Consider the following 72,089-nt stretch of genomic DNA (forward strand, 5'->3'; position numbering starts at 1 on the left):
TAAAACTCAAATATCTCGATCTATACTCAAGCCTAAAACCAACTCTGTTCATCTTGTAATTTACCTACGACTAATTCCCAACCTTTAAACTACCCAAAAATACTTAGTTCATAGTATCGACTTTTTCGACATGTTTATGGAAATTTCAACGAAAATTCATTAAAAACATTAGAAATATTTAACAAACTTCAAAGTAAGTTTAGAAACCTTCTAATCATGTCAAAAAAAATTGAAAAACACTTTGAAACCACGTTTTTACCCAAAATCTCAACATTCACCATTAACGGCCCAATTTTTTATTTTTTATTAACATTTAAGACTATTTAGGAGTTGAATTGTTACCTTGGACAATAAAAAACCGAGCATTCGACTGAAAACCTAAAAAACTCACAAGTTGACAATGGAGGAATCTATGGTGTTTTTGGGTGTCCTTCTTCTAATTTTATCGAGGTTTAAGGCTTGGATGTTGATAGGAATCAAAAGAATTTAGGTTTGACAAAAAGTTGAATGGAAGGAGTTGGGAGAGCATGGGACGATAAAAGCAAATAAAAGGGAGAAGTTAATGTGAAAATAAAACTATATGGGCGAAGATATAGGTTGAATTTTAAATTTTGGTTTATTTGCTTCATAAACACACAGAATTTTGATCATTTTACAAATCAGTCCCTAATTCAAAATTAAAGGTATTTAAAACTCGTTTTCGAAAATTAATTTAATTTTCTAAAAACCATAGTAAAAAAATTACCAATAGACCATGTCACAAAATTCCGAACACTCTCAGGCTAAAATCTCTAAAATACCCCTAAAACTCCTAGGCTTTATTTTGGGGTGTTACAATTAGCTTGCAGGTAATAGGTCATTGTCATTCAGTGTCTTATATTGTATTTAGCCAAAGTATCTTCAAATCCTTTATCACTGACTAGTGCAGGCGTTGCACCAAACCAAGCTAACATATTCTTTCTCAAAAATCTCACTACTGATTTTGTATCATTAGTAGGTAAAGCAACAGCCTCGACCCATTTTGAAACATAACCAACAGCTAGAAAGATGTATTTATTCCTGAAAGAACTTGGAAAAGGTCCCATGAAATCAATCCCCTAGACATCAAACACTTCTACCTCAATTATTCTTGTTTACGGCATTTCATCCCTTTTTGATATAATCCCAGTTCAGTGACATCTATCACACCCTTGTACAAATTCATAGGCGTCCTTGTTCATAGTTGGCCAATAGAAGCCTAATTGTAGCACCTTCTGGGTTGTCTTTTTTTTTTCCAAAATGCCCTCTGCAAGGAGATGTATAGCATCATTGTAAAATGTTGTGTATATCTTCCTCCGCTGCATACCTTCTAACCAATTAATCTTCACATTGTTGAAACACATATGGATCCTTCCAACTTTAATTTTTTTATTCTTGAACTATCCTCTTCTTCTGTTGCTAAGATACCTACGATGGAAAAACACCTCTTACAATATAATTAACATAATTTGCATACCACAGTGTTAGGTGTTTTCTAAACTTAGTCTAATGAATGTATACTTTAAATAATTACTCAGCTGCGAAAGTTTCTTTAATCTCTTCAGTTGTTCTTACTTCTAAGTTATTTTTTATTATGGATAAAGTCTCTACAATTTGATTCTCAGACCCCTTTCTATCTATTATCCATAGATCAAATTCCTGAAGTAATAAGAACTGTCTCATTAGTCTGGGTTTTGTCTCCTTCTTCTTCATCACGTATTTTAAGGCAGAGTGATCAGTACAAAAATATACTCTGTTTGCCATTAAATAGGGTCAAAATTTTTCACAAGTGAACACCACTACAAGCATTTATTTTTCAGTTGTAGTGTAATTGCATTGTGCCAATTTTAGTGTTTTGCTTGAGTAATAAATAGCCCAAATGCTCAAAAACTGCACCTATTGTATAGTCACTAGCATCACACATATCAATAAAAGGTTCTGACTAGTTTGGGCTAATGATTATTGGTGCAGATATGAGTTTCTCTTTTATTATCTCGAAGGCTTTGACACAGTTTTGGTCAAATATGAAAGGTTTCTCTTTCTGAAGAAGTTGATTCAATGGTTTGGAGATGTGAGCAAAGTCTTTTATAAACCTTCGATAAAATCTTGTGTGTTTCAAACACCTCGGAAATTTGTTGGATTGGGAAGGTTTTTTATAACATCAATTTTAGCTCTATTTACTTTCATACCTTTTCCTGAGATCTAATGGCCCAACACCAATCCTTCTTTCACCATGAAATGACATTTTTCCTAATTAAGCACTAGATTAGTCTCTTCACACCTTTTTAGAACCTTTTCAAGTTACCCAGACATTCTTGAAAAGAGTCTCCGTAAATTGAAAAGTCATCCATAAATATGTCCAGCCCCTTTTTCTAGCATATCAGCAAAGATAGCGGGCATGCATCTCATAAAAGCTTTTGGAGCGTTGCATAGACCAAATGGCGTTCTTTTAAAGGCATAAGTACCAAAAGGGCACGTGAAAGTAGTTTTCTCTTGGTCATCAAAATAGATTGGGATTTGATGGTACCCTTAGTACCCATCAAAAAAACAATAGTAATCTTTACCTACTAATCGACCAAGCTTTGATTAATAAAGGGCAATAGGAAATGGTTTTATTTTGTTGCATCATTCAATTTCTGGTAGCCAACACATACTCTCCAATCAATAACTGTTCTTGTCAGGATTAACTCATTTTTATCATTTTCGACTACAGTTAGACCTACCTTCTTTGGAACCTGTGTAGGACTAACCCATTCACTATTAGAAATGGCGTAAACAATATCTACATCTAACCATTGAAGCAATTCCTACTTTACCACCTTTTTTATAACTGGATTAAGTCTACGCTGAGCATCAACTACCAGGCTTTTCCCTTCTTCTAATCAAATCTTATGCTAACAAAATGTAGGATTAATTCATTTAATATCAACAATCGTCCATCCCATCGCTTTTTTATGCATTTTCAAAACCCTCAATAGAGCCTCCTCTTGATTTGCATCTAAGCTTGCAGTAATCACTGGCAGAGTATTTTGTTCTCCTAGATATTCATATTTTAAATGTTTAGGAAACAGCTTCAATTCTAGCTTAGGAGGTTTGATAACAGATGGAACCATTTTTATTGAGTTCGAAATAATTTGTTCCCGCTGCCCTTTATTCTGCCTCCACCAATCAAGTTGAGATACCATGTGATCATTCTCTTGCTCAGCACCAGCTCCTTTTTCTTCTGTTTCATAATCATTTGATCCTTCTGCAATTAACTCCAATTGATTAAATTCTTGTTATTTACTTTCTGCATACTTCGATCCCCCAATTTTCACTTCATCACATTTCTCCCAAATAGATTCATTATTGTTGAATTTCTCCAGTATTTCCATTACTTTTGTCCGAGTTTTTGTCCAAACACTTCCATCAGTCATAATGTCAAATTTTTGTCTATTCTAACTATCTAATCCGTAGTAGAAATGTTGAATCTGAACTGCGAATTTTATACCTCCACCTAGTATTAACCCAAGTATTGTTTTAAATTTCTCCTATACATGTCCCAAAGTTTCAATGGTACTTTGCTTGAAATAAAATAATTGTGTATAAATACCTAGTACCGTCCAAGTAGTTATGGTGTCTAGAGGAAGCACTTCTAACCACATTTTTTCCTTCTTATCCAATGCAAATAGAATTAATAATAATTTGATAGTATCTAGTGGAATGCCTGAGTAAGCAACAGTGCTACATATATGATCAAATTTCTGTAAGAATGCTATGGGATCCTCAGTTTTATGATCAGCAAATCTGACATTATTAGAAATCCATGTTAGTAAAGTAGGATCTAATTCAAAATGTAAACTATGAATGACGGGGCGAGTAATGCTAGACCGTAGCCAATCTATATCAAAAAACATCCCTAAGACCTGCATAATGTTAATAGTTTATTTATTACTTAAATAAATTATATCTATAACCTAAAATTTCATAATTTTCATAATTATTCTTACTGAATTACAAAAATTAAGATTGAGGCAGTGTTTGCAAGTATATGGGTCAAGTTGTAATATAGTTTTGTTACATGATCGCGTGATTCGTAACAAGTAATAAATATTTATAATGAAGATCAAACCTAGACTAACTATTATCACGACGAAAAGGCAAGCGCACCTATCGAACAATAGTATAATAATGGCAAGATCGGGATATCGTACCCAAGGGAACCAAAAGTACTAGTAATAACTATCTTTTTATTATCTACCCTAAGAATAAAAGGGTTTGTTTTAATTAACTAATTATTTAAACTAAGAATGCACAGAGAAAAGAATTGGGGAATTGCTTTTGGAAAAATTGATTGACTTGAGACAATACCTAAGGAAAAATCCACCTAGACTGTACTTGTTATTCTGGCTCCGAATCGGATGATTTATTCATTCAACTTGTTCCATAGAGATCCCTAAGTTATGTTATTATCCCTATTCAATACTAATAACGTCTAAACCCTAGATTGAATAACCGAGACTTTTCTCTAATTAACACTCTATGGTTGCATTAACTCGATCTATGGATCACCTTATTAGGTTTCACCCTAATCCGGTAAAATCTTGTCACCTTATTTCTAGGCGAGCAATCAACTCTGCTTAATTATGGCAAATGTACTCTTAGACAGGGTCTATTCCTCCTCTGAATAAGAGCGTGTCTTGAATCAGTATCCTGGGATATCAAAACAAGAATTAAGAACACATAATTAAGAACAAGTTAAATATTTATCATACGATTCAAAAAATAATAACAAGATTCGTCTTAGGTTTCATTCCCCTTAGGTATTTAGGGGATTTAGTTCAGAACTAAATAAGAAAACATCTCAGAAGAATAAAGAATACAAAACATAAAGAAAACCCAAAACTCCTGAAGGGGAATTGAGGAGCGATCTTTAGTCTTGATGATGAATCTGGCTTCTGAGATGGATCAATCGGTTTCCTTGGGGTAATTCCTTACCCTTCTTCTCCGTCTCCCCTTTTCTCCTCCTCTAGTGCGTATTTATAGGCTTTGGAATGCCTAAAAACCCTCCAAAGTGGCCTTTACCGAATTGGACTTAACTTGGGCTTAGCAGGGACACGCCGGTGTGACACGGCCGTGTGACGTGATTGCCAGGCCTTGTTCGATCCGTTAAATTACACACGGCCATGTGGGTCAATGACCAGGCCGTGTGAATCGTGAAAGCCTTGGTGGACACCGTCGAAAGACACGGCCGTGTGAGCTGCCCGTGTGGCAAGGCTTAGGCCGTGTCATCTTCTCGATTTGGTCCATTTTGTCCCTTTTTGGCTCGTTTTTGGCTCCTTTTGACTCTTGGTGCTCTCTTGAGTATAAAAAATGAAATTAAAGTATTAGGAGCATCAAATTCACCAATTCTAATGAGAAATCATCTATAAAATGCATTAAACATGGGGTAAAAATATATATAATTTATGGTTTATCAAATACCCCCACACTTAAGCATTTACTTGTCCTCAAGCAAAATTCTCAACTCATAATCAGAATAAATCCTTCTCAACTTATAATTTCTATCAATAATATCTCAAATTAATCCATAGGTAATCATACATTGAGAATTTAACTAAAAGAACATAAAAGTTTCAATCATTCCAAGTTGAGCATTTTATCCCGAAAATATAGGTGTCTTCCCTCATCTAAGTAATTACCTTTAATTCAGAATATCACAGAGTTATACATCCTTACTAAAGATTCACTCAAATCATTCGAGGTGTTTTAAGGACAATAAAGGAAGCACTCAATAGTCAATAATGGAAAGTCATTACCATAGGCTTGCATGAAAATCAAATCTCCACCACTTTAATTTTAAGATGATACATCAATCAAAAGGTCTTTAGAGGGTTGTAATGAGGCTTGGTTAGGGGGTGTGGTCACAAGCTGAAAGAAAGGGTTAGAATCGAGATTGAATTGAAATGTTGCCTAACTAGAAAAAGAGTTAATCTTCACTTGCGTACAATAGAGCTTCTCTCAGAATATGAAATTACAGATATGCATACATAGTTGTGTTTTTTTTTTAAGAACAAGTTAAATAATATAGAATAAATATCAAGAACAAAACATAACTAGATAATCCATTCAACTCAAATCTCGACAAAAATAGGGATTAATTTAGGGGATTTCAACAATAATGGGTTAAAGGTTAATATTAAGGGTAATACAAGAATTGGTTTGTTGGGCTCAAGGAGGTTTACTAAGGGTTAATCGTGGAGGTAGGCTTTTCATGGCATGAGTGGGTTAATCCTAAGTGCCTTAATCATTTTCATATATCAAATCAAATGGTGTGGTCTTGACATGCATAATCAAGCAAGTTCTAGAATAACAGTTCAATACTGACGCACTCAAAGCAATAATAAAAGTGAGCATGAAAGGATGAATAGATGCTCAAAAGGCTCAAAAATCTCACAAAAAATTATGGCTTTTTGATGTTTAGACTCGTGAATTCTAATTCAAATTAATACCTAGACTTGGGGAAACAACCTATAATTTAATTTCTTAAAAAAAATCAACTTATCATGCTTGATTCTCTAATGTCTTAAAGTTTAAATAATCAATGCATAAATCCCTATGTTTTAATTCGAGATATATCAATCAAAATCATAAATCAATTAAAATTTATCCTAAATATGATATGCGAGTTTTTCATGAGAACAAGGTGATTATTCAGGGATCTTTTTCTGATAGTGAAATAAATACCCCCTACACTTAAGATGTACATTGCCCTCGATGTACAATGATAGATGTTAGAGAATAAAAATAAGATAGGGAGAGTGATTGGCTTAGAGTTTTGGAGAGTGATTGGCTTGAGACTGGAGGAGGATACTCCGGTAGTCGTAGAGGATCATGAGGCCATAAGTCCTGTGCCAAAGGAATATTATATCTAGTGGTAGCTATGGTCGTGGTCGAGCAAGACATGGCAGTCGTGGAGAACCTTCCCCGGTGGAGTTGTAGTTCCTATGTGATGATGAGCTTAGGAGTTCTATATAACTGTGATAAAATCAGGAACTTTTTAGGAGTTGTTAGGAAGTGTAAGGATTCGAAAAGGAATAACCGAAATAAAGAATAAAAATAAAATTCTAAAATCTAATAAAAATAATAGAAATAGTTTCAATAATAAGTAAAAACAGAAAGTAATAAATAAAGATTTTTAAACATCTTCATCGTTGGATGGTTCGCGAGGCGGGACTAGCGATAAGATGGAAAGATGCTGACAACTTTACCGTAGAGTAGCATTAATGTTGTCAAATTGTTGAAAACACTGAAACTCGAATCGGGTAAGGTGCTCAGAGATGTTAGCATATGAAGCTGCCATATGAACTAGACAAGAGGGTAGTGGTGGCTGAGAATAGGGATCAGGGAGTGGAGAAGGGGAGATTTCAGCTAGGGCTTTGGAAAGGAAGAAGAAAATGAACAATGATTTGCTTATATAGGGGGGCCACATGGCCTAGGGCCACGCCTGTGTACTTATAAGGGTGAGCCTATGTGTTTCGAATTTTGCAATTTTAGGTCGTGATTGGCTATTCTCCCATGCCCATGCATCTTGGGCGCGTGTGGTAAACGGCCATATCGCACAGCCGTGCCTAGCTTTGTTCGCATCTCCCACCCCCGTGTGTTATGGTAGCATGCCCGTGGATTGTTGTACACGGCTGAAGGGCACAGGCGTGTCGCCCGTCCGTGTCGAAGAAACAGAATCGAGCCTTATCCCTGGCACGCCCGTGGGTTTCCATCCCCACGCCCGTGTTTTTCCTATCGAGTACACCCACAGCCATGTCGCACAGCCGTGGGGATTTATCGCACCCTGTGTTTTGGGGAAATCATTTACCCTATTTTCACACAGTCGTATTGCACGGACATGTTTCCCTCCGTGTTGGGCACACGGCTTTAAGCACTATCGTGTTATCGGCAGTGTGATGCTGGGAACCTGTGCTTCAAATACTCTGTTAGTGACCTAAATGTTTAAAACTTGAATTTAAAATAATTTAAAATGGTTAGTACTCGGGTTTCCTCCCGAGAAGCGCTTGTTTATAGTCTAAGCTCGACTGTTACCTTGTTAGTATACTCAGGGTTGTTTGTGGAGTCGTAACTCCTCTCCTTCGACTTTAAAATCCTCACCATTATAAAGTTTGGGACGTTGTCCATTTACTTTAAAAGTACCTTATGATGGGTGACTTACCTCAATCGTGCCATATGGATGAACAAATTGAATTACAAAAGGTCCTGACTATCGTGATTCTAGTTTTTCGGGAAACAATTTGCGTCTTGAGTTGTATAGTAAGACAAGGTCTCCAACTTCAAATTGTTTCCGTTGCTTTAAACGAACATCATGGCACCGCTTTGTTACTTCCTTGTATAGGCGTGATTTTTGTATGCATTGGCTCGCCATTCATCTAGCTCGTTCAGCTGCATCAACCTATTTTTTCCTACAAGTTCGGGATCAAGGTTTAGAAACTTAATAGCCCAAAAAGCTTTATGCTCTAGTTTGAATGGGAGATGACAAATTTTGCCATAAACAAGTCTGTAAGGTGATGACCATATAGGATTCTTAAAAGTGGTTCTGTAAGCCCATAAGGCATCGTCTATTTTTGTTGCCCAGTCTTTTCTGTTTGATTCTACTATTTTTTTAAGGATCCGTTTGAGTTCTCGATTTGCTACTTTAGCTTGTCCATTAGTTTAAGGATGGTATGGGGTGGCCGTTCTATGATGAACTCCGTATTTCTTAAGGGTTTTTTCAAATTGGGTCTTACAAAAATGAGTGCACCTGTCGCTAATAATTGCTCTAGGTGTTCCGAATCTCGAAAAGAGTTTTTTAAGGAAATGTACTACCACTCTAGCATCATTAGTAGGTAAAGCTTGAGCTTCTACACATTTGGACATGTAGTCATCTGCTACTAAAATATATTTATTTCCAAATGAACTGGGGAATGGGCCCATGAAATCGATACCCCACACATCAAATATTTCACAAGAAAGCATAAAGTTTTGAGGCATTTCATCACGTTTAGATATGTTACCTGTCTGTTGGCATTTGTCACATAAAGTAACATACCTGATAGCGCCTTTGAATAACGAAGGCCAATAAAAACCTAATTCAAGTATTTTGTGTACGGTCTTTGTTCCACTATAGTGTCCTCCGATTGGCCCTGAGTGGCAGTGTTCCAATATTTTTTATATTTCTGATCCTGTAACGCATCTTCTAATGACTTGATCTGCACATCTACGAAACAAAAATGGATCGTCCCAAAAGTAGTTTTTTACATCATTAAAGAATCACTTCTTTTGCTGGTGTGTTAACCCTTTTGGGATAATGTTAGCAGCTAAAAAATTCGCGATGTCTGCAAACCAAGGTACCTTGGAGTCAGATATAGTGAAAAATTGTTCTTCAGGGAATGAATCATTTATTTTCACGTTATCTAGTTCTCTGGTATTGGTTTTCTCGAGCCTGGACAAATGATCAGCTGCTAGATTTTCAGCTCCTTTCTTGTCCTGAATTTCCAAGTCAAATTCCTGCGAAAGGAGAATCCATCGGATGAGTCGAGGTTTTGCATCGGTTTTAGTTAAAATATAGGAAGGGCGGAATGGTCAGTGTAAACAACTTTAGACAATATGAGATATGATCGAAATTTATCAAAAGCAAAAACCACAGCTAGCAACTCTTTTTCCGTGGTAGTATAGTTTTCTTGTGCAGCCGTTAAGGTTTTTCTGGCGTAATAGATAGGTTGAAAATGCTTGTCTCTTCGCTATCCCAGTACTGCACCTACTACAAAATCACTCGCATCACACATTAGTTCAAATGGCAAGTTCCAATCAGGTGCAATTATAATTGGAGCATTAATTAATTTATCCTTTAAAGTATTAAATGCTTCTAAACATTCCTGATCGAAGTTAAAAGGTATATCTTTTTCTAGCAATTTAGTTAAAGGCTTAGCTATTTTAGAAAAATACTTAATGAATCTTCTATAAAAACCAACATGTCCAAAATAGCTTCTAATAGCCTTAACTGAACTAGGAGGTGGTAATTTCTCGATTGTTTCTACTTTAGATTTATCCATCTCAATCCATTTACTAGAAATTTTATGCCCTAGTACAATACCTTCTTGAACCATGAAGTGGCATTTCTCCCAGTTAAGCACAAGGTTTGTTTCTTCACATTTTATTAAAACTCGTTTTAAATTTTTATAGCTATCATACAGCGCTGAAAAGCAACAGGGGCATTACATAATCCAAACGGCATTCTACGATAAGCGAACGTACCATATGGGCATGTGAATGTCGTCTTTTCTTGATCTTCAGGAGCTATTGGGATTTGGAAGTAACCAGAGAGTCCGTCTAGGAAGCAATAATACATGTGTCTAGATAATCTTTCTAACATTTGGTCAATGAATGGCAAGGGAAAGTGATCTTTTCTTTTGGCGTCATTTAGTTTCCTGTAGTCTATGCAAACTCTCCATCCTATAACCATTCTTGTTGGGATTAGCTCATTCTTCTCGTTGGTCACAACTGTCATGCCTCCTTTCTTGGGGACAACCTGCACTAGATACCCAAGAACTGTCAGAAATAGGATAAATAATTCCAGCATCTAGAAGTTTAATTACCTCAGCTTTTACAACTTCCTTTATGTTGGGGTTCAGACGTCTTTGAGCTTGCACACATGGTTTGTATTCATCTTCCATTAAAATTTTGTGGGTGCAAAAAGAAGGACTGATTCTTTTAATGTCAGAAATTTTCCATGCTATGGCCTTCTTATGTTCTTTTAATACTTAGATTAATTCCTCTTTCTCCTTGGGTTGCAAATTAGAAGTAATAATAACTGGTAATGTAGAATTATTTCCAAGGAATGCATATTCTAAATGGTTTGGTAATGATTTAAGTTCCAGTTTGGGAGACTCCTCAATCGAGGGTTTTTGCTTAAGTTCATCGTTGATCTTAATACCCTCGTATTCTACTTGTCTTGACGGATGGTTATTAGGTTCCCCACCTATCTCCTCGTCTTGAGTTGGACACGGTTCTGTCCTCTCCTCTTGTACAATTTCCTGAAAAGAGTCTTGAGTAATATGATCAATAGAGTCAATGAAATAACATGAATCATCTTGTTCCCTAGAGAATCTCATAGCATCATAAATTTTAAAGATCATTTCCTCGTCACCTACTCTAAGTACCAATTTACCGTCACCCACGTCAATCACGGCTCTAGCAGTGGCTAGGAATGGGCGCCCTAAAATTAAGGGTACTTCCACATCTTCATCCATGTCAACCACAACAAGATCAACAGGGAATATAAATTTATCTACTTTTATGAGTACGTCCTCTATCCCTGGGATATTTAACAGATCTATCGGCTAATTGAATACTCATCCTAGTGGGTTTAGGTTCCCCAAGACCAAGTTGTTTGAACATTTTATAGGGTATCACATTAATACCAGCGCCTAAATCAGCTAGTGCTTTTTCAATATTCAGATTACCAATTAAGCAAAGGATAGTAAAACTTTCTGGATCTTTTAGTTTGGTTGGGAGCTTATTTTGGAGTATGGCGGAGCACTCCTCGTTGAGTTCTACTGTAGATAAGTCCTCAAACTTCCTTTTATTTGTTAAAAGATCCTTTAAAAATTTTGCTTATGTAGGCATCTGCGAAATAGCTTCAACAAAAGATAAGTTGATATGTAATTGCTTAAAAAGTTCAAGAAACTTACTGAATTGAGCATCAATGCGATCTCTTTTTAATTTTGCTGGATATGGAACCGGTGGTGAATATTCCTCCGGTACTGGTTTGTCACTATTTTTGGGTTTTTCTTCCCTCATTTCGTTTTCCACGGCTTCTTGTGCTAACTTTTTTTCAGATTCCGCTAACACTTTCCCACTCCTTAGTGTAACTGCTTTGACATGCTCTCTGGATTTGGTATTACTAAATAAATTTTCTGGTGGTCTTTCCGAGATTAGTTTAGTCAGCTGGCTTATCTGAGTTTTGAGTCCTTGGATCGATGCTTGTTGATTCTTAAATGTTGTCTCGGTATTTTGGAAATGGGTTTCTAACACCGAGATGAATTTAGAAAGCATCTCTTCAAAGTTTGGTTTCTTCTCCTGTTGATAAGGTGGTTGTTGAAAACCCTGAGGATTTTGTGGCTTTTGATTTCCTTGACCACCCTAGGAGAAATTTGGGTGGTTCCTCCAACCTGCATTATAAGTATTACTGTATGGGTTATTTTGAGATCTAAAGTTATTGTTACCCATATAGTTGACTTGTTCTTCTTCAGTTGTAGGATTAAAGGATTGGTATTCTGTATGCACACCTCCTCCGCTTAAGTCACACCTCATTACTGGATGTACCTGCGTAGAACCAAGAAAACTATCAATCTTTTTATTGAGAAGTTCTACCTGATTAGAGAGCATGGTGACTGAATCGATGTTATAGATGCCAGCTGTTTTCGTTGGCTTTGTCCTCATAACTTGCCACTAATAGTTGTTCAGTAACATCTCCTCTATGAATTCATAGGCATCTTCCGGTGTTTTATTGTTGATGGTTCCGCCAGCAGCTGCGTCAATCATTTGTCTTGTCAAGGGATTCACACCATTGTAGAACATTTGAACTTGCAGCCAAAGCGGTAACCCATGGTGAGGGCACCTTTTCAGTAAGTCCTTGTATCTCTCCCATGCATCGTAAAGTGTTTCTAAATCCATCTACACAAAAGAAGATATATCATTACGTAATTTAGCCGTTTTAGCCGGCAGAAAATATTTTTGTAAAAATTTCTAGGTCATTTGTTCCCAGGTAATGATAGACCCTCATGGTAACAAGTTCAACCACTGTTTAGCTTTGTTTCTCAGTGAAAAGGGAAATAACCAAAGATGAATGGCATCATCAAAAATGCCATTGATTTTGAATGTATCACAAAATTCAAGAAAATTTGCCAAGTGCGTGTTGAGATCCTCATCCTACAAACCATCAAACTGAACAAACTGCTGTATCATCTGAATTGTGTTAGGTTTTAGTTCAAAATTATCCACAGCAATAGCAGGTCTAACTATACTAGACTCAGTTTCTGTTAAAGAAGGTTTAGTATAATCATACATAGTACGTGGAGCAGGATTTTGATTAGCTGCATTTGCAGGAGGCAGCTGATCGCCTGGGTTTTCGACCATATCTTCAGTTGGGGGCTGAGTATCGTCTTCTCTCTCGTTCTCCATGTATCGTAAACTACGCCTTATTTCTCTTTGATTTTTGCGAATTGTACGATCGATTTCTTCGTCAAAGAGTAATGGTCCTGACGGGTTTCTTCTAGTCATAAACTATAAAAACCTGCCCAGAGAGAGAAAAAAATAAATAAATAAATAATAAAATAAAATAAAATTACAAGAAAAATAAATGGCTAAAGTAATAAAAATTTAGTGTTCCTAATATTTCAGTTCCCCGGCAACAGTGCCAAAAACTTGATCGCGTGATTCGTAACAAGTAATAAATATTTATAATGAAGATCAAACCTAGACTAACTATTATCACGACGAAAAGGCAAGCGCACCTATCGAACAATAGTATAGTAATGGCAAGACTGGATATCGTACCCAAGGGAACCAAAAGTACTAGTAATAACTATCTTTTTATTATCTACCCTAAGAATAAAATGGTTTATTTTAATTAACTAATTATTTAAACTAAGAACGCACAGAGAAAATAATTGGGGAATTGCTTTTGGGAAAATCGATTGACTTGAGACAATACCTAAGGAAAAATCCACCTAGACTGTACTTGTTATTCTGGCTCCGAATTGGACGATTTATTCATTCAACTTGTTTCATAGAGATCCCTAAGTTATGTTATTATCCCTATTCAAGACTAATAACGTCTAATCTCTAGATTGAATAACCGAGACTTTTCTCTAATTAGCACTCTAGGGTTGCATTAACTCGATCTATGGATCCCCTTATTAGGTTTCACCCTAATCTGGCAAAATCTTATCACCCTATTTCTAGGCGCGTAATCAACTCTGCTTAATTATGGCAAATGTACTCTTAGACAGGGTCTATTCCTCCTCTGAATAAGAGCGTGTCCTAAATCAGTATCCTGGGATATCAAAGCAAGAATTAAGAACACATAATTAAGAACGAGTTAAATATTTATCATACGATTCAGAAAATAATAACAAGATTTATCTTTGGTTTCATTCCCCTTAGGTATTTAGGGGATTTAGTTCATAACTAAATAAGAAAACATCTCAGAAGAATAAAGAATACAAAACATAAAGAAAACCCACAACTCCTGAAGGGGAATTGAGGAGAGATCTTCAGTCTTGATGATGAATCCGGCTTCTGAGATGGATCAATCGACTTCCTTAGGGTAATTCCTTACCCCTCTTCTTCGTCTCCCCTTTTCTCCTCCTCTAGTGCGTATTTATAGGCTTTGGAATGCCTAGAAACCCTCTAAAGTCTCGGTGAATTGGACTTAACTCGGACTTAGCAGGGACACGGCCGTGTGACACGGCTGTTTGATGTGACGGCCCAATGGCCAGGCCGTGTGAATCGTGAAAGCCTTGGTGGACACCCTCAAAAGACACGGGTGTGTGAGCTACCCGTGTGGCAAGGCTTAGGCCGTGTTATTTCTTGATTTGGTCCGTTTTGTCCCTTTTTTTGGCTCGTTTTTTGCTCCTTTTGACTCTTGGTGCTCTCCTAAGTACAAACATGAAATTAAAGCATTAGGAGCATCGAATTCACCAATTCTAATGAGAAATCATCTATAAAATGCATTAAACATGGGGTAAAAATATGTATAATTTACGTTTATCATTACAACGAAATACTTTGGCAAGTATTCCAAGGATTATACCTAATGGAGCCTTAACACTAGGCTAATTTGAACCTAAGCACAACAAGATCTAATTAGTAGTCGACTTAGATTATATTACGAAACATACGTAAAGGGTTTTTGCAGTTTCTGTACTAATGATAAAAATAATAAGAAAGACAAAATATATTGGGAATTCAAAAAAGTAGAATTGATCAGATCTGATTATGGTAGATTAGCTTGCTTCGGTAATTTGTCTCAACTGTCACTTCAGACTTCTCGCCAATAACTAGTCGATATCCTGGTAGGATCTTTCGATCTTCCACTAAAATAATAAGTCAGCAATGACTACTTATCTTTTGACCTCACAATCTAGACCAGCTTGGGTTTAAGGCATTCACGGATGGGCCATACCAATTTTAGGTTAATTCCCACATTGATAACATCCTAGGGTTGTCAAACCTAGGATTTATTTTACTTTCTTCTTTCTCGAACAGTTGATCCATTGAGTAACCTTACAAAACAATTAATTCATCATACCTCTACACGCTAATCCCTCAAAGAGGGATTAGTTCCTCATGGTTTTCGTAAATAATATAAAATCGATATAAAAGATAAACATAACAAGTGAATTGAACATATAATATTCAGAAAATGCCTAATTTGTATTGAAATCAAGAACAAATCCACAACATCTAATCGCATTCACAAATCGAATCTCTTGAAATAAAATAAAGACAAAACAAAAGTAAACTAAAACCTAAGAAAATGAGAAAAACTAGACTAAAATTTAAGAGAGAAATTCTGGACTAAGTAGTTAGTGTCTAAAACAAGTGCCAAATGAGCCTATTTATGGATTTTAGGTAGCCATCATCCTTAACCCTAGGTTAGTAGACATTCTTGAGCTTTAATTTGGATTGTGTTGACCAAAACGTCATTGTCTCGTAATTATTTCTCTTCCAAAGTCAATATCCTGACACACCAAGACCTGTGTCACGACATCGTAGTCAGTATGCTCTTCTTCGAGGTTTCTTCAGGGGTATGTTGTCACATCTTTAGGCTATGTCGCAACATCAGAGGCAGTATCAGAATTTATTCATTTTGTTCCCTATGTTGTAACGTCACATACTCTGTGTTGCGACTGATAAACCATAACATATACATATTTTTACCCCATGCTTAGCATATTTTTGGAAGGTTTATCATAATATTTAATGAATTTGATGCTTCTAATCCTTTAATTTCATGTTTTATACTCAGCAGAGCTAGGATAGCAAAAAGAGCAAGAAACGGGCTAAAAAGAGACAAAATGGGCCTAATTCAGTGTTTCACACGGCCTAGGCAATTCCACACGGGTAATCCACACGCCAGTGTATCATGACCATGTCGATTAAAAACCAACTCAGAATTACACACGGCTTGAGCACCTTCACACGGGCGTGGCACACGGCCGTGTCCCTGTCGAACCCAAGTCTAATTCTACTCAGAAAAGGCTAATTTTTAGGGTTTGAAAGAATTCCAAAGTTTATATAAACACCCTAGAAGAGGATAAAAAGAGGGACGGAGAGTAGAAGGAGAAAATACTTGAAAAATAGCCATCAGAATCAGCTCGGAAGTAGGACCTACTTCAAGACTGAATATCTCCATTCAATTTCCTTAAAAGTTCTTTGGGCTTCTTTATGTTTTGTTGTTGTCCCAATTTTGAGATATTTTCTTCTATTGTTATGAACTAAATTCCCTAAATACCTAGGGAAGTTGAAACCTAAGACGAATCTTATTACTTTTTGAATTATATGATAAATACTTGTTCTTATTCTTAATTGTGAGATTTAATCCTTGTTTTAATATTTCAGGATATTAATTCAGGCTTTGATGTGCTTATTCAGTGGAGCAAAAGTCCCTATTTAAAAGTAGATCCTCCATAATTAAGCGGAGTTGCATGCAATCCTAAAGGTAGGTCGACATAAATCTATCGGATTAGAGTCAAATCTAATAAGGGAATCCATAGGTCGAGTTAATGCGACAATAGGGGTTTTAATTAGAAAGAGATTTCAATTAATCAACTTAGAGTCAGTTCTTTTTTAGTCTCGAGAGAGATAATAACATAAATCAAGGATTTCTATGGATTGAGTCAAGTGAATAAATCGTCTAATTCAGAAGTAATAAGTGAAGTCTAGGTGGATTCTTCCTTGGGTATTCTCTTCTCCATCGGTTTTCCAAAGAATATTTTTCAACTTTTATTTCTGTCGCGTTCATAGTTAATTAGATAATTAAGTTTAGTTTAGAAAACATCCCTTCAATTCTTAGGCTAGATAATAAAAAGATAATAATTACTAGTACTTTTAGTCCTTGTGGATACGATATTTCCGGTCTCACCTTAACTATACTACTGGTCAATAGATGCGCTTGCCTTAGTCAAATTTTTAGTTAGTTTAGTGAGCATCAAGTTTTTGGCGCCGTTGTTGGGGACTAAGTTATTAGGAACGCTTGATTTTTATTACTTTAGCCATTTTTACTTTTATTGCAATTTACTTTTTGTTTTTAGTTTAATTTTTCTTTTCTAAATTTTTCTTTTTAATTGCTTCTAGCAAATGTCTCTTATTTATGACTAGGAGGAACCCGTCAAGACCTTTGCTTTTTGACAGTGAGATCGAGAGGACAGCTCGCAGAAACTGAAAAGAAATAAGGTGAAGTCTACAATACATAAAGGAAGAGCGAGAAGACGATATCCATACTAGAACCGAGGAGATGGCTGATAATCAGAATAATCTTCTACCTTCTGTGGTTGCTGCAAATCTAGTAAATCAAAATCCTGCTCCTTGTACTATGTATGATTATACTAAACCTACTTTAACAAGAACTGAATCGAGTATAGTTAGACCTGCTGTTGCTGCAAATAATTTTGAACTGAAACCTAACACTATTCAAATGATACAACAGTTTGTTTAGTTTTATGGTTTGTAGGACAAGGGTCCAAACACTCATTTAGCAAATTTTCTGGAATTCTGCGACACCTTTAAGATCAATGGCGTTTCTGACGATGCCATTCGCCTTCGGTTGTTTCCCTTCTCATTAAGGAATAAGGCTAAACAGTGGTTGAACTCGTTACCATGGGGTTTAATCACTACTTGGGAGCAAATGACTGAAAAATTTTTACTCAAATATTTTCCACCAGCTAAAATGGCTAAATTAAGGAATGATATCTCTTCTTTTGTGCAGATGGATTTAGAAACACTATATGATGCATGAGAGAGATGCAATGATTTATTGAGAAGGTGTCCTTACCATGGATTAGCTTTATGGCTACAGTTTCAAACTTTCCACAATAGTTTGAACCCTTCAACGAGACAGATGGTCGATGCAGCGGCAGGTGGAACCTTAAATAATAAAACACCTGAGGAGGCTTATGAGTTCATTGAAGAGATGTCACTGAATAATTATCAGTGGCAAGTTATGAGGACAAAGCCTAATAAAGCAGCCGATGTTTTCAACCTTGATGCGGTCACCATGTTATCAAACCAAGTAGATCTCTTAAATAAAAAGATTGGTGCATTATGTGTTTCTATACAGGTGCATCCGGTGATGGAGTGTGATACAAATGGATGAGGGATAAATAATCCAGAATGCCTAGCCTATGACCATAGTACTACGAACAAACATGTCAACTATATGGGTAACAATTGGAGGAAGGATAAATAATCCAGAATGCCTACCCTACGACCATAGTACTACGAACAAACATGCCAACTATATGGGTAACAATTCTAGACCAGAGAATAATTTATATAGTAATACTTACAATGCAGGTTGGAGGAACTATCCCAACTTCTCTTAGGATGGTCAAGGAAATTAGAGACCACCACCACCTCTAGGATTCTAACAACAAACTTACCAGCAAGAGAAAAAGCCGAACCTTGAAGAGATGATGACGAAGTTTATTTCAGTGGCGAAAACCCGTTTTCAAAACACTAAAACTGCAATTAAAAATCAATAGGCATCGATTCAAGGACTCAAGAATCAAATAGGACAGTTGGCTAAGTTGATCTCTGAAAGACCACAAGGTAGCTTGCCCGATAACATAGAAACTAAACCAAGGGAGTAACTTCAGGCCATCACTGTGAGCAACGAAGAAGGGTTAGTTGAATCTACATTTGAAATAAGACACGAAGCTGTGGTAAGTAATGGTAAGGATGAGATGAATCATGGTACACAGAAGCCGGTAAGCAAAGAGTATAAACCTCGTATACCATATCCCAATGCAAATAGGAAAGACCGCACAAATGAACAATTCGGTAAATTCTTTAAACTACTTAAAAAGTTACATATTAACTTACCGTTTATTGGAACTCTTTTGCAGATGCCCAACTCGATTAAATTTTTAAAGGAGCTCTTATCAAACAAACGGAAGTTAGATGAGTCACCACATGTGGAGTTAAATGCAGTCTGCTCAGCTATTCTACAAAACAAGCTACCCAACAAACTAGAAGATCCAATGAGTTTTACAATTCCTTGTTTAATTGGTAGTTTGAATGTTAACAATGCTTTAGCTGATTTAGGGGCAAGTATTAATGTTATGCCTTATAAAATGTTTAAACAACTAGGTTTTGGGAAACCCAAACAAACTAGGATGAACGTTCAATTGGCTGATAAAACCATTAGATTTCCTAGGGGTATAATTGAGGATGTGCTCGTTAAAATCGACAAATTTATATATCTAGTAGACTTTGTTATTTTGGATATCGATGAGGATAGTGATATTCCTTTAATTTTAGGACGACCCTTTTTAGCAACTGCTAGGACTATTATTGATGTCGGTATAGGTGAGTTAATACTTCAGGTAGGCGATGACATGATTAAACTCCAAGCTCATGATTCTGTCAAAAAGACGATTGATCTAGATGATTACACAAGTTCTTTTAATGTGAGTAACCTTACAAGAAAAACTTTCGAGAAGTACAAATGAGCCACGTTCCAGTCCATGTAATGACAAGACTATCCATGAGGAGCAAAGATTACAAATCGAGGAACTAGATGAAAGGCGGACAAAAGTTAAGGAGAAACCGAGAATACACAATGAACCAAAGCAGTGTCATGATAAACTTAAGGGTGAATCGAATCAATTTAAGGTTAGAGATAAAGTACTGTTAGATAAAGTAGACCCTCGTATTGCCATTTCTGAGCCTGATGGAGCAATTCTTTTTACGGTATTAAACGTGTTCTCATACGGTACAGTCGAGGTAACTCATTCCAAATTCGACACTTTTAAGGTAAATAGTACTCATCTTAAACCTTATTTTGATACAATTGATAGCAAGAATGAGGAGTTTCAACTCCTCGAACCACTAGGACCATGCAAATATGATGTTAGTCGAGCTTAGACTTTAAATAAGCATTTCTCGAGAGGCAACCCGAGCACTAACATCACTAACCTATTTATTTTATCTATTTTTCGTGTTTTTTATGTAGGTACATTGACCCACTTAGCCTGGACAGACGAGTGTGTCCTTGGCCGTGTGGAAACAGGGCTAAAATTTCCCAAAAATCGACATGCACACAGTCTGCAATAAATCCACACGGCCGTGTGAAACCTAGAGCTTAAAATTTAAAATTTTAAACAAGTCAGAAAGCTACATGGGCGAGGCACACGGCCGTGTAGTCAGATACGCGAGCGTGTGGGCTATCACAAGGGCATGGGAGAAACGAAAGACATAGCACACGGCCGTGCGACACGACCGTGTGAACCATACGGCCTGACAACACGGGCGTGTCCCAGGTCATGTGATGAATGAGCATTTAATTTTCGTGACAAACACGGGCTAACCAAGAGCCACACGGGCGTGTGACACAGCCATATGGCCCAACACGGGCCTCACACAACCATGGCCCATTTAACCCTCTAAAACCTAATTTTACTTTTTTCTTTTTTCTCCTCACAAGCTCCCAACCAGCAGCAGTCACAGCCCCCTACTTCGGCCACCTTTCCCCATCGTTCCACCGTCGCCCCACCACCCCACTCTTCTTCTTTCTTTTCCTTTGTCCCCCCTTCCTTTCCCTTCTTCCCTCTCTCCTCTTCTTCCTCTCCAACCAACCACCCGAACCCCTTTGTTTTCCCTAACCCATTTGCACCAAAACCACCAACGCCTCCATCTCTCTCACACACGCCCTCGACCAGCCCACACCTCAGCTTATCCCTACCTTGGTGACCGCCGAACTTTTGACCACCACTTCCTTTATCGCCTATTTTTATACCCTTTTACCCTTTTCTTTTTTCTATGTTATTCCATATTTATTTTATTTTATTTACTTCTTCTTATCATTACTAGTATATTAATTTTCTGCTATTTATTTCTATTTTACTTATTACTATTTTCAACTACTAGGATAGTTATGCTCTTAGTTTAGTTTCTTGGAATATAGTGCTTACTATTGATTTATCCTTCATATTAGAATTGATTATTCAAATAATTATTGATGACTCCAGAACATCATGAATTTGTCTACAGGTCAGAACTCTTCATTTGATTTATTTGCATCACCTTGATTCTTGATGACTTCGCTTTGGTTATACATAGATGGATACTTGTGCGCCCTGTTTTGGAGAAATTTTCTTTATAGGAGTACTTTGACTCTACAAGACTCGATTTTTAGTTACATGTTTGGGTGATTATTTATTGATGAACTCTTTTATTCTTGCAGGCACACAATAACAAACACTCGTGAGAAATCTAAAGTAGTTGTTCCCGCTTTGAAAAAGCGGAAAGGTCCTAGCACAACCTCCTCGAGCGCCTCAACCGAAACTCGTCACCCTCTGCTTCGATTTTTATCAGGCCCACAGGATGACTTGTTTCAGCTTCTTCGAGTACGACGATTAGGAGTGGGCCGTTGTATTGATTAAGCCGCCTTGTAGTAGGTCCAACTTGCCCACCTTGTTCGATTCCATCTCGTCACTACCTCGTGGGATCGATTCTTTTTAATTATCGAGTCCACCTATTCGGAGCTTACCTTGGAGTTTTGCACTACTTTCCATTTACAGCATGTGATGAATACCCATGACAAGGTCGGTACCATCACTTTTAGACTTGGTGGACTCGTAAGACACATGAGTGTACCAGAGTTTGGAGCTGTTTTGGGCCTTTACATGGAGGAGTTTATGGCTTCTGAGTTTTTTCTACATCTTCAATGTCACATACACCACTCGCCCTCCTGCTGTTGGAATGACCTTACAGCGAGTACTGTTCCCTATGATGCAAGTCACTCAAAGGCGACTTCTCTCCCCCTAGCAGTACGCTACATCCATGCTATCTTGGCTCACACCTTGACTAGGAGGAGAGAGAGAACCTTTGTCGTTAGCACCACCGATGCTTACTTCTTATGGAGCATGGTGACTAGTCATGTATTTGATTTGGCATACTTAATTGCCCTTTCTTTTCACCACCAGACAGACCGCCATAGAAGGGGCCCCATCTGCCTTGGCCCCTACGTGACTCACCTCGCTCGACACTTCGGCCTCTTCGACACTCCAGAGATGTCATCAACACTCACACTAGTAGGCCAGATGTCTCCTCAGGGAATTTCCAGTATGATCCACATGAGGATGATAGAACGTCGTCGTGGATTCGACCCCCCTCAGTATAAACTCATTCACTCTAATGATCAGGATAAGCCAGAAGATATTACTGGTGGTGTCCCTCCCCCTCACGAGGACCTACACCCACCGCCACTACCAAGTCACCGACCTCTTGCAACCACTTTGACCGATATATTCGACCGACTCACTCTCTTCGAGCAACAGTGGTTTGCGAGCTTCGACAGCATCAAGGTGACTCTGTAACAGATCTGCTAGCACTTCAACATCTCGCCTCCACCACCACCACCACCTGAAGATCCATCTACCCATGACGACTTTTGAGTCCATTTATTTTTTATCTTTTATTTTTCGCTTTATTTTTATTTTTATTTTATGTTTATTTTAAAGACTTGTCGTTTATACTTTTAAACTATGTTTATCTTTATAGCTATTATTGAGTAACCTTTTAATTCTCTTCATAGTTGTGTTTCTTTTCTTAATAGTAGCTCTGACTCATGCACATCATTGGCCATATCTACAATTTTTACTTTCATTATTCTAAGGATTCCATCCAAAAAAATCAGGGCAGTTGCGCTCCTTTCCTTCTCTTATGATATTATGCGCCTATTTTTATCTATCTTTGTACATTGAGGACAATGTACATCTTAAGTGTGGGGAGGTTATTTATATGATTCTTTGAAAATCCCTGAATTTTGTCTTGTTCTCAAATAACTCCCTTATATCACTATTAGAATGAATTTTGATTGATTTATGATTTTTATTGATATGTTTTGGATCAAAATATAGGTAATTGTGCATTGATTGTCTAACTTTAAGGCAGTAGAGAATCAAGCATGGTAAGTTGACTTTTGAGAATTAAAATTGCTAGGTTGTTTCCCTGAATTGAGGTATTATCTTGAAGTTCTAAGTTTACAAGATTGACATCAAATACCCATAATTTTTGTGAGATTTTGAGCCTTTTTTAGCATATATCTTCCTTTCTCACTTATGTTATTGATTATGAGTGTGTCAACATTGATTTGCTATTCTAGAACTTGCTTCGATTATGCATATCAAGACCACACCTTTTATTTGATATACTGAGATGATAAAGGCACTTAGGTTTTAACCCACTTACTCCATAAAAAGCCTACCCACATATTTGACCCTTAGTAAACCCCTTTGAGCCTTAACCATTGTTTCTTGTTTTTCTCCTTAATGTTAACCCACAACTTAACCTTTTTTTTATTTGTTAAGAATTTTTCCCTTTTTATTAACTTTTTTTATCGAGATTTGATTTGATTACTTACCTAACTATGTTTGTTCATGTCAGTTGCTGAGTTATTTTTTATTATGTAGTTTCCATACTGTTCTTGTTTTAATTAAAAAAACGTATATTTATATTCATTCAATTACATATTATTTTAAAGAGTTTGGATAAGTTAAAGTTATTTTATTGAAGGAAAGCTCACTTCATTTTAGGAAGTTTTAATTCTGGCACTTGTTTGTAATTCAGTAATTAGCTTTATTCTTTTAAGTTGGGTAATTTATTAAATTAATTTCTATTCTAACCCCCTTTTTCAGCCTTTATCCACACCTTTAACCCAAGCCCCATTACAACCCTATTAAAGACCTTTTTATTTGTGTATCATCTCATTTATAGTGGTGGAGATTCGATTTTCATGCAACCCAATGGTAATAAGTTTTCATGTTTGACTATTGAGTGCTTAATTATTGAATCTTAAACACTTCGAGTGATTTGAGTGAATCTTTAGTGAGGATGTCAACTCTTGTCAATTTGGAATTAAAGGTAATTATTTAGACAATGGGAGATACCTATGATTTTATTATTAAAATGCTCAACTTGGATTGTTTGAAACTTTGATTTATTTTTTTAGTTGAATTCTTAATGTATGATTATTTGTGGATTATTTTGAAACATTATTGATGGGAATTATAAGTTAAGAAGAATTAATTTTAATCATGAGTTGAGGATTTTGTTTGAGGACAAGCAAATGCTTAAGTGTGGGGACATTTGATAAACCATAATATATACATATTTTTACCCCATGCTTGGCATATTTTTGGAAGGTTTATCATAAGATTTAATGAATTTGATGCTCCTAATCCTTTAATTTCATGTTTTATACTCAGCAGAGCGTAGGATAGCAAAAAGAGCAAGAAACGGGCCAAAAAGGACAAAATGGGCCTAATTCAGTGTTTCACACGGCCTAAGCAGTTCCACACAGGTAATCCACACGCCCGTGTGTGATACACGAGTAGAACACACGCCTGTGTGTCATGACCGCGTCAACTAAAAACGAACTCAGAATTACACACAGATTGAGCACCTTCACACGGGTGTGGCACATAGCCATGTCCCTGTCGAACCCAAGTCTAATTCTACTCGAAAAAGGCTAATTTTCAGGGTTTAGAAGGATTTCAAAGTTTATATAAACACCCTAAAAGAGGATAAAAAGGGGGACGAAGAGTAGAATGAGAAAATACTCGAAGAATAGCCATCAGAATCAGCTCAGAAGCAGGACCTCCTTCAAGACTGAAGATCTCCATTCAATTTCCTTAGAAGTTTTTTGGGCTTCTTTATGTTTTGTTGTTGTCCCAATTTTGAGATGTTTTCCTCTATTGTTATGAACTAAATTCTCTAAATACCTAGGGAAGTTGAAACCTAAGACGGATCTTATTACTTTTTGAATTATATGATAAATACTTGTTCTTATTCTTAATTATGAGATTTAATCATTGTTTTAATATTTCAGGATATTAATTCAAGCTTTGATGTGCTTATTCAGTGGAGCAAAAGTCCCTGTTTAAAAGTAGATCCTCCATAATTAAGCGGAGTTGCATGCAATCCTAGAGATAGGGCGACATAAATCTGCCAGATTAGAGTCAAATCTAATAAGAGAATTCATAAGTCGAGTTAATGCGACATTAGGGGTTTTAATTAGAAAGAGATTTCAATTAATCAACCTAGAGTTAGTTTTTTTTAGTCTCGAGAGAGATAATAACATAAATCAAGGATTTCTACGGATTGAGTCAAGTGAATAAATTGTCTAATTCAGAAGTAATAAGTGAAGTCAAAGTGGATTCTTCCTTAGGTATTGTCTTCTCCATCAGTTTTCCAAAGAATATTTTCCAACTTTTATTTCTGTCGCGTTCATAGTTAATTAGATAATTAAGTTAAGTTTAGAAAACATCCCTTCAATTTTTAGGCTAGATAATAAAAAGATAGTAATTACTAGTACTTTTAGTCCTTGTGGATATGATATTTCCGGTCTCACCTTAACTATACTACTACTCAATAGGTGCGCTTGCCTTAGTCGAATTTTTAGTTAGTTTAGCGACCATCAGCGACATAGTGATCAGTATTGATGTAGAACAGCTTCTAATGGTCTTCTGCATACTCACAGAGTACTTTAGCTCACCCTTAGGCCTAACTTGGCCCCTAAGGTTAATAAAAGACTTGATTTGCACATTTTATTGGACTCTAACAAAACTTACTAAAACATAATTAAATCCTAATGATAATGCTTAATTTAAAGCTCCTAAAGTGCGAGAACTAGTTTAATCTGCTACACCGAATTACGGCAGATCAACGTACATCTCTAGTACCTGACACCACTACCATTAATCATTGTACGACGCGTCCCACCTATTATGCATCTTATGTAGTGCCTTCTATTTTACGATCCATGCCTTGTGATGCGACGATGTGTAACCGAAGTGGCTATAAATATTTGTAATTAAAACAGGTATAATAACCCTAGGACTCGTTTTGACCATATGTAATGTTATGTTAGCGATCATCTTTGAATCCAGTTTAAATGATCCCGTAAAATATCTGAACAGAACGAGTACATTAAAATTAGTAATTCAACTCTCCAAATATAAAATATTCTTGATGCAGTACCTGCGACAACACACATATGCGGAGCGGTATATTTCTTTATAATCTACAACCCCGTCTTCTTCTTAATAGAAGCCATAATTTTTCATGCACATTTGTTGTCTCGCATTGCACACTTCACCTCGAAATTTCAGATTGGGATTTAAAGACTTAGAAGTTTACCCTATTCTTGATGTTATATCACTTCACTACAGTGACAAAATCATTTTTAGAGGAAAACTCCTTTCCCACTTCTAAATCACCCAAATCCAACAAAGAACTCGCATGCTCAGTCTTCTATGTGGTAGTTCTACAAACTCTAACCCATCTTCTGCTGATAGGTCCACAGTCTACATGTGGGCTAGAGGTGAGTACGCCCTGAATTATAGATTTTCTTTGGCATTTTTTCCTGGACCTTCACCATCTAAACCCCATCTTCTGGTTCAGTTAGAATCACCTCTAGTTCAGATAATAATGCAATTTCTGAACCATCGACACTAGGCTCCTGAATTGGTTCGACATCGAATTCAGTGCCCTCTCCATTCTCAACCCCACCAACATCTCCAGGGTTAGATGTCCCCTTGTTGGTAGACATCGTAGGGATTCTTGTATAGTTGTCGAAACAACTAAAATCACCTGTTGATTGCTAACTGCTGGAACTTCATATCAGTCCCTTATAAGTGTTCCCAGCATTGAACATCGACTGATCGAAGTTCAAATAAAAACTACTAACTGAGTGTTGTGCAAGGGTCCAGTATTTTGTGTTACCATCAAACCCCGATTATTCAGTGTTCTACTTGCTGCAACTGAAATCTATGCCGAAACAGATGAGTGACTTCCTATTGATGATTCCAGGATAACATAATGGGAACTTTCTAACAAAGTAGTGAACCCATCACACAACTAAGTCGTTGGACTCTCGGCTTGTTCTTCCATTCTAGTATCTAAAATTGGAACATAAGTCGACCTCTGAGGGTGTAAAAACCTATTTTTTAGTAATGTTAGAAAAGGTGGTTTCAGGGCCACAAATCTGACATGAGAGTTTGAAAATATTATTAATTAATATTTTTTAGTAAAGTAAAATATTATTGACATTTGATTTAATGATTTCTATTAATTGAAAGAATAATTAGGTTCAAGTGTAATATCCCTAAAGTCAAATGGTTTTAGAAAATAAAGTATTGAGACCTCGTTTCTGTAAACTGAATTTGTAAATATTTTAATAAATATTTATGAAATGTTATTAGGGTCATATTAAAATTTGGTTAAGAAATTTTAATGTTTCAATAATTAGTTAAGTGAAAAGGACTAAATTGAAAAAAGTGAAACAGTTAATTACTATAGGTTTATTTGCATTAAATTGATTTAACACATGGATTAAGGGTGTAAATTGGTAAATTTTCCAAGGTTAAATATAGTGGACAGATGTGGTATGGTTTTTGGTGAAATTTTAATTATTTTTAATGGTTAATTTTGTAGTTTGATAAAATAGTTATTAAAATAAAAGATGAAAAAATATAATACTATCATATTCTTCCTTTGCTTTTTGCTTTGAAACTGTATAGCCTTGGTGAAGCATAAAGAACATTCGGCCAATCTATATTAGGGTGCATGTAAGTGAAATTTTGTCCTATTTTTAGTAATTTTCATGTTTTTGAGCTCGTATCAACTTAATCTAGCTAATTTGAGGGACAAATTGTAAAACTGTTAAATGTTATAAATTATACCATGGATGAATTTGATATATTTTTGAATTTTTATGGTAGATTGTTTAGCTTGGTTGCTAAATAAACATATTTTGTTAAGTAATTTTTTATGATTTTAAGGTTTAGGGACTTATTTATGAAAATAGTAAAATTCAAGGAAAATATTGTAAATTGATGATAAATATGGCCTGTTATAAGACTAGGTAAAAATTGGCTAGCATGAATTTTAATTAAAAGTGGTTAAATTGCAAGTTTCGGGTTTAGGAACTAAATTGCAAAAAAAAGGTCAAGTTTGAGGGTAATTTTGTAATTTTTTATTGTAAAGGGTTATAAGCTAAATTTATTATTTAAATGTTGGAATGATATTAATTGAATAAAAATATTTATCTAGATCAAGAAACAACTTGAACGGAAACAAATCGCTGAAAAGTCAAAGTGGTAGAATAGTGGTCGATTCAGGTTAAAAGTCGTTTATGAGTTCAGGTAAGTTTGTAACTTGGTTAATTCAATTAGTTACGGTTTTAATCAATTTAATATCTATCTGTATATATATGTGAATGAAAATTTGTTGGTTTGAAGGAAATTATTAAGACCATAGTTGAAAGGCACTATGGCACTATACCAGAAACGAGTAAGACCATAGTTGAAAGATGTTGTGGCATCACGATGCTATCGAATGAGACCATAGCTGAAAGAAGATATGGCATCACAAATCAAACAAATAAGACCATAGTTGAAAGACACTATGGTAACACGATGGAAATGAATAAGACCATAGTTGAAAAACATTATGGCAACACGACGTAAAATGAATAAGACTATGGTTAAAAGACACTATGGCATCAAATTGGGGAATGAATAAAACCATGGTTGAAAGACACTATCACATCAAGTCGGCTATGATTAAGACCATGGTTGAAAGACACCATGGCATCCTTTAACCATTCACTATTCAGGTAACATGTTTCGATTGAGATATGTATTATAAGTATGTATATGAAATGAATGTTTTAACTAGTATAGTTTGTTAATGAATATTTATGCTTTAGTGTGATTATATGTTTCATATGTCTATAAATATGTTAACTAGTGATGTTTGTGGTGTGTTTAGGGAATTAAATGGTTATATGAGTATTATCTAAGTAGTCGATGTTATTTCATTTGGTTCAACGGGTAAATGAAGCTTAAATGAGTATATGAATATATGAAATGAATCATGACTTTGGATAATGAAATGGATTATAATGATATGTGTAATTGAAAGGAAGAAATGGTCTATTGTACATGTAGAACCGATGAATTATGAAAAGGAAATGTTGACATGTTATATACATGTTTTGCTTGGAATTATTTGGGCATTGCTTCACCAATTAACCCTGTTAGGTGTTATGTATAGAAAAGGAATTTGGACTATCACTAAACTAAATTATGCTTAGTTTAATGTATTCAGTAAGTTTAAGTTTCTTTTATACGAGCTTACTAAGCACTAGTTGCTTACACAATTATTTTCTTTGTTTTGTAGATCATCAAAAAGCTCAATCGATTAGAATCTTCGTCAGAGCACGATCACACTATCTATCAACCATATTGGTAAATTTTGTATAGTTTGGGATAATGGTTATAAATGGCATGTATAGGGTTGTATGTCTATTTGGTATGTCTTGGATTGTGCCAAGCTTTGGTGTGCCTTAATGCTTTTGTTGATGGTTTATATATGAAGTGTATTTATAAGATGTTAATGGTTATGCATGACCTTTTGAAATTAGGAAGGAAATGGTTGATTGATATGTTTTTGGATGTGGATATCTGGTATATTTGAAGTATGTTAAATGATTGAACTTATTATGTTAAATTGATCTAGGTTAGGTGTTTGAAATGTGGTGCCTTTCAATGGCATATTGGTTAAAACATATAGGATGCTTGAATTGGTATGTTTTGTATGTGTTTAAGGTGTGTTTTGGTCATATGAATGTGTGTGGGAAATGTGTATTTTGGTATGCAAGTGTAGGTTTTGAAATGACTTGTTTTAAAGGCTAAATTAGGAGCACATAGCCTCGAATACAGGCTATCACACGGCCTTGTACCACACACGGCCATGTGTTATTTTAATTTCAAATGTAGGTTCCACGCGGCCTGCAACACAGCTGTGTGACCCAAGTCAGTGAGTTACACGGGCAGACATACAGGCTGGGACATGACCATTTTTCCCATACTTTGAAAGCCCACACAGCTTAGGCTATGTCACATGGCCGTGCGACCCCTGTTTCCCAAATTTTCAACTTTTTCCTAAACTTTTTGATTTATTTCAAACTTGTCCCTAAATGTTCCTAAATTATTTTTAGGGCCCCGTGGACTTGGTTTAAGGCCCATAAGTTTTTTTCTAGAATTAGATTAAGTTCATAATTTTTTCTGTTTTGATGATAAATGTTTTGCTTTGTTTGGTAATGCTATGTAACCCTAATCTGGTGATGGAAACAGGTTAGGGGTGTTACAAGGTGCCTTCATTTGTCCTTGCAAACTCCGCATATAACTTAAGAAATGGTGATCCACTATCAATATACGTCTGCACCTTCACCTCCAACCCTCCTCGTACCTCTGATATCGAAGGTGTCATATCTGACGGGGTCAACTGAAGTACCAAATTGATATTTAAGTGACAATATTCTCATCTGATTGGATCCAACGATTTTTTGCCTAATTCTTCCATGCAGTTCTGATAATTGTATGTTCAGGTTAAAAGTCAACTGCACTGTGTTATCTAATAAAAAAGACCTCGTTCTTGGTGTTATGCACTTCATCGTCGTAATAAACAATAGTAGTAATTTGTCCACTCATTTTCACCAAAACAACATGTTCCACATGTTCGAAACAAAAACATTATGCAAAAAATAGTGTTATAATTAAATATGAACAACAAAAATCGATCCTTACTTTATGTAAATTGCGTGGTAGCTCCAAATTATGCGTTATGTGCGAACTTCTCTTCAATCTTCTTACAATTTTCTTTACTCGTAAATGCTTTATGTCACTCAATGCTGAAATGGATTGCTTTTGTAGACCCTAGGGTGAGTGACAATTGATTTAGAAAATTTTCTTGAGCTAGTGGGGAGTTGAAATTGCTAAAGATAAAACACTCTACATAGGACGCATTTTTAGTGCACTACAAAAAAAAAAGTGAAAGTGCATCCAACTGGATGCGTTTTTGTGCCATGTCAGTTGCGCTTTTAGTTCTTTTTTCTGACACTGCACTGAAAACACATCTTATGTGGAGCGTTTTCTCTCTAGCAATTTCAACTCCAGACTTTTCCCCACTTATCCATCAGATATCCTGGGATTCCCATGATATGTTATCTAAACCTATCTAAATGTTTAAAAATAATGCACTGTAAATAATGATCAAAACTCAGTTGCATTCAAAAAATTAAAAAAAATTAAAAACTAAGATTTAATTAAATCGAGTAGTTTAAGTTTCGATTATGAATCAAATTAAATTTTGCAATTTGAATAATTTGAATATACTATTGTTGTAAATACGATGCTTGTAAATATCAAATTAAATAATTATTAACTTTACATCTCAAAAATTATAAAATATATATAACTTAAAAGTATAAAAAAACCTACAAAACCTTAAACCCTAAAATCCATAAAACCCTAACCTTACTTTAAAAAACAAAACCTTAACCTTAAGAAAAAGGACCAAAAGGAAAACGCTATTATTATGTTCCAATTTCAAGGTATGGGACTTGGATCCTACATAGGGAAGTAAGAGATTTCCTAGTGAAATTTATATGGATCTAGGCTTTCCAACCTCAATAGCTAGTTTTAGGGTATGGTTCTCCAAAGGTCTGTATCAATTGGTATCAAAGTCAGCCATCATGCTTCTCAGTTGCAATTATGAGGCGCAGGTGGTGATGTCGGCATTGCAGTGTTTGCCCAGGGCTAGAATAAGCTAGCGCAAAGCTAATCCGCGCGGGCTTCGGGGCTACAAAGAATGGTGGATTATTATGTTCCAATCAGTTGAAACAGATTCCAGTTGGAAGCATTTTCATTATTGTGGCCTAGTCTCATAATTCTTTTGAAAAAAATGACCTAATCTGATAATTTTTTTTAAAAAAACAGCATTTTTAAGAAATTCACTCCAAAGCAAGAATAATTTGGGAGAAAGGTAAAAGACAAACTTTTATAGTGCGTCGTCACTGTAAAATAAAGTAGAGTATTTGTAACACCCCGAACCCGAGACCGACACCGGAGTCGAACACGAGATGTTAACAGACTTTAAACCCTTTATAAAAATATTTCTCAGACACTGCCAATCTGCGTACTAGTCGCTTTAAAAATCATATCTTGAGTTTCACAACTCAAAAATCAGTTTCGTGATTTTTCCCTGAAACTAGACTCATATGCCCATCTACATATTTTTTTCTAGAATTTTTGGTCGGGCAAATTAGTACAGTTTATTAGTCAAAGTCTCCCATGTTACAGGGATCGACTACACTGACCTTTGCGCATTACGACCTGAATATCTCCCTGCACAGAGCTTCAATACTGATACCGTTTGTTTCTATAGAAACTAGACTCAGAGAGGAATCTATCCATATATGGTATGACTCCTAATTGTCTCTGGTTAATTTATAATGAATTTCCAAAGTCGGAACAGGGAATCCAGAAACCGTTCTGGCCCTGTCTCACGAGAACCTGAATATCTCTTAACATACTGTCCATATGATCTTTTCGTTGCTTCTATATGAAAATAGACTCATCGAGCTTCGAATACATAATTTATTCATCAATTAATTCCACTCCTACTATTTTTAGTGATTTTTCAATCTCACGTCACTGCTGCTGCCAGCATCTGTTACGAAAGCAACTATGCCCATTTCGTGATTTCTCCTTGATCTAACTAGTAATTCGTCATACATATCACAAATTATGATCATGACTAGCCATGCCAAAGGCTAATCATTGTCAAACATCCCCCTACTACACTATTGCCATATCATGAATTTTAACACCAAAATAATCAACCATGACATATGGCATAAAAAGGTCGAATTATCAAGATTTACGACCTAACGTTATGAAACCAAACCCAACCGAACATTTATGCCATTTTTGCATGGCTAAAAGTTTACATACCAAAGTTCAAACACAACATAATAGCCTATACATGCCGAAATGTTCTCCTAAGCCGACTAAGAAGAAAGTACCAAAACTTGCTAGCCGGTGTGATGACTTCGACGACGGCACGATCACGCAAAAAGAGACGAGTCCAAGAAACCTAGAATAGGTGACAAGCAAACACCGAATGAGTATATAACTCAGTAAGCCATAAGCATTCCACAACCATCCATTAATAAAATTATCACAACAGGAAACAATGAAATGAGGTTAAGTACTCCATCCATACCAAACTATACCATAGTTCCTTAAACCCTATGGTTCAATCTCATACCAAGTCCTACATTGGCCTTTAATACATCATTTTATTTTCGTTATAATCATACAATTAAACGAACTTTCACCTATTCCACAATGAACCTTATGTACGTGACTTCAACTATAATCGTCACATAAGTTCAAAACTTACCAAGCTCAACTCCAAATATAAACATAACGCCTATTAGCCATGAACTCAAGGTACTTACCTTTTCCGCTGTCCAAAATTGACTCGGTAAAGTCGCACCCTTCATGTAAATAATTTATAGAAAATATATATTGGGTTCGCACACATAGTGCTTAATAATCAACCGCGCACACTTAGTGCCATGTACTTTAAACTCACACACTTAGTGCCATGCATTTCAAGTTCGCACACTTACCTTTTCCGCTGTCCAAAATCGACTCGGTAAGGTCGCACCCTTAATGTAAATAATTTATAGAAAATATATATTGGGTTCGCACACATAGTGCTTAATAATCAACCACGCACACTTAGTGCCATGTACTTTAAACTCACACACTTAGTGCCATGCATTTCAAGTTCGCACACTTACCTTTTCCGCTGTCCAAAATCGACTCGGTAAAGTCGCACCCTTAATGTAAATAATTTATAGAAAATATATATTGAGTTCGCACACATAGTGCTTAATAATCAACCGCGCACACTTAGTGCCATGTACTTTAAACTCACACACTTAGTGCTGTACAATTTAAACCCGCACACTTAGTGCCAATCTCATGACCGTGAACACTTATTGCCCGCACACTTAGTGCCGAAAACCAGCCACTCAATAGGCTTCACTTCCTTTTTACATTCGACAAATTTCATCTCTACTTACATATACATTTGTATACATTTCATCTCATTAAACACAATGGTATAGGTATTACGATCCTTTAAATCAATACCAAAGATATGCTTAATGACTTACTTGTGTTGGGTAAGATGGTTCCAACTCGGCTACTCGATGATCTTTTCTTTGCCTTTGCTCGATTCTCCTCCTTTAACTCCTTGAGCTTAATCAATAAATCAACTAGTTTAACCGCCTTGCTAAATATTTACAATCCAATTACACATGCATATGTATGTTAGTATATTCGGCAATCACCCTTACTAATCACCCACTTGATCAATTATAGAGAATCAAAGTTAATATCATAATGTGTACCCTATATGGCCCATTATACATAATCAAATTTAACATCATCTATATATTTACTCATATGGCCGAATATACCTAATCATACATACACCTAACCAAAAATAATTTCTAAAATCTTTATATCATTTATACACTAGTAAAGCATCCTCTCCCTTTCCATCAATTTAGCACATGCATTACTCATTAACCTACAAAAATTATATTCGGCCTTAGCACACAACTTGCTAGCCGATTCTTCCTCATCTAGCAACCAATGCACATATGTGTTCACTCAAAAATGCTAAAAAAAGAGATTCAAGAATCATCAATCCACCATCACATGCATCATTAACAAGCTTCATATTTAGCATGCAATGGCATTAACGCAAACTCCACCTAGGCCGAATCTTAACTCATCTTCATGCCTCATCACCACAACATCAAACATCAAAATACCAACCAAGAATGTAACATGTATGGCCGAATATCATCTCCATCATTTAACAAAGTTTGAACCATGGCTAGGTAGATTTCAAACTTACAACTTAAAATATACATGAATCTCAAAGAATAATATCAAACATACCTCAATCTAGTTACATGCATGGCCAAACTTCCTCCTAATTCTCTTCCAAACCAAACATGAAGCAAGAACTCCTTCCTCCTCCCTTAGAATTTTCGGTCAAAAGAGGATGAAAAAGGATGAACAAGTTTTTCTTTTCCTTTCTTTAGCTCACGGCAATGGGGGGAAACAACCACTCATTTTTTTTGTTTTTCCTTTCTTTATTACCCATACTCCTTATTTTATTTTTTTCCTACATACTTCATTAGGCCAACATGTTCCCAACATGTTTCCACCCATAGCATGGCCAACCACTAGCTCAAATTTTGGGTAATTTGACATGCAAACCCATCATTTTCACAACATGCATTAATAGACCATTTTAAATTAGCCTATCATATTTTCACCATGTCTCATATCGATCCCTATTTAATAATTTCTCATGCAATTGGAAAAATTGGAGAATGAAACTTCCACATACTCATGTACACACATAATAAGCATAAAATATGGAAATTAATTATTTTTATGACTCGATTTTGTGGTCCCGAAACCACTTCCCGACTAGGGTCAATTTTGGGCTGTTACAGTATTGGTCAGGATCATGTTGTAGGGTGACTTTTATAGTGTTGTAGGATGGCCAGTGATGTTATGTTGGCTAGTGAGTTTATCGGAAAGGGTGAAGTTATGGTCATGGTTCGCGGTCGTTGGATTTCTTTTTCTTGAAAAGGATTTAAATGTTGATGATGCCACCATTAAAATTTTTATGTGGTAAATAAAACAAAAGTAATGTCTCGGAATAATTATAGAAAGGCCACTAATTTTAGTCAAAAGTAAAATAAATAGTACATCAACAATCTAATTAATGAAATTTTTAACTATAATGACGAATTTGAACAATTATATTAATTACAATGACTAAATTAACAAAAAAATTAGAGTAATAAAAATAAAAATACATTATGTTAACATGACAGAATAATTTTATTTTAGTTTTGTTTAAAAAATAAGCATTCCAGACTATTACATAATAATTAATTTAGTAACAAATAAACCGGTAAGGTCTTCATGCAACACATTCAGAGCAAAATCAGGGGGTTGAGACCAAAGGTGATAGCCAATGTCCGTTCATTCTACAGCCTTTGCTAAATGATCAGCCAATCTATTGTATTCACAATACACATGAGTTAAACCAACATTCTAATCACAGCTTAACAAATCTCAAATCGTATTTATAACGTGATTCTAGCTGATTATTTATTAGGTCCCTTAATATGGTGCGGCGCTTCCAATCAATCTAATTCTAACAACACATCTCGACAACCAAGCTTCCAAGCATGTTTAAGACTATCAAGTATGTCCCAGAGTTTTGTCTCATATGTGCTACACAACTCTATGTTCCTTGCAAATCCCAAACACCACAAACTATCTGCATCTTAAAACACACCATCGACCATACCTATTTCATATTTCAAATTCTGACCACTATCCATATTAATTTTCCATTTTCCCTATGGTGGTGGAGAAAATGAAAGCTGCATCCATCTTCAACTCTTTGTGGACCCTTACCCCTAATTCAATTGATTAGCATATAAATCTCCTCTTTATATCTCATTCAACAATAAATGAATCCTTAATTATTCACACAATCAACTTTAAAAATACAATATTTCTTCTTCTTTTTTTCACGAGGACCAGCATGTCACCGCAAAGAAGATATCCACGTCTTCCATATTAGTGAGAGCTCAATTAAACTTTTAATTCTTTTACGAGGGTTTCTTTTACGCTTAAACCTACATTTTGAAGAAAGAGAAACTTTAAAACAACGCTAGGTTACCAAGAATTGACTATTCGGACTTGGAAACAACGCTACGCGGATCACCCGACCCTTCAAAACCCTCTCTTTGCTCCACTGTTTCGCCATCCGTCCTGTCTTTCTCCACCGCCCCCCCCCCACCCTTCACCTTTTCGAATTCTGATTTTTCCCACACTCTTCAATTTCTTACAAGTCAGAATTCAGAGACCCCAAAAAGTTCCTCTCTAACCCTAACTTCTCATCTCTTCATTTTGTGCTTCTCTTTCTCCCCCACTGTTTCCCTGCTTGATAACACATGGTGATTCCATTTTATTAACGGCTTTCTAGGATTTTATTCGGGATTTTGTCGGAGCACTGAATACCTTCCTTTTCCTGGTATATTCCCCCTCTTTGGCGTAACTTTTTCTTCTTCTTCTTCTTCTTCTTTTAAGTTTTTAAAGAAATGAATCGTGAAGAAAAATAGGAAAAAAGTTCAGCCGCCATTGAAGAGTTTATTCTTTTGGTACAAAAATAAACGGAAACAAATGGGTCCCAAGTTTTGGCATCACGTTTTGCCGCATTTAATTTATCTCTCTCAATGTTAATTCAAATTCCGCATGGATTCAGTGGAGTTTACATATTCATTACTTATTCTAGCTTCCCTGTTTGTTTAATTTGCTTTCTGTTTCTCTCTTTTTCTCAGTTTGAAATCAAAGAGTTGCGGAGTATAAGAACTATATAAACGAAGATGTTTGGTACAACTAACCGTAAGTCTTTCTTTTACCTTTTTTTATCTTTCTTGTTGAAATCGAATCGAGTTTTTGATTCGGTTCATCGAGCTGATGTCTGGATGAGTGTATAATTGCTACCATTCTTTAAAACTAGAAACTCATGACTGCCAATTTTATTTAGGCATTGTAAAATCTGAACTTTTATTGGTTTTAGCATCGAAGATTAACTTAATCATCCAAAAAAAGTTATAATATTAATGGTAATGGTAATATTCGAATATTGTTTTCGCTCCTTATTTCTTTTAAATTTTTATCAGTATCATTTTTAAGATAATTTTTTTCCACTATTGGGGCTTCACTCTACTGCATTGTTATCGAAACAAAATCCTATCCTGATTGTTCTGTGTCCTGTTGTTTAGCTTCTTAGCCTGCTTTTAGTTATAATATTTTAATTAGAAATACTTTTGTGCTTGTTATTGGTCAGTTGCTTGTGCTTTGCCTGTGATTTACATATCTACTTGTAGTTTGTCATCAGAGTTTCTATTTTGTTGTTATGTTTTTAACAAATATATGTGTGTATATATTGCATGTCTTTTTTCTTTTTGGAAATAATTTTTTTGTAAATTGTTATTTGTGAACTTTTTTGCACTAATAAATAATTGTTAGCAACTCTTTAAACAGCTTTTGGGCAACCAGCAAGTAGCCCATTTGGCCAGACCAATCCAAGTAGCAATCCGTTTGCACCTAAATCTTCCTTTGGTAGTCCGACTCCTTTTGGCTCCCAAACAGGGGGTTCACTATTTGGTGGTACTTCTACTGGGGTGTTTGGTGCAGCCCAACCTTCTTCTTCATTTTCCTCAACAACCACCTTTGGTGCATCATCATCTCCGGCATTTGGAAGTTCCATGCCTGCTTTTGGGTCTTCGTCTACTCCTGCTTTTGGCAATTCATCATCTTTTGGTGGTAAATGTTTCTTTATGTTGTTTATCCTATCATTATAATTGAGTTCTCCTTCATTTTACATTCTTTTTTGTTCTAGTTAAATATAATAAAGAATGTGATTGTAATGCCTTCTGTCTTTTGGTATTTTATGGTGCTTTAGTGTTCTAATGCCAAATATGTGAAGATCATTAGTTGTTTTGTGTCTAGATACACGCTTATATGAATATAATTATATTTCAATTAGATACCTATATAAGTATATTGATATTTCAATTAGTTGCACTCTTATTTGTTGGTGATGGAAGAATTTAGTGTTTTATTAGTAATCTGCTTTTAATTTTATGCATTTTTTGACTTTTTAGCCATAAGCTCCTGGGAACTTGGTGTCTTGTCCTCAGCGTTCAACTGATGACTTTGTTTTTTATAGGGCCATCTGGTTTTGGTCAGAAGCCAGCATTTGGTTTTGGATCTACTCCCACTCAATCAAGTCCTTTTGGAAGCTCAGGGCAGCAATCACAACCTGCATTTGGTAGTGGAATATTTGGTTCCTCCACACCCTTTGGTTCAACACAGTCTGCGTTTGGTGCCACAAGCACCCCTGCGTTTGGTGCCACAAGCACCCCTGCGTTTGGTGCCGCCACCAGTACCCCTGCCTTTGGTGCCACTAGTACCCCTGCCTTCGGTGCCACAAGCACCCCTGCTTTCGGTGCCACAAGCACCCCTGCTTTTGGTGCCACAAGCACCCCTGCTTTCGGTGCCACAAGCACCCCTGCTTTCGGTGCCACTGGTACCCCAGCCTTTGGTTCCACAAGCACCCCTGCCTTTGGTTCAACTGGAAGTCCTTTTGGGAGCACTGGAACTGCATTTGGTGTGTCTAATGCCCCAGCATTTGGAGCTTCAAGCACACCTGCTTTTGGCACATCTAGCACTCCAGCTTTTGGAGCGTCTTCTACTTCTTCCTTCAGCTTTGGGTCTAGCCCTGCTTTTGGACAATCAACAGCAGCATTTGGTAGTAGTCCTTTTGGGACAACTACAGTTGGAGCACAGAGTTCCGCTTTTGGTAAGTAATTATTAAGTTTACATGAGCAATTATAACTTTGGAATTACTTATCCTGATAGGAAAAATTGTATATTTCATTGGTCTTATCCATCGAGTACCAAGTTCAATATGCATATATGTGCACACAAAAACACGCATATATAAAAGCTAAATTCTTTTGAGTTATGTAGGAAGCCAATCCTCTTCTCCTGCATTTGGAAGCACGACCTTTGGCCAGTCTGCATTTGGGGTCAACGTGGAGGCAGTAGAGTAGCTCCTTATACACCTACAACTGATGCAGATAGTGGGAGTGGTACACAGCCTGCTGCAAAATTGGAGTCAATATCAGCAATGCATGTTTACAAAGATAAAAGTCATGAGGAGCTGAGATGGGAGGATTATCAGTTAGGAGATAAAGGTATTTATGTCAAAATGTTGTGGGACTCTGAAAGTTAATCATTCTCCTTTTCTGTGCTTGACATTGACTAGCTTGCTATATTAACTTGAAATATCAGGTGGACCGCAACCGGCTGCTCAGCCTTCTGGAGGAATTGGCTTTGGTGTGTCAGCTGCACCTGCAAGTCCTTTTGGCTCTTCTTCAACAATTGGTCAAACATCTGAAAATCCTTTTTCTGGCACGAGTGCTAATCCATTTAGTATAAAACCCCCATCTTTTAATAGTGCAAGTTTTACAACCTCAACTACTACATCAAATCCTTTTCAATCAACATCATCAAGCCTTTTTGGCCCATCTTCATCAACAACACCTTCAATATTTAGTTCTTCAGCTCCTACATTTGGAACTGGTTCATCTCTTTTTAGTTCATCTGTAACTCCTTCATTTTCATCCTCGCCATCCATATTTGGTACTGGTGCAGCTCCAGCAACAACTCCCACATTTGCCACTAGTTTAAATTTTGGCAGCAGTCAGGGATCTTCTCTGTTCACTTCTACCCCTGCAATTGGGCAGGCAAGCTCTACCTTTGGACAGAATACTAGTAGCTTCGGTCCAACTAGCATTTTCAATACGCCTTCCACTGGGTTTAGTGGGAATATGTTTTCGAGCTCTCTGTCATTGGCTCCTAGCAACCCAACTGCCTTTGGCTCAACAACTGTACGTCACTTGTGAAATCCTTACAATCATTCTTCTTTCTTTATCATGTTTATGATCCTTTGCTTGTGTTATTTGGTTATAGAGGTAAGCTGGAATGTTTGTTGCGTGTCTTCAACTTTGGTCAAAGTGCTTTATTTCTGTACATTTTCATCGTGCTGTTGTGGGGATGCAGAATCATGTTCACTTTTCTTTTATTTTATTTAATTGAGAGTTCAAAGTAATTGTAGTTTTTTGTCTTCAAATATGTGTTATTCTATTGAATGAAGAGTCATAGTTGATATGTTCATACAGATAACTGTTGCATATCTAAAGGCAAGGGGTCATGTTGATTTGACTAAATATCCTTATGACTATTTGTTGATTATAATGTGTTTCAGATTTTTTATGAAAAAAAATTGTGAGCAAATTTTTTATGATTTTAGGAGTTTTTCTGGCTTTAATTTGCTATAATGCTCTCTAGTTTTATGCAAGAGTCTTTGCATAAATGTGCATGCTCTCTTACCTGTTTCTGAGCCTTAAGTTATTGGTTTGATCCATTGTTGCTGCAGCCCTCTTTTGCTTCACCTTTCCAGCCAGCTCAGACTTCTGGAGCTTTCAGCTTTAGTAATCTTGGTCAGACACAAATGAGTAAGAAAAGTTTTATCTTGAATATTATCATTGAATGTTTTGGGAGCGCTTTTTTTTTTACACTTCTGACCATAATGATTTTGCTGTCTTTATAGGTGGTGGATCAGGCATTTTTGGTCAGAGTAATGTTGGCCTACCGTATGTTTAATATCCATTGGGTTTTGGTTCTGTTTTCACTATCACTTATAAATATCCTTATACATACCTACGAGCATGTCCATATCTATTACTAGTAGAACCTGTGTATATCTGCATTCAAAAGTATGCCTGAACAAGTTCTTTCCATGGTCATCCATGTAGTCTGTGATTTTCTATTTTGTAGCTTAATTACTTATCCTCTTATGTTTGGCAGGTCTGTGACACAAAATGCTGCTGTAGTACAACCTGTGACTATTAGTAATCCCTATGGAACACTCCCCGCAATGCCTCAAATGTCAATTGGTCGGGCTGGGACTGCACCATCTGTTCAATATGGGATTTCTAGCATGCCTGTAACTCCCTGAAATTGCTTTAGTTGCTCTTAGTTTTTGAGTTCCATATTATAGATTGTTATCTCTCTCCCCTCATCCCTCTATCTGTTTCTCTTTGTGCTAGAGTGCCAATGATTTATTCAGAATTATAATATAAATATCGTTTGACTGGTAATCAATTTATCAGGTCACGGACAAACCCGTTCCTGTTAGAATATCGCCCCTGTTGACTTCACGGTACATTTCACAAAGACGGATTAGGTTGCCTGCAAGGAAATATCATCCTAATAACGACAATCCAAAGGTGAGGATGCTGCCTCTCCTGGAAATAGTAAACACTATTCTAATTTGAAATATTATTCCATTGGTGGACTATATGAGGTTATAGTTATAATATTTGTTGGTTTTGTTTGTTTAATATATATAGGTTCCATTTTTCAATGATGATGAAGAGACACCGAGCACACCTAAGGCTGATGCTGTTTTTATTCCTAGGGAAAATCCAAGGGCTTTGGTTATTCGTCCCACTGAAAATTGGCCTTCAAGAGTTCCTGTAGAGAAGGTATCACCTTTGAAGGATGCATCCACTCTGGTGCATGAGAATGGTAAGATTCTTTCAAGCTCATATGCTCTCCTTTTGTGGTGAATTACAGATTAGAACTGAAGGTTATAGACATGGATAAAATTTGATAGCCTTGTTGATACTCAAGTCCTTAATAAAAGTTGTTGGATCTTTGGGAAGTTGCCGTATTTGTCTTGTGTAATTGTTCCCTCTGTTTATGTAGTCCGTGTCTCTGTTCTCTTCGTCTGAAACACACAACACTGAATTTTATTCAAAATAACGTGCTAACCTATTACTACCAATTGCCATTTAGGAAAAATAATGGAAATGCCATATCTTGTACAAAGTCACTTTTCTGGTGCCATTTCAATATTTTTATTGCCTATGTTGCTCCAACTCTTCATTTTCTTTGATGTATCTGTATCTGCTACCTGTTTCTGACACATATATGGACATGGGATGAGGATATGATCCTACAAGGATCTTTCAAATACATAGATGAACTTTAAAAATTTAAAGTACTGTCGTCGGTTACATACGCTCAAAGTCTAGGTACCAGAGCTTATTGCATTAAAGAAATTCTCTGATTTTGTTTTCAGATGTGTGAATTTGTGCTCTCTTTTTTATTCAACTACAATGATTTTTGACTGCTCATGGCTGACTTTTTGGAGCATCCTTTTCATTTAGGTAAAATTTCTGATGATGGCTCCAATGCTGAGGATAAATATAGTAAGTAGTATCTCTTTCATGAAATTTACTCGCCAATTCACTGTCGTATCATTATATTAATTTTATGTCGCCCATAATGTTTCTTTGATTTAATGTTTAATGATGTCAAAATTGCATAGGTTATAAAACATTCTCTGTTTGTTCTCTAACTTCCTTCTAGACAGTCATCAAAAAACACAGTTAGCCTGTTGTCAACTCCAATGGAGTTTCTAATATCCATATGGGACAAAAAACAAAGCATTAAAATAAGCCTTTTCCTTTATGCCACGGTGATTCTCTTTGTCATAAAGATGATGAGTGTTTTATTCTGATTAGCAAATCAGTTTGCTAGCATCTTTACTAATTTTAATTTCTTCTGATTGATATGATCATTGTAGAAAACCCAGCTGAAAATGGTCTTGTGAAGGAGCGGATTCATCATAACCAGAAAGCTAATGGAGTCCATCATGATCATTCTGTACAGAAAGAGGATTCGTTCATGACACTCAGTGGCCACAGGGCTGGTGAGGCTGCTATTGTGTATGAGCACGGGGCTGACGTCGAGGCTCTAATGCCTAAGCTCAGGCGTTCTGATTACTATACAGAACCCCGAATCCAAGAACTGGCAGCAAAGGAAAGGGCTGAACCAGGGTACTGTCGCCGTGTCAAGGACTTTGTGGTTGGGCGGCATGGTTATGGAAGCATAAAGTTCCTGGGTGAGACAGATGTGAGATGCCTTGATCTAGAGTCCCTTGTCCAGTTCAACAACCGCGAGGTAATTGTTTACATGGATGACAGCAAGAAACCTCCTGTTGGACAAGGTCTTAATAAACCTGCAGAAGTAACGCTGCTTAACATCAAGTGCTTCGACAAAAGGACCAGAGAGCAGTATACAGAAGGGCCAAAAGTGGAGAAATATAAGGAGATGCTTAAGAAGAAGGCTGAGGACCAAGGAGCAGAGTTTCTCTCCTATGATCCCATGAAAGGAGAATGGAGGTTCAGGGTAAATCACTTCAGCAAGTACAAGTTGGAAGAGGAAGATGTGCTGTAACAATGTTTGTTTTTATTCATGGAAATTGTTAAGGAAGAGTTTGTGGGTGGCACATGTGTTTTCTCCCCATTAAAAAGGGTAATGTCTTGAATGTACAGGGTTGGCAAATTGTGGTAATGTTTCGACTTTTTTAAGTGTCACATCAGACGGTATACATGAATGGTTTCGTGTGAGTGATTTCGTTAGTTTTTTTTTTCTGTTCTTGGGATGCTGACTCTTGGAATTAGATTGCTTATGAAATGGCATTACCATTGTATGGGGAACCTCGAAAGTAATGAGGGGGAAATTGGATGTTAGTGCTTTTCTATATGAAAATGTTTTAAATATTAAATAGAGATATTTATAGAGGTAGTATATAGATGAATTGAAATTTAATTAAATAGTTTAGCGAAAATTGTGCTTAATTATTGGCTTCATACATTAGGGATCGATCTGAATAAAATGTAAAGTAGTTATGAAATTTCAATAGGAATTGAAAGTAGGTCTTTGATGTGTAAAAGTGAAATTGAATTTTAATTCGAAACTTTAGATTAAAAGTTATGCTTGTCTAGGTTTAGGGGTTAAATTGAATAAATTTTAAAATATCTTTAGTTTTGTATTGGAATGTGGTTTGAATGAAATTTCATAGTAATTCTGTTTGGCAATTGGTTAATAGTTGATAGTTGATAGTTGATAGTTGATTGTAGTGGCTAGTTTAACCAATTGATTTTATTATCTATTTATTTAAAATTGTTTTGTAAAAGTTAATTAATAGTTAAAAGTTGATATGGGTAGAATGATAAATAAGGGTATAACATATTTTATTGTTAAGTATTTATTTGTTTATAATATTTGTCTTTATTGGGTGAAATTATTGAAATAAGACACTATCACCAAAGAATTAAAACATTCATTATGAAAATTAATTTGTGAATTTTTTTAATATTTAAATAAACAAATTTGTTAAGTTCCTTATTTGCGAATGTTAACATTGTGAAAATTGATAAATATTAATAGTGTATTAATATAATTGTAAATTATATTCTTAGTGATAATTATATCATGTTCATAGTATGAAAATTAGTAATAATTATGTCATACTCTGAATAAATTTGTCAAGTAACATATTTCAATTAATATAAAGTTGCATAAGAAATCATTTTACACAAGTAAATTAAAAATAAATTAAGAGTACAAATATTCAAGAAATAGATACATATCCAAACAAGTAAAAACAAATATTTAAGAAACGCGATGCTGTCCTCTAATTGCCATCAAACTAGTAGTGATGTCATAATAAACTTTTGTCATTTCATTAGTACTCATACGCTCAACTTCTTGAGTGGAAATGCATTCGACATTCGAAAATGCTTCAAGAGAAATAAAATTCGGATTTGCATCTTTGACCTAAATGTTGAGTCAAGAACTTTACTTAATCTGATGTAGTTATGTAATGCAAATGTAGCACAAATTATTCTATTTTGATCTTGAGACTAATATATTAACATTTTCGCTAAAATATTCTATCGCGCCTTTAAAATGCCAAATCCCCTCTCAATACAACTTCTTAAAGATGAATAGGCTCAAATGAAATTTTCTTGCTGTAATGTTGATTTTGTAGATTCAAGGTTGAGTATTTTTTTTTTTGAGATTTACTTTGGACTTTGGAGGTGAAAGTGAAAATGGGAGAATAGAAGCTACTGATATCTTGACACCCCTATTAGGTTTAAGAACATGTAGCAAAGGGAGTAATTCTTTAGCAAGTATGGTTAGATATGTCATTCCACATATCTCATTTCCAATCAAGTGTTGAAAGAAGTTGTCCATCCCAACGTTTTTTTTTTAGCTCAACAAGCTTTTACAAACCTCCATTCACTAAACACTACAATTAGAGGGTTTGACTATCCAATCCTCAATTTATGTTCAAATCAGTTAAAAAAAGCCCAAACTCTGTTTACCAAATGCCTCCATTTTATAATTGTTGAATTATTATTCGTAGCTAAAGACGACGCAGAGTGGGAAAGGAAAGGCGAGAGTCGATGACAAGTGACGCGAGTTTTCAGTTTGTATTTCTATGATTCAGGATCAATTTAATTGTTGCATATTTATGATGCATTGCATGATATGACATTGAGGTGAGTTAGCAATGATTATTTGAAGTGAACCGTTATGACTGAGATGGAATATCGAGATAAGGCTAAATAGAATAGAATATAAATTGTCTGAATTAGTTTATATATGATAATTGGAGTGAACTTGTGTTGAGGTATGCTATATGATATGATGAATAGAAAGTGATGAATCATGAAACGAACTATATATTAAAATTGTAAATTTGACTGCCCTTTTAGTTATTTGGACAAGATCGAATATAATTGGCATGTCATAAGGTCAGGATATTGATTGAAAACCATTGTTATTGGGCAAACTGGGGTGGTAGATTTTACATGTAAAGGCATCGTTGTCAGGCAACTCGAGGTGATAGAATAATCAAATTTTGAAAACCATTATTACTAGACAATCCAGGGTAGGAGTATGTACATGTTCAGTGTCATCGTTGCTGAGCAACCCAGGTAACGGATCCGCGTATCTGTTTTGAGTCCGTGTCTAGTTAATAGGGTTATAAAACATGATTTGACTATATGGTATATAAAATGGAATACAATTTATATGTGGTATATGTCGTCATGAAAAAGGTTATGTAAAATGAGTTAAAAACAAGCCTTGGGGGTCGTAAGCCAATAGGCTTGAAAATGGTTGAAATCTTGATGTGAAATGGAACATATGTGTTTACACGTTAGTAATGGTAATGAATAAATGTATGTGCCTATACATGATAATATGAATTGGTTAAGTTATTGTGAAATGAATGAGAAATGGTAAGTTTGAATACACACTAGTGATATGGCATGTAAAGATGATCATATGCATGTTATTATGGTAATGAAAGTATTTGGTATGGAACTATATGAGATCCGATTACAAATTATATTAGGTTTGAATGTATGCAATTGTTTTAAACTTGTTTTATGGTATGATATGTTACATTCAGTGGTATTAAAGCTCTAGGTTTAGTCTTCTCAAGTTAAATTGAGCTCAAAATTGAGCCTAGAGGTACATTTCAAGGTCAAGTCGAGTCTGAGTCGGGATTTGGATGTTGATTATAATTTTTTTTATTGCTAAAGATGTCAAAGGAATCAATAAATGATATTGGTGATATATAGCAATGGTCACTCTGCTAAGAGTCAGAATAGGAATGGGGTATAGGCACCTAGCATTGACCCAGCTGGTGCCTAACAGAATAGAGCTGCTAGTCCTTGAAGAGAAAACTAGGGAGATGAAAATATGCTCTGTGTTATAGCGGAAGCCCTTCAGTAAGTGGTGGGAGCTGCTCCATAGGTTACACTAGTGCCTGCAGTCCAACAAGCTCTAATAAAATAATTACGAAAGTATGGTGCCACAAGTTTAAAGGATTGAAAGGCATTGATCCCTCGTTAGTTGAAGTTTGGCTTGAATCAATGGATTGGGTATTGCAACAAATCGAGCGTTCTCCCTACGAATGTGTCACGTGCGCAATTGCCCTCTTAAAAGAGAAAGTATATCAATAGTGGTTGACAGTTACCCGACACGTACCAGCTGATTGGATTAATTGGGATTTGGCTTCAGTTTGAATTTATAAAAAGTACATTGGTGAATTATATCTTAAAGATCGAAAGTAGGAGTTTATGTTGTTGAGATAGGGCGATATGTTAGTAGTCGATTACGAGTGTGAATTTCTGCGGATCAGCAAATACACTCTGGAATTATTGTTGACAGAAGAGGAAAGTTGTAAGTGGTTCCTTTGGGAATTGTGTGATAAGCTTAAAGTTCAGTTGGTCTCACATAAAATTTTTTTTTTTACTTTATTGAATGGGCAAAAATGGTCGAGCAAGTTATGGGCCTTAGTAAGATGTAACACCTTCACTCGATCTAATCGCCAAATCCAGGTGTAGAGTGTCGCAATTAGGCCAATTTGGACTAAATACCCAATTTTAATCTTAATAATTTCAATATAGGCTTTATTGGATAACAAATATCTCTTACAATAGAAACCCTAAAATAAAAACTATCTCTAATTTCAATCTATAAGGGAATTGTTGGACTACATTATATTCGGCCATTAGGCGAAACCTCTAATGGAACCCCCTTCCAATACGCATGACACTAAACTAATGATTGCTCCTTGATACATCTCGGTCTCATTGGGCCGCTCCTCAAGATCCTTACTCATCTAACGAGTCCTGCATGCATAAACTAGATTCTATAAATTCAAAAGAACTTAGTGAGTTTCTTTACTATTCTATGCAAAATAGCCCTACACTTCTCGGCGTAATAAAAAAAATCTAAACACATTTAACTCCCTGATTGTCTTGGGACAATTGCTCTCAATTTGATTCAGTGGTCTGTGTTTCATTCCTCAAACTTAACTATAGGCGGATAAGTCGCTAAACGTCCTTCCCTTAGCTGACTTTATAACCATTCGACAAGTTTTGGTAGTTTCTTAAATGTCTCGCCATAACTGTGGACTCTGTCCCTTCCTTACGTGCATTATTTCCTTCATCCATCTCTCTTCCTAGACATCCTTCTAATCATAATTTTTAAATCCTTAGTCACATAGTTGGGTGGTAAGTTACTAGTGTAGATTCTCTTTTCCACCTTAGACTTGTAAGGTAGTTGTCTTGTCTACCACCTTAATAACCCTTTTTGTTTTGCCTTCCTTGGTGATTATAATAAACCCGATTAGTCCTAAGTGAACTCTATTTTCTTACTTTAGTCCCAAAGGGCATTTTGACACTCTGCCACTGGGTTTGGACTATGTAACACTTCCTAACCCCAAATCATCGCCAGAACAGGGTTACGGAGCATTACCGGACCTATCAGACAAGTTACAATTAATTATTAAATAAATGACATACATATCTTGATTTAATTATAAAGTCCCTATAATGGACCATCGAGGTCCAAATCATACGTTAGAATCGAATTGGGATTTGTTCGGGTACTCCGGAAATTATTATTATTATTTTCGTGCAAACTTAATATAACCCCTTTATAAATATCTAACATTCCTTGAAAATTCAAATCGAGACCAATCCAAAAAAATCAATTCATTACTTTATAAATCTCTAATTATAACAAACTAATAATATAAAGTTCTAACATTTTTATGTTTATAGCAATCTAACATATGATGTCTAATTGATTCATTTAAATTATCATTCAACAAAATTGCCCAAAGCTATGATATAGACTATGTTTAGGACATATGTAATTGTATGGAACAACTATTACCATCATTTATCATTAATATTTATGTATCAAAATAACAACAAATTACAACCTAGGTACATGCCATTTCAAAAGAGAAAATACATCACCACGTATTTGAGTTCAAGATTGACTTGGATGCTGAGTCGTTAGTCACTTTTGTACCTAACCTGCTCACGGAAACAAACCGTACACTGAGTATGCACTCAGTGGTATTTTTATAAACCAACACTTAAATAATTATAAAATACTTATATAACACTACTCAAATTCAATAACTATTCAAAGATTCACCTTTCAATCCAGTGCTCTATTTTATTTCAAACTCAGTATCAATCATTATTTTTCAATAACAATTATTTGTTTATTGTTATTCAATAACAATCAATTATTCAGTATCAAACAATCAATAACAATTAGTTTACCCCTATTAACATAATTCGGACTTAGACGGATACATAGATCCAACCATCACACCAGTATGGCATCAGTGCCTCATCGGTTTTGCCGAAGTAAACAGTAGTAGTACGGTACTTAGTACCTCATCGGATTAAACTGAAGTAACAGTTACAGTACGACACACATGATGCCTCATCGACTCGAAGTCGAAGTAACAGTACGACACTTATAGTGCCTCATCGACTCAAGGTCGAAGTATCCCTAAACATTTCCAATCCTATGCATGCCAACTATATCCGACTCAGTCCGATACAGTTAATAGGGTATTCAATTCATTTCTCAATTCAAAGTAATTAATCATTCCAATATCCATTTCAGAATAATTACATATTCACATACATTCAATTCAATATCAAAACGCTAATACTTACCTTAATATCTTTCCATACACATATAGTAACAAAAACAACAATTTAAATGTTAAGTTCGGTTTATAGAAATACAAACCGTAATTCTCGAATTACTCTTCGTCAACCTTCTTTTTTCCTTTCTTTGTCGATGTCTCGGGTTCTTTGTTAGCTACGAAAATAAAAATAAAAATAATTTATACTATTATTAATACAACACTAATTTATATTGAATAATTGAATTTTATTCAATTTCTACCTTACTTTTAATTAGGTCTTTACTAACTCATTCACTTTACTAACTTAATTTATACTTCATTCTTATTCAAATTTCTATCAAATTCAACCTAACTATCAAGTGTTCATAATAAAACCCTAATTCAAAACTTCTTTCAATTTAATCCCTCAATCACAAAACTTATAGCTTCTTTTACAATTTAATCCATTTATCAATCCTAACTTGAAATTCATTCAATTAGATCCCTAATTCAACAATTTATTCAACATGAACCATGCTTAAAAACTCTAAGAACTTCCAAATTTTCAACTTAAATTTAACAAAACTTTGTTCTAAAACTCGTAAAACATCAAAATTAAGTAAAAAGAACTTAATTGACTTACCATTTAAAGCTTTAAAACCTTAAACCCTAATTTTTCCTTTTTTTTTCTTCATTCTTTCTTTTCCAGCTCTGTTTCGAATGCTTTCTGGTTCTTTTTATGTTTTGTTTCTCTTTTATTTGTCTATTAATTTAATATAATAATAGTTAAAATAAATATCTATTTAATAATTAATTATAAGTATTACAAATGTATGTATTTTTATTAATACACTTGTATCAAATCATCACCGTACATTTGTCTTTATTTAATTTATTTCTTAATATAATATTTATAATATAATTAATTTAATAATATAATTTATAACTAATTTATATATTTATATAATTAAATCATGTAAAAATCTAAAATTTTTACAATCTTATGCCGCCTCAACCTCCAAATGTGGTTTAATTGCCCATTTGGTCCCTATTATTTTCTTTTAATCTATAATTAAACTTTTACCCTTTATTCAATTTAGTTATTTTTCCTAATTACTCTAACTTAAGCTAAATTCACTTAATTAAAACCTAATTAAACACACCACTATACTCATAAATATTTCTAATAATTATTTACAAACCCATTTTGTTAAGACGGAGGCCCGATAATGTACTTTTTCGATGCCTGTGAATTTTGGGTCATTACATTTCTCCCCCTTAATAAATTTCGTCCTCGAAATTTACCTTAAAAGAGGTGGGGATACTGTGATCTCATAGTCTCTTCTGATTCCCAAGTTGCTTCTTCAATATTATGACTTTTCCACTATACTTCCACTAAAGGAACTCGTTTATTACGCAATTCCTTTACCTCTCAAGCCAATATCTTAACCGGTTCTTCTTCATATGACAGATCAGGTTGAATTTCAATATCCTCTGTAGAAATAATATGAGAAGAATCTGATCGATATCTTCTGAGCATAGAAATATGAAAAACATCATGAATCTTTTGCAATTTTGGAGGCAAAGCCAGACGATATGCAATTGGTCCAACTCTCTCAATAATCTTATATGGCCCAATAAAACGAGGACTTAGTTTTCCTTTTCGACCGAATCTCATAATTTTTTTCCAAGGTGAAACTTTTAGAAATACCTTCTCACCAACCACGTACTCAGTGTCTCTACGTTTCAGATCTGCATATGATTTCTGCCTGTCAAAAGCTATATTTAGTCTTTCTCGAATTTTCTTAATAGTATCTTCTATTTCTTGAATCAATTCTGGCCCAATCACTTTCCTCTCATTCAGTTCTGTCCAACACACTAGTGACCAACATCTTCGACCATATAAAGCTTCATATGGTGCCATTTGAATACTTGATTGAAAACTATTATTGCATGCAAATTCAGGTAATGGTAGATAACGTTCCCAACCTATTCAAAATCAAAAATATAAGCTCGAAGCATATCTTCTAAAATCTAGATAACTCGTTCTGATTGTCCATCGGTCTGTGGATGAAAAGCTGTGCTAAAATTAAGTCGAGTACCAAGAGATTCATGTAGTTGTCTCCAAAACCTAAATGTAAACCGTGGATCCCAATCAGAGATTATCGATACAGGAATACCAGTCAATCTCACGATGTCCCGAATGTATGTTTCTGCAAGTTTCTGAAGTGACCAATCAGTTCTAGCAGCTATGAAATGAGTCGATTTAGTAAGTTGATCAACAATCACCCAAATAAAATTTTTCTTACTTGCTGGCAATGGCAACCCTATTACAAAATCCATCGTAATACAATCCCATTTCCATTCAGGAATATTAATAGGCTGAAGTAGTCCTGTCGGAACCTGATGTTCGGCTTTAACTCGTTGACAAGTTAAACATTTAACCACATATTCCTCTATATCTTTCTTTATACCTGGCCACCAGTAAGACTCTCGTAGATTACAGTACATTTTTGTTCCTCCTAGATGTATTGCAAAAGGATTGTCATGTGCCTTACGAAGTATTGACTCCTTCAGGTCTGAAATAGCTGGAACACAAATCTGATTACGAACTCTCAGGCAATCATACTCATCAATGCTGAATTTTTCTGTCATGCCATTCTGAACCATCTCTCTTTTCTTAATCAACTTACTATCTTCCAACTGTGCTAACTTAATTTGATCAAACATCACTGGTTTAACTCTCAATTCAGCCAACAGACTTCTCTCGTCATTGATACTGAGCTGTGCAAACATTGCTCGTAATTTACTCGCTGCTTTTCTGCTTAATGCATCAACCACAACATTTGCCTTCTCCGGATGATAATCAATCACACAATCATAATCTTTCAGAAGTTCTATCTACCGACGCTGTCTCGAATTTAATTCTTTCTGCGATAAAAGATACTTGAGACTTTTATGATCAGTATAAATGTAGCATTTTTAACCAAATAAATAATGTCTCGACATCTTCAAAGCAGATATCATAGTTGCTAGTTCCAAATCATGTGTTGGATAGTTACGTTCATGTGGTTTCAATTGTCGAGAAGCATAAGCTATCACTTTCCCACTTTGCATCAGTACACACTCGAGCCCATTTAAAGAAGCATCGCTATACACAATAAAATCTTTCCCTGATTTTGGTAAAGTCAAAACCCGTGCCTCTATCAGCATCTGCTTCAATTTCATAAAGCTTTCTTGACATTGATCATTCTAGACAAACAAAGCATTCTTTTGCAATAATTTTGTCATCGGTAAAGCAATTTTTGAAAATCCATTCACAAACCTTCGATAATTCCCAGCTAAACTAAGAAAACTACGTACCTCTAACACATTTTTGGGAGTTTTCCACTAGACGACTACTTCAATCTTCTTTGGATCCACTCTAATTCCATCTACTGACACCACGTAACCAAGAAATACCACCTCTGATAACCAAAATTCGCATTTACTCAATTTTTCATACAACTTTTTCTCTTGTAACATTTGTAAAACAATTCGAAGATGCTGCTCATGTTCAGATTCGAACTTTGAATATACCAAAATATCATCAATAAAAACTACCACAAACTGATCCAAGTACGACTGAAAAATTTGGTTCATAAGATCCATAAAAGTATTTGGAGCATTTGTTAGCCCAAATGGCATCACTAAGAATTCATAATGCCCATATAGTGTTCAGAACACCATCTTTGGTACATCACTTTCCTTTACCTTTAACTGATAATAGCCCGATCTTGAATCAATCTTCGAAAACACAGAAACTCCTTTCAATTGATCAAATAAATCATCAATACGAGGTAACAGGTATTTATTCTTGACAAACACCTTATTTAACTGTCAATAATCAATACATAACCACATCGAACTGTCTTTCTTTTTAACAAATAGCACTAGAGTTCCCCACGGTGATGTACTAGGTCGTATAAAACCTCGATCTACTAAATCTTACAGTTGTACTTTCAACTCCTTCAATTTAGTAGGTGACATACAATATAGAAGTATCGACACTAGATCTATAGCCGGGTATACTTCGATCACAAATTCAACTTCTCAATCAAGAGGTAATCCAGGTAATTCTTCAGGGAATACATCAGGAAATTCACATACAGTTCAGATTTTACTACATTTGCTCTCCACTGAATTTGAATTAATAACATATGCTAAGAAAGTGGTACAACCCTGATAAAGAAGCTTACTAGCTTTAATTAATGAGATCATACGAACTGATCCACTGGTCTGAATACCATTTACTTCAATCTGATCACCAATGTCATTCTAAACAGTGAACTTTTTTTTATAGCAGTCCAAAATTACGCGATGTTCTGATAGCCAGTCCATACCCAGTGTGATAGCCCTAAATTGACCCTAGTCAGAAAGTGGTTTCGGGACCACTAAACCGAGTCATAAAAATAATTAACCGTCATAGTTGATGCTTATTATATGTATATATGCATGTGTGAAAATTTCATGTTTGAATTTTGTTAATTGTAAGTGAATTTTATTAAATAGGACTTATGTGAGAAAATTTAGAAATGTGCTAGGCAAATGTGAAGTGGCCTATTAATGCATGTTATGAAAATGATGGGTTTGCATGTCAAATTACCCAAAATTTGAGCTAGTGGCAGGCCATGCTATGGGGTGAAACATGTTGTGAACATGTTGTGTTAGTGAGTTATGTTAGAAAGAATAAAATAAAGGGTTAGTAATTAAGTAATGAAAAGGGAGGGGTGATGAAAACAAAGTTGTCTCATCCATGCCCCCCCTCCATTTTGCCGTACCTAGGAGAAGAAAAAGAAAAAAAAAAGCTTCATCCTCTTTGTTCTTCTTGACCAAAAAATCAAAGGAAGAAGAAAGGAGTTCTCTTGCTTCATGTTCGGTTTGGATGAGGATTAGGAAAAGGTAAGTACCTTGAAATTCTTGGAAAATTTTGTATAAAGAAGGTGGTTAGTTCAAGTTCTAATCATTCCATGGCTTAAGTTTTGATTGTTAGGAGGTTTGATATTCGGCCAAGTAGTTGAATCTCTTAGCACATATATTTTTTTTCTTCTTCTTGAAGGTTGAAATTTGGGTTGTTCTTAAGGAGGTGCCGAATGTGGCCATTGAAGGGCCTTGAGGAACAATATGTGTGGCTTGGGTTACAACATTCGGCCATGGTAGAAAATGGAAGTGATAGATGGTTGTTAATTGTGATAGTTTAAGGAAATTGTAAGTAGTTTGAATAAATGAACAATAATAATAACAAATCATCTAGTGAATTGGTGTAGTGGCTGAATTTAAACTAGGAAATTATTGAGTAATGTGTGTGTTTTAAGTGATAGAATTGAGTGAATGCTTGGAATGTGATATGTATGAATTATGTGTTAAATTAAGGTTTGCTAAGCTAGCTATTAAGATGAAGTATAAATGTTAGTATTTGATTGCTAGTGTATATATGTGTACTAGCCGAGCTTTGAATTTGAAAAAAATGGTTTGAGCACCATGTGTTGTATTGAGATTGTTTGAGTGAAATCATAGATATTTATATGATGAATTCGATTGTGGACATACATGCTTAAATAAGATGCACACATGAAATAGATTGGTGTTGCATGTATTCGGTTAGAGGCAAGCATATTGATGCTTTTATCTTGTTTAGGTAATCGGCTAAAAGAGAGTGTGGAGTCATATGTTGAGTTTGATTCATGATTTCATATATATGTGACTCTAATGTCTAATGTATATATGGGTTAAGTACCTTGAGTTTCTCTTTTTGATGTCCAAATGATTAAATCAATTTATTTGTTAAATTAAGCTCAAGAGCAAAGGGGAACTAAATCCGATAAAGGGAAGGAAAAAGTGATCGAATAGCCGTCGAAATCATTCGACAACATCCGAGGTAAGTTTTCGAGTAATGAAACTTAGTTTACGATTTGATTAAGTCATGACGTATAATTATAACAATATACGGTGATATAATGATTCTACTTGAATCATATGTGAGTTAATTAGTCTATACGTATGATGGGTAGCCGTATGTGCATAGAAATCATGTCATGAAGCAAGCCGAATCATGCTGTTCGTATGTGGCTATTGAGCCGAAAATGTAATGCTTAATAATTGAATTGTGTTTGAATTCTAGTTATGAAAACGAAATAAAGATGTGTCATGATTTACTAATGTGTGCATGAATATTCGGATACTAATGGGGTTAAGTCCCGAAGACATGTGTGCTAGTGATTAATTCCGGGCTAAGTCCTGAAGGCAATTGTGCGAGTTACAAATTCCGGGCTAAGTCCCGAAGGCATTTGTGCGAGTTGCTATATCCGGGCTAAGACCCGAAGGCATTTATGCTAGTGACCATATCCGGGCTAAGACCCGAAGGCCTTGTGCGAGTGGTTATATCCGGCTAAATCCCGAAGATACTTGGGTTTGGGAATGAGCGATCTTGCTGTAATGATTTCATTTAATACGCTCGTAAAATCCCAACGATGAGGTATGTTTCGTATTTGCATTGAGATAATTGATTCCTTCTAAATAGTATTTGCTCAATCGATTAACAAGCTTCCGGCTTTTAGTCAGGTCGATTCCTTATGTATGAATATAAGGGTTGGAAATGTGAAGTAGGTATGATTGTGAGAATATGTGTATATGAAATTATTCGTTTAGTCGTATGAATGCTATACTTCAGTTGTGCACGATTTCATTGCTCAAAACTTACTAAGCATTAAATGCTTACTCCGTTTCTTTGATTCTCTGTTTTATAGATTTTGGTTCGTCAGCTATCGGACTCGGGATTGTCGAAGTCGAAGTCGTCCACACTATCAAAGCCCTTTTTGGTACACTTTTGGTTGAACTCTGAAAATGGCATGTATAGGACTACCCTTTTTGTTGTTGGTCATGTACCCTTGGTTTTGTATAAATTTGGACAGCCATGCAAAAATGGCTTATATACACTTTGAGCATAGCATTATAATCGTTTTGTATGTTGTTCATTGAGAGGTATGGAAATGTTTGGTAACGATTAGCCATTGGAATGGTTAATCATGATCATTTTAGTGCTTTGTATGACAAATTCTAGTTGATTCATGGAAAACCATGAAGTAGGTAAAGTTTACCTTAAAAACAGATGCTGACAGCAGCAGTGGTGCGGATTTGAAAAATCACTAAAAATAGTAGGAATGGAATTAAATAGTGAATAAATTATGTAATCGAACCTCTATGAATCTAATTTCATATGGAAGAAACGAAACGATCATATGAGTTGTATCTTAAGAGATATTTAAGTTTTCGTAGAACAGGTCCAGAACGATTTCTGGATCCCCTGATCTGATTTTGGAAATTCACTATAAATTAACCAGAGATAATTAGAGGTCATGCCATATATTTATAGATTCCTTTTTGAGTATAGTTTTGTTAGAAACAAACGGAATAAGTAATGAAGCCCTGTATTGGAAGATATATAAGTCGTAATGCATGAAGGTCAGAGCAGTCGAACCCTGAAACAGGGGAGACTTTAACTAATAAACTGTACTAATTGGCTTGACCAAAAATTCTAGAAAAAAATTTTTAGATGGATATATGAGTCTAGTTTCAGGTAAAATTTACGAAACTGGTTTCTGAGTTCTGGAACTCAAGATATGATTTTTAAGGTAACAGTGACGCAGTTAGCCAGCTTGTCTAGAAATTTTTAAAATGGACTGTGAAAATCAACGAAATAAGTCCGTAAATACCTCGTGTTCGACTCCGGCAACGGTCTCGGGTATGGGGTGTTACACCCAGTATACCGTCAAAGTCACCAAATGGCATAATTAACAGGTCAACAGAAAAGATTCTATCCTGGATCATTAACGGGCATCTTCGACATATTCGATTCACTAACATAGTTTTGCCCAGAGGACTAGATACCTCTACTATTACTTTAGACAGTTCAGGCTTTAATTTTCCCATTTCAACTAATTTTGTATTAACATAAGAGTGTGACGATCCCAGATCTATTAAAACATAAACGGGTTCTGAATGCAATAAAAATATACCTGTCACCACATCGTGTGCATCTCCTTCTTCATGAGTTCTTACAACATATGCTAGGGCCGGGACTCTAGCTTCCAATTGTTGAATGGCAACTTCACTTGTTCTTCCAGCACCTCCTCTACTAACTGAGCCACCTTTGCCTGACTCTCGACCTCTAGAACCAGATTCAGATATCTTTGATACCGTTGGTGCTGCTTTAATAATCTTTGGACAATCTTTTACGAAATGATCGGTGGATCCGCAACAGAAATATCCTCCAGTTAATTCCAATACTCTCCCTGATGTTTATTTCCAAAGTATTGATATTCTGGAATTTTAGTATTCCGAGTTGGCCCTCTGATGCTACTAGTGGAAACTGTCGTCTGCCTACCATGATTTTTGCCACTTCTATCTGATCTAGAACCAAATCTCCAACTGCCTCAAAATTCTTTTGATATCTTAGGTTATGGATTAGAGCTTGTAGTTCCAGGACGTTTTCCAAGTGAACGAAAAGTTTCAGGCTTTTTATCTAATCCCAACACTTGTTCAACCATTTTGGCTCTCTCAATTAAATCTGCAAATTCAGTAATTAGAAGAGATACCAATTGTAGTCGTAATTCATCACACAATCCTCGTAGAAATCGTTTGCATCTGTCACCTTCAGTCAGTACAAATTCAGCTGCATATCTACTCAGTCTCAACAATTCCCGTTCATAATCTGTTACAGGCATGTCGCCTTGTTTCAACATTAAGAACTCCTGTTTCCTATCTTCCATATATAATTCTCCCAAATATTTCTTTTGATACATGTTGAGTTACCGATTCCCACCGTACTTAAGCTTCTCCTTGTAACAAAGAAACGTCATACAATAAACTTTCCTGTGAGGTGCATTCTAGTTGCTTCAAGATTCTCTTTGTGCTTTCTATCCAGTTTTCAGCTACAAATAGATCAACTCCCTTCGAACCTATAAATTCTGTAGCATCGTATTTACGAAGTTCTTTAATCAGATCCCGTCAGACCGTAGGAATAGAGTTCATAGTAGGTATAGTTCTCACTGCTCACTGAAGAGCATCAACTATTACTCTAAGAATTTTTGAATTCTCTCTTTCTCAGGTTTCACCCCTTCTAACATTTGGCGGTTGATTACCTACCGGATTTACATTAGGTGTTGCAGATTCTGATTCATTTATATCATATGATTCATCATCTTCACTGTACATTTCCTGATCAGTATCTTTATTGTATTCATTAGACATTTTTAACTATAAAATAGAAACAAACAATATACATCAGCATCTAATTCTTGACTCAATTTGACTCAATAATGGCATGTACCTCTAGACTCAACCCCAAGCTCGATTCAATCCTAGAATCGACTAAACTGAGTAGCTCTGATACCAAAAAAATATAACACTCCCTAATCCCAAATCGTTGCTGAAATAGGGTTTTGGAGCATTATCGGACCTATCAGACAATTTACAATTAATTATTAAATAAATGATATACATATCTTGATTTAATTATAAAGTCCCTATAATGGACCCTCGGGTACTCCGAAAATTATTATTATTATTTTCATGCGAACTCAATATAACCCCTTTATAAATATCTAACATTCCCTACAAATTCAAATAGAGACCAATCCAAACAAATCAATTCATTACTTTATACATCTCTAATTATAACAAACTAATAATATAAAGTTCTAACATTTTTATGTTTATAGCAATCTAACATATGGTGTCTAATTGATTCATTTGAATTATCATTCAACAAAATTGCCTAAAGCTATGATATAGAGTATGTTTAGGACATATGTAATTGTATGGAACAACTATTACCATCATTTATCATTAATATTTATGTATCAAAATAACAACAAATTACAGCCTAGGTACATGCTATTTTTAAAATAGAAAATACATCACCACGTATTTGAGTTCAGGATTGACTTGGATGCTGAGTCGTTAGTCACTTTTGTACCTAACCTGTGCACAAAAACAAACCGTAGCTGAGTATGCACTCAGTGGTATTTCTATAAACCAACACTTAAATAATTATAAAATACATATATAACACTACTCAAATTCAATAACTATTCAAATTTCACCTTTCAATCCAGTGCTCTATTTTATTTCAAACTCAGTATCAATCATTATTTTTCAATAACAATTATTTGTTTATTGTTATTCAATAACAATCAATTATTCAGTATCAAACAATCAATAACTATTAGTTATTCAGTCCAGTAATACAGTCATTCAGTGCAATAGTTTACCCCTATTAACATAATTCGGACTTAGACGGATACAGGGATTCAACCATCACACCAGTACGGCATCGGTGCCTCATCAGCTTTGCCGAAGTAAACAGTAGTAGTATGGTACTTAGTACCTCATCGGATTAAACTGAAGTAACAGTACGACACTTATAGTGTCTCATCGACTCAAGGTCGAAGTATCCCTAAACACTTCCAATCCTATGGCATGCCAACTATATCCGACTCAGCCCGATACAGTTAATAGGGTATTCAATTCATTTCTCAATTCACAGTAATTAATCATTTCAATATCCATTTCACAATAATTACATATTCACATACATTCAATTCAATATCAAAACACTAGTACTTACCTTAATATCTTTCCATACATATATAATAAAAAAACAACAATTTAAATGTTAAGTTCGGTTTATAGAAATACAAACTGTAAATCTCGGATTACTCTTCGTCAACCTTCCCTTTTCCTTTCTTTGTCGATGTCTTGGGTCCTTTTTTAGCTACGAAAATAAAAATAAAAATAATTTATACTATTATTAATACAACACTAATTTATATTGAATAATTGAATTTTATTCAATTTCTACCTTACTTTTAATTAGGTCTTTACTAACTCATTCACTTTACTAACTTAATTTATGCTTCATTCTTATTCAAATTCCTATCAAATTCAACCTAACTATCAAGTGTTCATAATAAAACCCTCATTTAAAACTTCTTTCAATTTAATCCCTCAATCACAAAACTTATAGCTTCTTTTACAATTTAATCCATTTATCAATCCTAACATGAAATTCATTCAATTAGATCCCTAATTCAACAATTTATTCAACATGAACCATGCTTAAAAACTCTAAGAACTTTCAAAATTTCAACTTAAATTTAACAAAACGTTTTTCTAAAACATTGCAACCCGAATGTAAGGTGAAATGAGATCTAGTCTATAATGACCCAAAATTCACGTGCATCGAAAAAGTACATTATCGGGCATTCGTCTTAACAAAATGGGTTCAGAAATAATTATTAGAAATATTTATGAGTATAGTGGTGTGTTTAATTAGGTTTTAATTAAGTGAATTTAGCTTAATTTAGAGTAATTAGGAAAAATGACTAAATTGAATAAAGGGTAAAAGTTTAATTATACATTAAAAGAAAATAATAGGGACCAACGAGCCCTTTAGCTGGTTCTTCTCAATAGTGTCCCCTTAAAAAGGAATAGTCTTGATACACATATCTATCACTCGATTATTCTTTCTTTGTACCTCTTTCTTCTAATGGGTTCTAACTAACCCCTCTTTGCCGATTAGTTGATCCAGAGTACAAATGATTAACCCTTCCTATACAAACCACAGTTCAGCTAACCTTATATCAAAAGCGTATCTCCCAATAACCTTCCAAGGTTTTCCCTTAACATGAAAGCATTTTTTAACACCACTTGGTAGTTCTTAATGGCGGATCCTTATTTGCGATCTACGGGTAAATCCCATTACATTGCCAATATCCAAGGCATTAGCGACATATCATTCCTTCAACAGATCTTAGTTGGGTTTTCACCATATGCCCTACCGATGTCCTTATTTACCGTTAGGCAGACTTTTCCCAATTCTAGTACATTTGTTCCTTTTCTTTTCTTCTCTTTTTTTTTTTGCGGATTCTTCAAACCTATTGGTTGGCTATCACTTGCTAATACTCGCAATATATTAACACACTTTATGGGTGTTCCTTTTCTTTGTCAATACTCGCAATATATTGCCAATACTCACAATATATATTAATTCATATTTTGATACAGTGGTTGATTTAGAGGTGTCTATTGGTCGGACAGAGTCGAATTCAAGTCGGGCCTAGGCATGATATTAACACCCTTTATGATTGCCCCAGTTTGGCCCGTCTTAAAATATGGGCTTAAAATTTTGTCCAAGTGTATCTATATTTGTAAATGGCTAAACCAAGTCCATTTTATTTTAAATAATTAAAAAATATATATTATTTTTAGTTTAATATTTAATTATTTTATATTTTTAATTAAAATTTTATATATAGTGATCTTAGCATATTTTTAATATCTATATTATAGTAGTATTCTAACATTATATACTATTATAAAATAATATAAAACTTCACAAATTTAAAAGAAAAAGATCGAGTCGGGCTTGAGCATTAAATGTTCAAGCTCGAGTTCGACCCATATTTTAAACAGGTTTAATTTTTTTGCCCAAGCTTATTTTAGGTTTAGTATTTTTCTCAAAACCCTCCAAAATTTAAGGCAGGTCTTCAAGTTTGGGCAGGTAGCCGAAATTTTTGGGTTGTTATAAAAGTCTCAACTTTTCTCTTATCCACCAATTAAAAATTGGGTCCAAATCAAAAAGTCAAAGTCAAGTATGTGGACCACATTTAATCCTCAATTCAAATCTAATCAAATAGTTTAAATTAATCTTAATCACATAATATCTCAACAAAATGATATTTCCAACATAAATTTCATACGAAATGACCAAAATGCCCTTATAGGAAAATTTTACACTTTAGTCCTTTTCTACCCATTATTACACTTCATAACAAATTTGGCACTTGTCAAATGAAACTTCATAGATAATATTAACTCTCTAATATGTGTCCATGGGTGGAAAATTTCACACTTATGCCTTTTCCACCGTAAAAATGGATAAATTGTGATTTAGTCCTTACAATTTCTAATATTTTCCTATTTAATCCAAAAGTTATTTTCATCATACTAATTCATATTCCAAGCATTCTCATTTCAAGTAATACCTCATATTTTCTCAATTTGATCAAACTACATTTTAATCCTTATACTTTTCAAATTTTACTTTAATCTTGGAGTGTCGTAAGTTGATAGGTGGTTGTTATAAGTGTGATTCAAAAGAACATTTTTTGAGGGATTGTCCGAATAGAGTTGACATTTCACAGACTCAGATTTCGGCACCTGTTTCTACACCTGCTAGAGGTCGTGGTTGTGGTAGAGGTAATGGGAGATTAGTTAGGCAGCAAATTGTTTCTCATAATATAGCTACTCAGGTTGAGTCTGGAGGTTTAGCTCGGGTTTATGCTATTAAGGAACCCCAGGATCAAGATTCAAACATTGAGATTACGGGTTTTTTTTTCTTGTTATCAATTTCTTTATTCTTGTTAGTAGACTCAGGTACTATACCTTCGTAAATTTTAGGTAACATAACTAATAAGTAGAGAATTCTGTTAGGGACTATTGATATAGGAAAAATAGTTACAAATTTTATAGATGAAAGTGTCATAGTGAATAGAAGAAATTGTTAGTCAAATTATCGTAGAAAATCATTAAGAAAAGTAGTAAGAAGTTATAGAGAATAAGACTCAGAGTGCATAACGAAAGTGTGGTAATTAGGCTAAAAGAAGAAATAGCATATTTGTGATTAATCAAGTAGCGAGTTAGTAGGGAATTTCGAGGACGAAATTCTTTCTAGAGGGGGAGAATTGTCACACCCCAAAATTGAGCCTAGAAGTTTTGAGGGTATTTTAGGAATTTTAGCCTATATGTGCTCGAAATTTTGTAAATTTGTTAACCGATAATATTTTCGACAAAGGCTATTAGGATATTAAACCAATTTCTAAAAAAGAGTTTTAAATATCTTTAACTTTGGAAATAGGACTGATTTGTAAAAAATTTAAAGTTGAGAGTTTTTATGAAGTAATTTGACCAAACTTTAAATTTCAAAATAAAAACCCTTTCTTTTTTCTAATTTGGTTTCACATTAGTTTCTTTATTCTCTATACTTGTGACATCCACTGCTCTCCTATTCTCTCCTAATTTATTTTTACTCCCAATTGATTTTTACTTCTAATTCCTAATCCCTCCTGATTTCTAACTTCTACTGAATTATAAATCTCCATTGAAACCAAGAAAACACCCAAAAAGTCTATTAATTTCATCATCTTCTTCAAGAGTGGATTTTCCAAAATTTCACCAAAGTTTTTTTTCATGCATTCAAGGTAACCAATCATCTTCCTATTAGTTTTAAATGTTATCTAGACTTTTAAATCGAATTTCCAACCCTTAAAATGCATGTTTTAGATAAAAGCCAAAATTTTGGTCATTAATGGTGGATTTCGAGTTTGTGGATTAAAACTTGGTTTTAAAGTATTTTTCAAATTGTTTTAATATAATTATAAGGTTTCTAAAGTTACTTTGAAGCTCCGTTAAGGAATTATCAAGTTTTAATAAATTTTTGTCATCATGGTCAAAACTTGTTGAAAAATGTCGATACCTTATAACATGTAGTTTTTGTGTAGTTTAAAGGTCAGGAATTAGTCGTAGATGATTATGTAGATGAACAAAATTTGTTTTGTGCAAAAATATTAAGTGTAGGCTAAGACATTTGAATTTAAAGTTTTTTATGTCAAAGGTTTTAGTTAAAAATAGACGTAGCTTAGGCTATTATTTTTTATTATTTAAGGTGAGTCGATCACTGATTGTTGATTGTGTGCTTGTGTGGCTTGTCTTGTTGAAGTTTCAGAATCTATAGGACCTTCAACGAGTAGAGACAAAGGCAAAGAAAAGCTTGTCTAAGCTTTTGACTTTTCGGCGAAAGCATATTTCTAGTAAGTGTTTTGGGATCGCTACCAGTAGATGATTCATTGTGTGATTGGGAATTTAGAGGTAGCCTAAACCCTTACTCTAAATTTCGAGTTCAAGTGTTCTCACACCTATGATTAAATGAGAAATATGTTTACTTGTGAATTTGTGGAATTATGAACATATATAGTAAATATGTGGATATGCGGTGAATTTATGCGAAAAATTGGTAAGTAAATTTGTGATAATAATGTGGATATTTTGGCCTTGTAACCTTATGAAACCGTTGGATATAGTTGGCATACCATAGGATTGTGAGTACTCACCTTTGTGTTATGACATATGTGGGGCGTTGAGGCCCATGGACAGTTTCAGAGAGATAAGGGAATGTGAGTTAAGCTTCATTCATCGGGATATGTATATATGGTGTGTTGGAAAGTGTTAGCTATATGCTTCACTTGTGGGACATGTTCGACTCTTTGAGTCATTATGGTGTGATGGAGATTCGTGTATCCGATGTGTGGTGATAGAATCCACTTTATGTTTCATAATCTTAAGAGCCAAATTATCATAAAAAAGGTGACTGAATGTGATTAAATGTTTTTGATATATGCTGAAATATATGCTTAAGTATTCACGTGATTGATATGTAAATATTCATGAAAGATGATTAAATACGTAAAATATGACATAGGAGTAGAAGATATTATGACTATGTTGCAGTCTACTTTATTGATGCATAATGACTTGTTTACATAGTGGTTATGCTGAGCATTCACTGAGCTTGTTAAGCTCACCTACTCTTTTTTAACCATTGCAGATAAGTAGTGCCTATGTGAGCGGTGTGGCCTTCAAGGGAGTGATCCAAGCCGGTTATTTAACTTCTATTAGTAGGTTTTATATGCTTACTTATGTTTGGGGAATAAAGGCAATGTGATAGGCCAATATGGTAGATTTTATATTGGTTATTCTAGGTCAATTTTTGGGTTGGTTGCATGTTATTTATGTTTGGAAGTTTGTGGACTTGAACATGATATTGGGATTGCTATTTCGGATATTTTGATGTTTCTTTAACTAGATGAATGAAGCATGTTGTTTAGGATTAAGTTTGAATGGTTTTAATGTTGATGTATGTTAAGATTCTATAGTCTAGAGTAGAGGTATCAATATTTGGTTTTAGAAAAATGATACCTCTATAAATTCGAAAGTGCAGGGAGTCAGAATATAGAATTGGTATCGATACCTTAGATCAAGTATCGATACTTGGGTAAAATTTATCGATACCTTGCGAAAAGTACTGATAGTTTTCGACGTTTGGAAATTTTGGTGAGAAACAGAATACAAGTTTGGTATCAATTTTTCATGTGGTATCGATACCACTTAAAGAAAATATTGATACCACTACTTTAGTATCGATCCCTACGTATCATTTTTGAGAAATTTTGTTGAATGGACCTTATGCATGTTTAATTACTATTATAAGACTATTTGATGTGTGGTTAGAATGAAACATTGATAACTAACAAGTATAATTGACTTAACACCTAGACGAATACTAAAATGGAAGACGCTTCATTTAGAATGAACTTTTACTTGTTGTATATGACATGAGACAGTGGTGTGGCATTATATATTCGGGCTTGGCGACTAGGCCGGGTATAGGGTGTTACATTATGAATTCCCTTTGTCTGACTCATTTTCGAATTTTATAGAAGTTCACTAAATATAAACTTAGAATAGTACTAATGTTGTACTGAAAATTTGGGGCGTTATGTTGCGGCAATCCTGGTTACCAATATTGAGCAAGGTTTTCGATTCTGATGGTGGCATTAAGATAACCTTATTTTGGGTTATTTTGGAAATCATAGTGCAATTAGAAATTTTAGTTTTGACTTTTTACTGTTATGGAAATATTAAATTTAAATATTGGTATGTTTATATATTTTTGAAAAATAACTTAGTTGAAACAATAGGTTGTTAAAGTGGCCTATGTTGTAAAAAAAATATTTTATTTTAAAATATAAAAGATAGTATGCATATAACTTAAGTTATGTTAATATTGACTGACCCAAATGAAGGTTAATATTTAACAAAATTACATGTGCAACTATGGTTATAAACATGCGACGATTATTTGGATTTACATGTAAGTAATAAATCGACCCAGTGGAAAATTTATTGTTCGACATGTTTTATTAACAATGTTTGATTACTACAACAAGATATCATTTACAAGTTAATATTTTGTCCAAAGATGAAATATTAATGGAGGGTCTGATATCTTGAGATGGAGTTTTCCTTTATTCAAATTATTTTGGTTTAAATTTGTAGTCTTATGTGAGGTTATTTTGATTTATTCAACTATTATTATACTTGAGAAAATCATTGTATGTTGTTTTGGGATAAATATATATACATATATATATACTATTCTCTTTTAATTTGATTGAAAGATGATATTAATAAAAATATCTTGAAACAAATAAATTAAGATTTTGACTTTGGGTTTTAATTAAGGATATCTAATATTTTAAATATATTAGTTGAAACAAAATGTCACCAAAGTGACCTCTTCTGTGTAGATTAGTTCATTTAAAATAGGGATAAATACCAAAATTATACATGAACTTTGATACAATTGCAATATTATACATTAACTTTAATTCGGGGCATTTGTTTGCATCAAACTTTAATTTCTATTCAATTTTCACATTTTTTACTAACCTCGTTATCTATGTGGTGCAATTTTCCTTTAAGTTATGTGAAATTGCTTACATGGTATTTTATAAGGTTAAAAAACAAACAAACGAATTTAAATTCTTTCCACTTAGATTAAAAGAAAAAAAATCTTAGGAAAAGGTTTTTCTTATTTCCCCTAAGAATTTTTTTTTAATATAGGTGGAAATAATTTAAATTTGCTTGTTTGTTTTCTAATCTAATAAATGTCATGTGAATAATTTACAGATGACTTAAGCAATAAATCTGCCACATAGATACTGAGTTAGTGAAATGTAAAAATTGAACCAAAATTAAAGTTTGATGTGTACAAATGCACCAAATTAAAGTCGATGTATAACATTGCAAATTCTATCAAAGTTCATATACAATTTTGATATTTATCCCCTTAAAATATCAAGATGATTATATGTTTTTGTGATTCATGCATTTATTAATTGACCCAAAGGTAAGTTAATATTTGACAGAATTTTAACGACATTTATGGTGATTAATGTGCAATTATAAGGTACTTTATGTGAGCAATAAGTTAGTCCAAAGATTGATTTATTGTTTGACATAATTTATTGTCAATGTTTGATTGTTACAACAAGAGTATCACTTATTGTTAATATTATTGTCCAAAGACGTGATATTAATATTGTGTTTGGCATCTTGAGATGGGATTAGCCACTATTTTGAATTTATCTTTTACTTATTAATATTAACGTGAGCTTATTTTTTTCTATTTTGTTCTATATTCAACTAGTCATCTTCTGCTGCCATAATATCAGCTATTATAAATTTTATACTCATGCTTAATGAGACTAATTTCAAGGAATGAAAAAAACACTTACTTATAGTGCTTCGTTATATGGACATAGACCTTGCACTAAGGGAAGAACAACATGCACCTCTCACTGTGGCAAGCACCCTTGATGCTAAAAGAGATTTTGAGAGGTGGGATCGTTCAAACCGCATGAGTCTAATGATCATGAAGCACAACATTTCAGAAACCTTTATGGGCACAGAATATGAAGAGATTATTCAGGTCAAGTGTTTCCTTGACGAAATTGAAAAATATTTTGCCAAAAACGACAAGGTTGAGATGGCATCACTTCTGACTTCTTTGATGTCTATGAAGTATAAGGGTCAAGGAAACATCAAGGAGTACATTATGGAGATGTTCCATGTTGCTTCAAGACTTAAGGCACTTAAGATTGAGATTTCTTAGGAACTGTTTGTTCTTATAGTTTTCGTATCGCTTTTTGCTAGAGGTGAGCATAGGCCGGGCAGGTTCGGGTCGAGCTCAGCTAAAAATTTAGGTCCGTTTGCTAGGCCTGAGCCCAGCCCAAAAAATAGACCTAAAATTTTGTCCAAGTCCAACCAGGATAAAAACGCTAAAACTCGGGCTCGACCCAGCTCGCCCATATTAATTTTATATTATTTTTTATATAATTTTAAAAATATATATAATACATCAAAAATACTAAAAACATCAAAATAAATATTTCCCAACAAATTGAAAATAAATTTTAAAAAAATATGTATACTTAAATAACACTAAGATAGATGCAACTTAACAAGCAAATGTCTCTAAAATAATAACAAAATTAACAATAAAATAAGTTTTATACAATATCCAAACAATAACAACGAAATAGTAGCAACATAATAGTAAAATGGTAGCAAAATAGGGAGTAAACAACAAGAAAATAATATTAAAAAAATAAATTTTTTTGGTCCTTTAGTGGATTCCGGTCGGGCTGGGCCAGGCCGGGCTCGGGCAAAAAATACCTTACCCGAAGGCCAAACTATTTTTTAAACAAGCCTTATTTTTTTGTCCAACCCTATTTTTCGGGCTTATATTTTTGTCCAAACCCTCCAACATTTCGGGAGGGCCTTCGAGCCAGGCCGGGTGGCCCAGCCCATGATCAGGTCTACTTTCTGCACAGTTTAACCACTTTAAAATTAGTTACAACTTTCAAAAGGATAAATCGACTCTAAATGAGCTCATTTCTCATTGTGTGCAAGAGGAAGAAAGGTTGAATCATGATAAGTCTGAAAGTGCTCATTTGACTAATGCCTCTAAAGACAAAGGCAAGAAAAGAAAATATCAGAATGAAGCTGCTAAGGGTTCAACTCAAAAGAAACAACAAAAAGTTACAGAAAGTTGTTTCTTTTGTAATGAGTCTAGACACGTGAAGAAAGAAAGTGTCAAATATCACGCCTAGCGTGCAAAGAAAGATGTAATTCTTACTGTAGTCTATTCTTAGGTTAATTTAACTTCAATACCTAGAAACACTGGTAGATAGATTTTGGTGCTACTACTCACATAAGTGTTTCTATGCAAGGTTGTCTGAGCTACCAAAAGCCAAGTGATGGTGAAAGACATATCTTCGTGGGCAATGGAAAATTAGTGGAAGCGGGAGCAATTGGGCAATTTTGGTTGTTATTAGGAACTGTTTGTTTTTATTTGGATTTAAAAGACACTTTTTTGTATTGTCTTTTAGACAAAATTTAGTTTATGTTTCTTTGTTGAACAAATTTAGATATTGTTGTTCATTTGGAAACAATAAATTTAGTTTATCTTTAAATTCGAATGTTGTTGGAACTATTTATTTATATACTTATAAAAACATTTATTTGCTAGAAATAGTTGCATCCTATAATGAAACATTGCATCTGGGATCACGTGGTATTACAATATTTACCAAGTGATTATCTCATTTGGTTTCGATATGGCTTTGGTTAATGACTATATATATCACAAATTTAGTGGGAGTAAGTAGAGAATGATTTTGAGTCTAATGTATGTTCAAGTTGTACATATTCAAATATTGTGTACACTGTTGGGATGTTGTGCAAATATTTGAGCAATTTAGGTATGGATCATTAGAAAGCAACCAAACAATTCATACATTATCTTTAGAAATCAAAACATTACGTACTCACATATCGAAGGCCTGATTAGGTAGAGATGGTCAAGTATGCAGATTCTGAATTTAATTGTATATAGATGTAAAATTTTGTCACTAAGGTGAAAATGATGACAATAAATTACAGTCTTTTATTCCAATAACAAGAAGAGCACGTCAAAGTCAAATCACATACACTTTAAATTCCTGGTTGTTTAAGTAAGAGTTTAGAGTGATCAGGTGTCTATCCGCTGACTAAGGGACTACCACCCAAGGTTTTTCATGAGCACATTGCTCATATAGGTGTAATGTCATTTATGGATATTTGGTTTTAGTGGGACTTTGAACTTTTAAATACTTTTATGTTATAGACACATTTTTAGTTATTTTAGTTTAAGAACTTTAAGTTTATTTTTAGCAAAACTAAAGTTTATTTGGTTTATTCACACTCTGATTTTGGTAAAGTTTGATCTCACTAAGGTTGTAACGCCCATATCCCATTTCTGTTGCCAAAAATAAGGTTACGGGTGTTACAATACTTATTAAATCTACTCACATTAATTAACATTCAGATATCAGATAAATGCTTTTAATACTGTTAAAAAATCAGAACTTTTCAAAAAAACTGAAAATTTTCATCTACATAGGGTCACACAACCATGTGGTTCTCCCACACACCCGTGTGGCCTTCCACACGCCCGTGTGTCCATTGTGTGTCTATCCATGTACCTCACTGACTTGGCTCACACGTCCGTTTCTCAACCCGTGTGTTAACTCGTGTGAACCCTACACCTAACACGCTCAGGGCACACGCCCGTATGGGCTACCCATGTACATCACAAGGCTATGTGACAGCCCGTGTCCCAAGCCATGTATGCCCAAAATTAACCAAAATCATGCTTAACCCTCAACCAATCGCATAAGTACCCAAGCCAACCTATACCATAACTTAGTAACACTTTAAAACACATCGAAAGCATCCAAAACATACCACATTCATCCACTTAAGATCAATTTCAAGTATCCTCTATAATGACACTTTATAATGCTCACATCTAATATTAACCTAACTATCATTTACAAGCTCCAAATATACATAACAAGCCAATTCAACCATTTTATACCAAGCTAAAATGGCACATACCATTCCACAACCATTCACACAAGTTTGGTGTAATCTTTAGTAAGCATACCAAATAAGATCCACATTCAAACAGCAAACACCTAATATCATACTTCCAAGCCTACCATTCAATAAAATCAACATACCTAGACACCACACTTAGCTATGAACATTATAACATAATCATTTGCTTATTACAT

The 72,089-nt window shown here is 34.8% G+C and overlaps 1 protein-coding gene and 2 non-coding genes across 3 annotated transcripts; 2 read left to right on the forward strand and 1 right to left on the reverse strand.

Annotated features, from left to right (window-relative positions):
- Positions 1-12,646: 12,646 nt before the first annotated feature.
- Positions 12,647-12,753, forward strand: LOC121205826 (small nucleolar RNA R71). The gene has a single exon (XR_005900899.1). It is a non-coding gene; the product is annotated as a small nucleolar RNA R71 (small nucleolar RNA).
- A 5,251-nt stretch (positions 12,754-18,004) lies between these two features.
- LOC121205730 (small nucleolar RNA R71) lies at positions 18,005-18,111 on the reverse strand. Its single transcript, XR_005900805.1, has one exon. It is a non-coding gene; the product is annotated as a small nucleolar RNA R71 (small nucleolar RNA).
- Positions 18,112-36,838: 18,727 nt separating this feature from the next.
- Positions 36,839-44,511, forward strand: LOC107947034 (nuclear pore complex protein NUP98A). The gene is given in 14 exon segments (XM_016881574.2): positions 36,839-37,332; positions 37,640-37,703; positions 38,349-38,630; positions 39,037-39,669; positions 39,840-39,893; positions 39,896-40,066; positions 40,164-40,762; positions 41,311-41,389; positions 41,485-41,527; positions 41,742-41,880; positions 42,047-42,163; positions 42,287-42,464; positions 43,109-43,150; positions 43,528-44,511. Coding segments are annotated over 13 exon segments (3,009 nt in total). The 5' UTR covers positions 36,839-37,332; positions 37,640-37,684; the 3' UTR covers positions 44,181-44,511.
- The last annotated feature ends 27,578 nt before the right edge of the window (positions 44,512-72,089 follow it).

This window comes from Gossypium hirsutum, chromosome A08 (genome assembly GCF_007990345.1).
Source record: "Gossypium hirsutum isolate 1008001.06 chromosome A08, Gossypium_hirsutum_v2.1, whole genome shotgun sequence".
In the NCBI taxonomy this organism is placed as follows: domain Eukaryota; kingdom Viridiplantae; phylum Streptophyta; class Magnoliopsida; order Malvales; family Malvaceae; genus Gossypium; species Gossypium hirsutum.